We start from the raw sequence: 72,089 nt of genomic DNA, 5'->3' as shown, positions 1-72,089 counted from the left end.
TAACTATTTCGGTATTTATAAGTATTTTTTAATCTAAATTTTTTTATAGTCGTGTACGTTATAGTTATTTAAGACATCCTGCAAAATTTTGAAAAATTCAGAATAATTTACAATATAGAAATCAATGTTTAAACCGTCTATTTCATGCGCGTATAAAATAAAAAAGTCACGCGTGTAACAGACTCTTTGAACACTGTTTTTGACGTGTTAAATTTTTCCGAATTTCTTAAAATTTTACAGTATGTCTTAAATAAATATAACGTACACGACTATGAAAAAATTTAGACTAAAAAATTCTTATAAATACCGAAATAGTTAGGGGTTGTATCAGTACACTCATTTTAAGGGGATGTATTGTAGGGGTGTTCATAAAATAATCGATCCAATCCAATCCGCACGATCCAATCCAATCCAATCCGCAAAGTGCGGATATCCGCACTTGTGCGGATTGGATTGGAAAATTCAAAATCCGCACTTATGCGGATTGGATGTTGATTGACATACAAAAGTAACCGATCCAATCCAATCCACACATATTTATAAAAAAATTTAAAAAATTATATATACAAATAACATAATAGTAATTTAAAAGTCTAATCCATATAATACAATTATATTACAAAACTTAATAGATCAAATGTACATTCTATTCTTATATATTTTTTTAACATACAATTTATAATAAAATTAAATATTTTTTATTCATATTTTTTTTTCTTTCTTTGAATTTCTTATTTGTTATTTTATTTATTTTAATGTGTTGTTAGAGACATAAAATGACTATAATTTGTTTTATTTTGTTGCTAGTTATGTGAAAAAAAATATTTTTTTTCATAAATATTAAATAATTTAATATTAAAAAGTAACCGATCCAATCCGCGGTTTTGTGGATTGGATTTGAGTTATTGTGCGGATTGGATTGGATCTAAAAAATGAAATCCGCACTTAGTGCGAATCGGATGCACTATGAGCAAAATAATGCGGATTGGATTGGATGAACACCCCTAGGTATTGTAGAATTTTCCTAATGTATTAACATAAATAAACATTAGACATAAAATGCCTAAATATTTTCACATACTTCATATTAGTATTTTTTGTCCACACACTACAATAGTCGTAATTTAGGAAAACAAATCCTATATATTCTTTCAAAATTACACTTAAAATTTGCACCCAATTCCCACTTATAAGTAGAATTAAAGATTAAGATTTTTATGCAAAAAAAAGACCACTCTATCTCCAAGTTTGCTTTGGTCGATGTTCAATAGCAGATTTATAAAGAAGAAAACAGGGGAACCAAATAGAATGGATTATAGGAGCACTTGAAAAAAGAAAAGATACACAGGGCAACCAACTTCTTCACATAAATTTAAAAACGGTAAAAAAAAAACAAGACTGCAAAACTGAAGTTTAAATACTTCAATATAACAAATTCCATAGACGAGCCTATGTGCCATACTAAAAATCTGGCCCCCGACAATGACGAATTCAAATGAGTAATTCATCCCGGAAAAAAGAGCAATAAAAATAATTTCTTTAACAAAAAAATCCTGATCACAAGCAGGGTAGGGTAGAGAGCAGCAGCTGTACTATGTTTACCCAAATTTGAAGCCACCAGGGGGTAGGGTGGGTTGGCTTGCTCCAAAAGGAAAACCTTGTTGAGTACCGTCTCCATTATCCTGCCCGTTCTGCTCCTCATCTTCTTCTTCTGCCCAATATCTCTCCAAGATCTTCACAGCCTTCTCGTAAATCTCGTGGTTGTCGTGGTTCTGAAGATTCTCGATTTTATCCAATCCTTCACATTCATCAATTGCCTGCCCATAAATATTGACTCCACCGTTCAGTCCCATTTCTTTGTCTGCCTCGCCCACCTTCAGAATGTTCTCCAGACCCTCGAGGCATACTGTTACAATCCTTGCGTCTGGACAGCTTAGGAGATCACAGAGTGGGCCAATGCAACCTTGGGTGACCAGAAATCTGCAGGTGAATGTCCATGTTAGTGAAATGTCATGCCTAATGCATTACAGCTACATAAGCTACGTATCAGATGAATCTTTCGAAAAGGGGTTGATGACTGTTGCATAATGAAATGATCAACATCAATCGACTAAAACAGAAATCTCAGTTTCAGGTCTATACTGGATTTGTTCATGAGAGCCACCAGAAGTGGCATTGGAGATGGCCCATGCAGCCTCCTTTTTAATATCAAACTCTGCATTTTGGAGAAGATGTACAAGTGGTAGAATGATATTGGCCTCAATTACAGCCTGCAAAACAGAATTTAAAAGTAAAAAAAAGTTATAAGCCAATCATCCACTGGTATCCTCCCGGATCTAATTAGACCAAAACAAATCACCATGATTCCAACTTGGACTCTCTCAAGGTGTAAAAACCCGTGTGTAGTAATAGAGAAAATAAAACATAAATCTAAGAAAGATAAGACCGCAAATAAAAGAATTTAAAGGGAAGGGGTTACTCAGAAAAATCATCAAATAAGGGATTAGTTAGTGGTTTACAATCACTTAGGCACCCTCCTCTCATAGGCTAGTTAAGTCTTTTTGAGTGGGTTCTACCTAAGTGGTCTTAACTAATGGTATCATAGTCAGAACCCTCAAATAGGACAAACACTGAGGGAGAGGGTTGATCTGTGGACAGGATGTATTGATAGGATTCCACATCGAATAAGTAGGGCATTGGTTGGTGATTTATAACTACTTGAGCACCCTCCTCAATACTCATATAGCCTAGTCTTTGGAAGTAAGTTCAACTAAGTGGTTATAATGGAAACCAGATGATTTAAGTTTGGAAATTATCTCTCATCATTCTTATACAAATACATAAGTTTGACAAAATAAATATACGTAAAACATCAAGATAGTACTTAAATGATACCTGTATTTGTGCTTTATTGCCAGCAGTAATATTTGAGATCGTCCAACAAGCTTCCTTCTTTATACTCTTTTTATGGTTTTGTGTAAGGAGTTGAAAGAGGCAAGGGAGCACTTGATTGTCAATTACAAACTGAAAAAAATGCAAATCAGGTTATGATATTGGTATGTTTAAGCAGGGAAGCAGAAAGCATTCCTTTTACAATCACCAAAAGAAGCAAGGTGCCAAGGCCCTAGAAATATAATGTTTACTTTACACAATCTAAAGATTATAACAAGGTAATCAATTCAGCGGTAAAAGGTAATAATTTACTGCATTAACTTGACCCAAATGAGCACAGAAAGTTACCATTTCCATAATAATTTGCAATAAGTAAACTTTTGTGAAACTCCTTTTCTTTTCTGATACAATAAATAACTCTTCCCCCTCCCACACTCACATACCCAAACACTTGAGCTAAGCCCCAAGAGGAGTAAACTTTTGCAAAACTTTAATATAAGTTTATAAATAAAGATATAAAAGCATATAAGCCGACACATCATCTAGGAAACAAATTGACTAAAAGTGTACAAGTTCATTAAACAAAAAATAAAACAATTACCCAGCAGAGCAGACTACTGAAAGAAACTGGACAGTGCATGGCTTATGTATGGTTAATACCTGAGTCTGAGAATCATCACCAGTGACAATATTACCCACAGTCCGAAGAGCAGGTACAAGAACTGTAGGTGACGGATGCCTTAAGAATAAATTATTAAAAAAAAAAGTTAGATAGAGAAAGCGAGAAACCTAACCAGTAACAAGTACTAAAACTACCACAAATGAAGACAACAGGCATTTACAGAGAAATTACATACAATAATATATGTTCTCACAATTACTATATTTTGTACACCCCACTTTGTCAAAAAAAGAAACAAATGGTTAACAAGTTTACAAGTAAAAAGAGCTTACATCAGAAGTTCCACAAGCCGTGGACAGACACCTGATTCAATTACAGCCTGTATTTTATCATTGGGACCATCTGAGAGATAAGAAAGAGCCCAGCAGGCATCCGTCAAGACTTCTTCATCATTCAGGAAAATAAGTTGCCGAAGAACTGGTAATGCAGGCTTAACCTGAGAGGTACCAAGATAAGTTTTATCAATAATAGTTACATTAACATGACAAGATATTGCTGCATAGTGCACAGATGTGATCCTACCAAACATCTCCAAATGGTATTAAAAAAAAAGTTAAAAATAGATGAGAAATGCAACCACCTGTTCAAATGGTGTAGGAGGCTTGCCACGACAGAAGTTAGATAAAGTCCATGTGGCATTCCTTAGCATGGATAGCTTTGAGTGCTCATTTAATTGAGCTAACAAAGGAACTAGAGCCCCATGACTAAGAACAAGATCTCTACAACTTGGTGAGTCACCAGCAACATTACCTAAAGCCCATACAGCCTGTTCAACACGAGAATTTGATTATAGGAGAACAGAAACATTAAGCAACAAGAAAATTTTAGATTATAACAAACAATAATTATCATTTGAAAATTTAAAAATAAATTAGCCAGAAAACCTGAAAATGTATTGAATGTTTCACAAAATAAAATAAAAAAGCAACTAAGTTTGACCATATCTGAAAAAACATTATTTATATCCACTTAAAATGATTGAAAAATATTTGTTGCAATTCGCAATAGGTAGGTAATGTGAATAGAAAGGTACCTGCTCTCTGACATCGTCACTGCCAGAACTAAGAAGTTGCACAAACATGGGGACAGCACCATGATCAATAACAACCCGTGTATGCTCTGATGTTCCAGATGCGACATTGGTCAAAGCCCATGCAGCCTCAAACTGCAATTATAATAGTGTTAAGTCATGCATCCATCTATCTCCTTTTATTATTAATCTGACTGAACAAGGAATATTAAAACTAAACAAAAACAAATAGGCGCTCCTACTTGCAACTGAGGCACTTCATTCCTTCCAAGAAACTCAACAAACCGAGGCACCACGCCTGCTTTAATAACTTCATCAATTGGAGGGCAACGCTCTGCATAAAATACAAACCTAAGTAAGAACTAAATGGATATGCTCCTGATGGTTCAAGCATAGAGATTATGACCAGAACCCCTACCAATTGATAATAGCTTTCTAAACTGAGTAGTTGCCTCTAATTGTACAGCAGAATCATCAGACCATACTCCTTGAACCATCCCGGGAATACTTTCCAACTGCTCAGAAAACACACATTAAAAACATTGAATATAATGATCCAATAAAAAACTAAAGATTCAACTTTCTGAAAGAAAACTTCCCATAAATGGATGTTATTAGCCAATTGTTTGCCAAACCATTTATTTCTCAATCAAACAAAACACGAATGATTAACATATAGATGGAATAAACCTTGGCAATGGTCGACACACCATATCTCCAAATTATTACTCATACCTATCATCTCAAAGCCTAATTTCAAAGAGAAATTTCAACTTCTCAGCTTGACACTAACTTGAGCAAGACATTTAGCCTCTCCAAAAACCAAAACATGTTATATTACAATAACGAAATCATGAATTAAAAAAAAAACCCTTCCCTAACAACAAAAAGCTAAACCCATATACTAACGCAGAAAGAGACAACCCCACAACAACGGTGTCCCCATTTCAATGTTATATTGGAAATTGAATTCAAGCTTCATATATCAATAAAGGAAATCAGAAACCCTTTCCTAACATTCATACTGAATATTTTGTTTTAACAAAAACAACAATCTAAGGTTCGTACTTTCATTTCGGATTTCAACCACAAAACCAAATAAAAAGACCTAAATCGAACAAAATAAAAAAAGGTACGAAACAGAAACTGAAATCAATCAACATCAAGAATCGAAAAACAATCAAAAACCATTAATCAAAACGCAAATCTGAATCGAAATTCTGCAAAATGGGGAACGACCGAACGTACCCTCTTCTCCAAAACGGCTGCATTTTGTGGACCATCGGAAACCTGAGACTGAGAAACAAGGCCGAGGCCAAGTCCATCCCTCCTCTTCTTCAAGAGATTATCTTCACGCTTGTTCTTCCTGATCTCAACCAAATTATCCTCTCTCCTCCTCCTGGCCTCGTCGGCATCAACACCGGTCTTGTAGGACTTCTTACGCGCCTCGGTTCGGGAACTGGGTCGCAGAGACATTGTTGGTTGGTTGGTTTAGTGAAGGAGTTGCTTGGAATTTGCAGACCAACTGTTCGAGGAAATTCGAAGGCGGAGATTGGATTGGATTGGAAGAAGCAAGAAAGAAAGAAAGAAAGAAACAGTGAGAAATGAATAAAGGAGGGATCGTTAATCCAAGTGGGAGTGCCAAAGATATATTATTCTAATTGTAAAAACCTCTTTAATAAAATATATTTATTTATTTAAGGCATAAATAATTAAATTTAAGGGATTTTTTATTTTTATATTTTAAAATAATTTTTTTATATAATTTTAAGGAATTCTAAACAAAAAATTTTATAGTAATTGATTGAGCAATTTAAATTATAACTAAAATATCTATAGCAACCAATATAAAAATCACTCGAGTAATTCTAAATTAATCTCCCTAAATTTAATTATCGTTCAAATTTATATAGTAATAATATAATTTATGTATTATTATTTTTGGTGTATTAAATTATTTTAAAATTTTTAAATATTTAAAAGGTTAAATAATTATAATGTTCGTGTAAAAATATTGATTAAAACTATATGAAATGTCAATAACATAAAAATAGTGCACGGATACACTTTTTTTTAGGGTGCCAATTTTCCAAAATTTAATGCTTTCAGAAATAATAAACAATGAATTAACATTTATATAGAATATGGTGAATTTTATTTTTATTTCAAAATCTTATAATAATATTTATTTTATTATTTTTATTTTGTATTAAATATATATAACTTAAAATTGTAATCATTTTAAAAAGATACAATGATGCACAATTTACTTGTTTCCACAACTATTTTTTTTATATTCGTGTACATTATAGTTATTTAAGATATCTAACAAAATTTTTAAAAATTTGAAATAATTTACAATACATTATTTAAAGAGTCTAAAATAGTCACTCGTACAATACACTGTTTGAATCTTATTTTCAACTCAGTTAATTTTTTCAAGTTTCTTAAAAAATTTCAAGATATCTTAAATAATTATAACATATATGATTATAAAAAAAAATTTGACAAAAAAATTATTTCAGATACTAAAACAGATAGAGCTATATCAGTCCACCCATTTTGAAAGGGATGATTGTAAATTATACTCTAAAATTTAGAATGCATTTATTATTATTTGGATTATACTTTAAAAGAATGAACCAAATTTGAATTAAAGTAGGTATCAACCATTTTATTTTATTTCATTGTCAAATTTCTTAAAAATATTTTTTTTTTGGGGACAAAGTATTAAATCAATTCAAAAACATGAAATTGTTTTATAAAATTTTGTTTTCTTGGGAAGTAAACGTTGCGCTTATGAAGGTTGGAAAATAAGTCCAACGACTTCAATTTTTCTTACTCCTTCCTTTTCTTACCAATCAAGCAAAACCAGCTACTCATCTACTAGTTTACATCATCAACACACAAAAATTCTCAATTAATATTTAATAATAACAACAATTATAGTTCAAAATTTAATTGACTCTGTAATTTCAAATTACTATTAAAGTCAAGCTATTACTCTAATTATAATCAATTTTTCTTTTTTAACGAAAAATAAAACATTATTAACCAATAAACTCTGTCACCAAAACAAAATAGTAAATTAATTGAGACATTCTTCAAACTAAAAAAAATCAAAAAATAGCATAGATGCTCTTGCGAAATTATGAATAACCATATTAACTGACTGTTTAACAAAAAAAACATAAATATTTTGTAATTCAAATGGGATACTTTTACATTCTTGAATAACATACCCAAAGGCAAATAGAAATCATATTAACCTTACTTCTCAAAGCTTGAATTACGACCAAACAAACATACTCCAATTGAACTTGTGGCCAATCTTTCATCTTGATCTAACTCAAAGTCTCACGTATCCCCATGGCTTATGCCAAAACGAGCTCGACACTGGCCTGAAGCAAGCGAGTACCCCTTCAATCAAGAGTCCATTATCATCGCGAGCCTCAAATCCAAAACCAAAGGACTGAAATTCATTAAAAACTTATGCATCTACATTTACCTTGATACTATTAGCCTGCAATACTACCCATAACTCAGTTCCATCACCAGTCTCATAAAGAGAGTGTAATGACTCAAAATTTTGATGCTTGAACCTTTCTATATTTGTCAAGATACTCATGTCGAAGCAACAATACTAGTAATTCTATAAATCTTATTATTTCACACCATCTCATTCTTGGCTCCCCAAATAGCCCACCACAAAGTTGATAATAAATAACGTTTCTCATTATCAACATGTTGAAAATACTTAGTCACCCACTCTAAAACAGAGTCCTCGATTGCCACATTTGTCCCTATCCCAACCCTGTTCCAAGCAAGTTGAACATTTTGACAAGCGACTAAACAGTGGAGAATAGACTCCTCTTCCGAGTTACAAATGGGGCATAAGGAACTCACCTTAACTCCCTTAGTAAGAAGTTGGGTCATAGTTTGAAGACAACCCACACCAGCACGCCACACGAGATTCTTCACCTTAGGAGGGAGCTTGAGCTTCCAAAAACTTGAGAAATCATTCTCCTACCTACGCCCTTGAGTTTTCTGCAGAAGGTTGTAGACACTCTTGATTGAATATACTCCAGAGACTTCTTAATTCCAAACATAGTGATCTGCCCCTTGATTAGGATGTAAAGGGAGACCTAAGATGAGATTAATGTCACGCTGGTCAAACAGGTCCATAAATAACTCCTCATCCCAACTACTCCCATCCAGGGATGCCTAAGATGAGATTAATGTCACGCTGGTCAAACAGGTCCATAAACAACTCCTCATCCCAACTACTCCCATCCATATTCATCAAATTACTAACTTTAGCATGAAATAAGGTTGGGTGTGAGGATAAACCATCAGGTTTGCTTCAATGGGAAGCCATGGAGAATTTAGAACATCAAAGTTTTTACTATTGCACACACACCAACGGATCCCTTCCTTTACAGACGACTGAGCCTCCCAAATGCTTCTCCAAATGAAACTTGGGTTAGCACCAAGTTAGGCAGTAAGATATGTGTCATTGGGAAAGTACATTGCTTTTAAAATTCTTGCAGCCAAAGACTATGGCCTTGTGAAAGGACGCCAACCTTGCTTGCCCAGAATAGCAAGATTAAAATCTCGCAAGCAACAGAAACCCAATTGATACCCTTACCTCTCTAAAATAAATTGCCCATTTGTTGTTCCATATCCCGGGTGATCAAACACAATAATTTTGGAAAAAATCACCCTAAAACTTGGGCTACATCCTTATGAGCTCTCCTTATGAAGATTTAGCTATTTTCCACTACGATGAAGCTTCGACAGTTACAATAGTGTTGGAGATTCCTTGTCAAAAACTTTGACAAGTAATCTCAATTCACTCTCTTTATATTTATGGTTTTGGTTTCCTCTCTTTTCTTGCAGAAAACCAAATTTCTAACTATGTTTCTTTTCCTCACTTTCTCTCTCTATTATTCTTGGAGCTTCTCTCACTAGCTTTTAGAGAAAAATTCTTTCTTTGATCTAATTAATGTGATTAAGGTATTTAATCTCATCTACTGAGGTCGGTTGAGTGACTAGGTTGGTGGTTGGAGTTAGTTATGCCAGCTTGGATCTTGTTATTTTAGTTGAGACCAAATTGATGTGGCTTTAGTTGAGTCTAAGCTAGTCCTGAGTGATCAAGTGTGGAAAAGTGCATTGTAAGTTTGTCCTTGCTTATGATGGGGTTCAATTCAACAATTTCCACCTTGAACTCCTTCAAAAGCATCTTGGTTGAGTATTCTTCTCTTCCTTCTTCTTTTTGCTAAGGGTCTTAACTCTTTATGGTAATGGTCAACCTCCATTACCTTATCCTAGCAAATCCAAACAGTGCTTGAACTTGGATAGGTTTAGAATTTTAGTCCCTACACTTATAGGGTTCTCTTTTGTGGGAACTTTCTTAATCTAAACCTGCTCTTGTGTCACTTTATCTCTGATGAAGTGGTACTTGATCTCCACATGCATAGTTCTATCATGAAAGACATGATTTTTACACAAATAGATACAACTCTAGCTCTCACGGTACACAATGGGAACTTCATTGAGTAGATGCAACTCTTATAATATGCATTTAATCCAGATAGCTTCCTTTATAGCCTCTGTGACTACAAAATACTCAACTTCTGCTGTAGATAATGCTACAACAGGCTGTAGCTAGACTCTCAAGCTGATGCAATTCCCACCAATTAAGAAAAAATAGGCTGAGATAGACTTCATGTAACGCCCTATTCCATAGGGACGCTACATGTATGATTTTATAAACTAGTTTAATACTAATATATTAATTAATTATTAAAAACCGCGAGAATATTAAAAACTTGACTATAAGAAAACACTGAAAACGGACATTATAACGACAGTAAAAGGTGTTTCGGGGATCCTTGTTATAAAAAGTTTTACAAAAGGACTATATACAACGACACCTCAAAAACATAAAACTAAAAACACAATAAATACAACCCAAAACAACTCTTGACAGCCCAACACACAAGTCGGTGAGGTCAATATGTACATTACTGGAGAAGATTGTCATCTCATGACTGTTCTAATTTTCCTTGCCCTTACTTGTACGGCTGTACCACAGAGCACCTGTGAGTCACATAGACTCCGCAAGAAAAGTAATAAAGAAGGATACATTAATCAACTAATTAAATATTTCATTATCATAAAATAATTAAACCATAACTTTCAACAGTAGGTAATATAACCAGCCAAATGCATAGAAATAGATTTGCTCATATATTTATATTGCCTAATCAGGCAAGCCCATGTCATAATATAATATCATGTATAATACCATTGCACCACCTAATCAAATGAGCTCGTGCCACGACCTGGCACCAATATAACGCATCACCTAATCAGACGAGCCCGTACCTATGCCCGATACTCATATGTCACTAACGCCCGTACCTACGCTCGATACGTCGCCAGGAGAAAACCCTACAACGGTTCATTTTGTGCCATAACCTGACAATTTTCATATTACTATCGCCCATATCTAACAAGGTACGCTAGCAGTTGGAAACCTAACAACTATTTCGATCTATGCCATAACCAGGCATTTTCATATTATTGTCGCCCGTATCTAATAAGGTACGTCGCCAGTTGGAAACCTAACAACAATTTCGATCTATGCAATAACTAAGTATTTTCATATTACTGTCGTCCATATCTAATAAGGTACACCGCTAGTTGGAAACCTAATATCAGTTTCGATCTATGCCATAACTAGGCACACTACTACAAAAAGTGTAATTTCCGTCGGTTTTTAAGTGTCATTTAAAGAATTTACGTCGGTTTTTTAAACCGACGTATATACCGTAGTCGCAAATAGTTTTTTATTAGCGTCATTTTTAAAACGACGCAAAAAATAATTTTCTACATTTACAAACCGACGCAAAATATTTACTTTTCTATTTTATCTTTTGCGTCGGTTTAGAAATGACGCTATATTTTTATGGCATTTGAAAACTGTCACAAAAAACTTATTACGTCGGTTAAAAAATGTCATATCTATTACGAAAATACTTTATTTTTTACCTATTGCGTCGCTTATAAAATGAAGCACAAATATAAGGGAAAATTGCAAATCTTTCATGCAATTTTTCCCACATGCATTATCAAATTTTAGAATAATTTTATATAATAGTAAATACATAATACAAAAAAAGTTGAAATAACAATTTTAAAACTTCCATAAAATTAGTAATTGATTCTATTAACTAATCACACAATACCAATAACATTGTGTGTGTATTTGATTGTTCATTTTCAATTATGTTCCCAGAACAAAAATGAGTACATAACAAAGACATACAGAGCATACAATGCATGAAAGTTTTAGTGCTCTTGACATAATCATTGAGCAAAATCATTAGAAAAATAAGTTCAAAGAATGAGGGGCAGGACAAAAAAAATGTATATATGTAATATTATTTGACTCAATTTTAGTCTCTAAACATAAATCAATCAAACCTTGTTGCTTGAAAGACCTGAATTCAGACGTTTCATTCTTCTTTAAACAAAAATGTCTTAAGATAGTCAAAACAGAACAAAGAAGATCACTTGAAACCTTCTCAAGCAATTTACCAAAAGCTTATGTTAAATATTACAAGTAATATCACTTTAAAGTAGTTCTAATTTTTAATATACAAAAAAAAAAAAAGACAAACCAGATGGTGTATGGGAACAGCAGTTAGAGTTTCGAATCTCCCATTAATGTGTCCCACAATCTCATGAACTTGTCTTGTAAGCTTTTGATACGTATTATACAATAATAAACAACTGTATTATTTAAAAATTGATCAAGATGAGATAAATTTAATGATAGTCATATGATTGAAATAACATTAGACAAGAAACTACAGATAGACTTAAAAAAAAATAGGCATATATTTTAAGCCAAATGCATATATTGCTAATGAGATCAAACCAAAAGTTACAGCTAGTCTACCTTCCTGCCAGCAAATCTTTCTTTCAGTTCTTTCATGTGTTCCTGGACTTCAGGAATTTCCAAAGCTCGAACAAACCGGTCAGAGTCTATGCCAATACGAAACTCGTAGTTCCACCTCCAAATGAGAAAGGAGAAAAGGAATGCCGGCATCACGATAAATAATCAAGTGAAAAAATTAAGCTTGAAATAAATAAATTTCAAACAAGTACATGTAATAATAGATAAAACGGAAAAAAATGTACACTACATCAATGTGCAAATGAATATGTTTGTATGTACTATGTGGCAATAAAAGAATGATGGGAAAGGCTTCCAAATTTATACCACTGCAACTCGAGTAAGCTTTCCTTGGTCCTCTACTCCTTCAGGTGTACCCTCTAGCCCAAGTATATGAGTACAAGCACTCACAAAATGCCTTGCATAATCGTGTGTATGAAAGCTGAAGCTCGAGATCCACCAATTAAAATTCTTATGATCTCAAGATTATAACATTAAGATGGTTTCGGCACCCATAAACAACATAAATCTTTACAAAAAGTGAGCAAGTATATGGCAAAAAGTTACCCCTTCAATCAATTACACTAGCTAGAAAGCACCTTTTGGTCTTGCTATGGTTTGATCTCAAGTCAATATATAATTACTAATTGCTGATAAATTTTAATACAAGATAGAAAGACTATCAAATTGACCATCCTATATGGGGATAGAAGGTAAAGACAATGCTCAAGACTACGAGTGACTTCAAAAATAGGGTGGCATATCACCTATGGCTACTAAAACAAGATTGTTTCCCCAAGACATCATTAATAATTTAAGTGATATATTGTAATTGTAGGAGTATCATAGAAGATTATTTACAAGTTATTTAGATTATGATGCTATAATACAACTTTACTTACCCAACCGAATCAACAGCCAGAACAAATCTTAGGAGCTCGGATTGAGATGGCAGTGTCCTATGAATTTCAGATGAAGGAAAGGATGTGTGGAGAAACCAACCTATGAAGTCTCACTATAATATGCTAGTATTCCCTAACTAAAATATAGAATAATGATACTACACAAGTAATAAATGATGAATGCAACTAAAGGCTAGTAAGAAAAGAAAGGTGATGTAAATAGCATCCAATTACGCTATGCGGTCCATCGGGGAAATTCTCATACCACCGTATAGATTTTTGTCTTTCCAACTTGTTGTCTACATTTGCGCATCTATGTCAACTATCTGCGCCTATAAATAAGAACAAATTAGAACTTAGAAGTCAAACCAAGTAGAAACCAATAAATTATACAAACTATTGATCACATGTAGAATTCATAATTTGGCTTTCTCAAAACTACTATAATCAACGTATACGACCAAATAATTGTGAAAAGAAGGGAAAGCTCAAATATACCTTGCTTCTAGCAATAAGAACCCGAAGTAAGTGTTGGTAAGCTTTCTTTCTTAAGGCCCCTCCCCCAACTTCTACTTCTTTTTCCATGTTGTTCAAAGGCTTCTCAGGCTTCTTCTTGACTTTCTCTGTGTTTGAGGATAGATTAATCACCTCTATGGGCTTAGGCTTAACATTAACGATCTTATTAATTTTGTTGGCCTCACGAGTGCCTCAAATTCTTCTCCCATCATCGAGGAACTACCATACTCGTTTCGCATAGCATAGTTTGAAAAGAGCATAACAAATCAATTACCAGAACTCTAGAATGTTGTTATAAAAATTAAAATTTTTATCAAAATACTAACCTTGTTCTTCTCAGCAACTCTAGCGACTTCATCGTTAGCAAATAATTACTCATAAAAACTCTTGAAGAAAATATAAATAAAAACTTAGCAAAGACAAACAACACATTAAGAAACCAAACACATATTGTTGTACAGAGAGAAAGAGAGAAAAACCTTGTCATGGGGCAATTAGGTTTGCCTTCAACTCCTCCTCTAGCGGCGAGTACCATATTCCCAATATAACCAAGAAGCTCGCGATTTTTCCCATCGTGGGCCCTTTGGGTTCTTCTTGTGCAGCTTGTTTTCTCCACCACTGATGACTGCCTCACCTATTCCAATAACGGGATTTTAAAATCAGAAATGTTTTCCGATAAAGAACTTAAATCAGAAGAAGGATTGTACCCAAAACAAATCATGAATCATGGGTCTGAGAAACAAATACATAGTACCCCAAAATTAAAATAGAGAGTTAAGAGAATAAATTAAAGAATAGAAACATACCACCGTCAAATCGTCTGAAGGAGCTCACGGGAGGTTTTGACCATCAGAGGTTTTGAGGGAAGGAACACAGAAACCACCGGAGGGGTATGCGAAGGAACTCACGGGAGAAGAGAGACCCGAGACCACCGTCCAATCGATCATCGAAGAGGAGGTGGTTAGGGTGAATTCTCACCGTCGTCGAAGAGGAGATGCCGAGTGAAGAGAGAATCGCAAGGGTTTTGCGTTTAGGGAGAGGACTGAAGAGGAGATGCGGCTGAAGAGAATCATATGAAGAGAGAGGGCCGAGGATTTTGTGTTTTTTAGTTTTAGGGATTTCACTTTTTTTTTCGTCGGTTATTAATTCTCACTATTGTATTTTGCGTCGTTTCTAAAAGCTCGCTAATACAATACACGAGTTTTAATAATAGACGCAAAATGAAACATAAATTTTTAAATTTCCTACTTTTTTCGTCGGTTTAGTTTTTAGCGTCATATACCTAAAAGACGCAAATAACATATTATTAGTGTCATTTTTAAAGTGACGCCTCAATTATTTGAGTACTATTTACGTCGGTCAACGCTGTGAATAGTAGCGTTGACCGACGTAAATAGTGTATTTTGTAGTAGTGGCATTTTCATATTATTGTTGCCCGCATCTAATAAGGTACGTTGCCAGTTAGAAACCTAACAACGATTTCGATTCATAATCATGACTTTATAACGATTGCTCCACATGTACAACTTGAATGTTAGTATCCATATATCATATTATACTCATACAAGTTTATGCCATAGCCTGACATCCATCATATATATACATATGTTGCATTGCCTAATCAGGCAAGCTCAGCCTATGCCATAGCTTGGCACTATATCTATATCACCTAATCAGGTGTATTTATATATCATATATTGCCTAATCAGGCAAGCTCATTTCACAATTTGAAAGCATCTATCATATCACCGAATCAGGTGAAGTTGTATGTCACATTCATATTATTACTGTCTAATCAGACAGCCGAGGATCACAAAACCTGTCATGCCACATGGTACAATATATTTTTCTTACCTCATGTTCTGGTATAGGTATGTTGGCCAACCTACTTGGAGAACGATTAATGATCTCGAGCCCTATGTCATAACAATGATAAACCAATAAGTGTTTATCCCAAAATACTGCTTGACAGCTGCAAAGAACAACTTAGGGTTTCTTACCAAATCTCGTATTTCAAATACACTAAAATAAAACTTATGTTTTGCCTCTAAAACATACACCATATGATAGTTCTTGTCGTAAGCTTCGAAACGGTATATAGAACGTCCAAAATAGACACCAAGTGAAAAGTTACGGCAAAAATATGATTCTCGAATTACCAAACGGCTTTTACGAGAACCAGATGACCGGTTGGTGAGGGGCAAAAAGTGTAATTTTCAAAGTTTACGCACTCATCGAAACACTACCGGAACCTGTCCAAACCACCCAAAACTTTATAGGGCACATAATTACCACACTTACATAATAGAAAATTAGGGTTGTATTTCCCATAAAAACCAATGACCCCCATCGCAAGGCACCAATTAGAAGATGGACTTCAATATCAATATGGTTGAAAGAATACCCTAACACATGAGCTTCATCTGAGACTTTCCAAAAAAATGCTAAGCCACCTTTCTTACCATGGGCTTCTATAGTAAAATAGCTCTCAAAGCCCAATTGATATTTACGGCCCGTTTGGCATAGCTTTTAAAAAAGCTAAAAGTTATTTTTTAAAAAAACTGTGATAAAAATGTGTTTGGTAAACAGTTAAAAAATAATTTTTTGAAAAATTTTTGGAGAAGCTAAAGCTGCTCCAACCCGACTTTTAGAAAAATGTTGTTTTGATTAAAAGACTACAATAATTTCTTTTTTACTAAAATTATATTTACTTATTTATTATATATTTTAAAAAATAAAAAATATTTTAAAAAAATTAATTATAATAAAATAAATAATTATTAAATCTATTATTTTTTTTAAAAAAAATAATTTATATTTTATTTTAATATTAACAAACAACATCAACGTAGAATTTTTCTTATATACTTGAGTTTCTATTCTTTTTTTTTTTATAATTGATAAATATAACATAAAAATACTATAAATCATTTTTATCACATGCATGTAAATTTATATTTGCAAAAAAATTAAAAATATATAGAAAATAAAATATTGTATAAAATAAATTTTTACATATTTGTGATTATAATAAACTAGATTATAACATTATCATTATAATTATAATAGATATTAACAACTCACAGTACTTTGAAATTTATAATTTACCAAACACCCAGCTCAGCTTTTTTCTACAGTTCTGCTACAATTGTTTTTTCTCACAGCACAGCTACAACTATTTTTTCTCACAGTACAACTGTGCCAAACTGGCCCTTAATACAGTCCACAACATCTTTTATACACATTGTTTCACACAAAAAAAAAAAATTGAGCTTCTTCTAAACACAAATATCTTCAAGGAATTAGATAGCCCTGTGAGTTCCTAAGTACAAACAATTCTAACTAATAATATTCATAATGATTGATGGACTTAGACAACAGAGCCCATTATATTCCCATTTTTTTTTAAAGGCCAACAACATCTTCAGTAAGAAAATTATTGGGTTCCATTACTTCACTACTTGAAATGAAACATTAAGCCCACTAGTTGAGTCATTCTCCACATGTTTCCTTTTAAGCTCCACCTCATCAAACGAAAAAGTGGAATCGCTCTCATGCAAAACAACAACATGATCATTAATGTTGTTTTTCAATCTATGATCAATCTCATTGAATTCACAATTTTGAGAATTTGATATCCCATGTATAATATTTGTGTAATTACTATGCACAAATCGTGCCTTTAACTTAGCCTTATCATACAACTTTCCAAAAAATCATTCTTCTCTTAAGAGGGACTTTGACATCCATAAGAACACGCACTGGTAAATATTCTCGCCAAACACCCATGAAATTATTCGAGTTTGATTTAAGAAAAGTACCAATATAATTTCTAGCCCGGCAAACTACTTGTTATGTCTTAAAACTTGATTGTAGATCATGAACTTGAACCCACATATCAAGCTTCTTAAGTGCTATAGTCTTAGGATTATCACCGGTCTTTCACCTTTAATAATTAGCTGCTTACGATCATAAGTTCATAGGCTACCTGTTATGACTCGTTGGATATCTAATTTATGGTAAAACTAAAATACAAAATGATATTATTTGAGAATTTTCACATACATTCTTTTTTCCGGTTTCCAAAGATCTGTTATGATGTTTTAGAATATTTGAAAATTTGAGACTTTTCTTGAAAGTAGGCGACCAACAAAGCACCATTGATCATCAAATTCCAGTTCAACCACTTCCTCTTCGTCAAAGACAATCTCATAATCCTCCTCTTCATCCAAACAGATGTTTGACCATTTTTTCTTTATTTCACTAATTATCTCGCTGCTTGAAGCCATTGAAATAACACAACAAGAACACTTTTCAAAACTCTCTAGCATAGAGAGACAAAACCCATGTCACAGGACATAATGTATATTTCAAATAATTTTACTATCAATATCCTTTATTAGTTATTTTATTAATATAGTTTTTTTTTTCTTTCAAATTTTAAAATAGTTTCTTAGATTCAATGGATTAGATAAACCTAGTGAATAAAATCAAATTTTAAAATAAGAAAATGTTGACTTATAGGTGAGATAGGTGGAGTTAATAACATAAATCAAATTCTTTTCTTAATTATTTTGTGACACCACACATTCATGATAATAATAATTTACAATTAAAATTTAAATTATCATATCATATACTTACTATAAAAGAAAAGTATCAATAAATCATACGATCAATTATAGTAGTCTTTTATCCTTTTAAATTAAAAATAAAATAAAATAAAATTAGTGGTCTTTTTTTTCTTTTGAATGAATTAGCAATTTTATTTAATTCAAACAATCATCCAATAACAAAAATAAAATAAAAATAGAAATATTTCTCCTACTTAAATTACGATCACTTATAAAATAAGAATTATTGCACGGCATAACAAACCAGACAATAACTTTATGTAAAGAAAACAATAAACTTTTGCAATCCTTAATAATTAATGTTGTATAAAATTAGGTTACTATTACTAAATTTGATTATTACAATTTTATTTCTAACTCAAAAATTTATAAATGCACTTATTTTTATAAACTTTATTTTATATAAAATATATATTTGTAATTATATTAATTTTTTATTAAAAAAATTCTCTCAATTCTCAATTCACATTCTAAAAATATATACTTATCAAATAAACTAGCAAAAATTACGTGCGAGGCACGTATACTAGATTTTATGCTAGCTTTTTTCTATGTTATTTGAAAATGATACAATTAAAAATTAAAGAAAAAATATTATTAGTTATTAGGTGAAATTATTATTATGTGTATTTAAATATTATAGTTTATAATGCTGTCAATTAAAAGTGAATACCGAATGTAATATATTAGGAGGCGTTTGGTTGGGAGGAATGAAAATATAGGAATATGAATGGGAGTGAGAATGGGAATGGGAATAGGAATGGAATGGAATAAAATTTAAAATGCATAAAAAAAATTATAAAAAAATCATTAATTTTTTTTTTCTTGTTACATTGGAATGGTCATTCCTTTCTTTTTAAAATAGAATAACCATTCCACCAATACTTTAAAATGCAACCAAACAAAGGAATAGAATAAAAATTATTTCCTTTCCATTCCATTCCATTTCATTATCTCCAACCAAACGCCACCTTAGTATTTAAGAAAGCTTGATGATTTAAATATGTTCTTAAGTTAATCCAAAAATAAATTAAAAGGTGATGTTCCAATACTTAAAGAAACATTACTTAAATGGGTGTAAGATAGAAAGAAAATTAAAAATCAATCTCTAAATTGTTGATAATTGAAGATAGCATTTGTCTAAAAATTGTAGATAAGAAAACTAATGATAGTCATTGGTGGATTTCAATCATCATTTGCTTCGATAGAGACAATAGTGTAATTTTTGTATTTTGCACTTTTCATTCTACCGTCCGCATATATACCGAATTGTCCATTTTTTCATTGATAAATTAAATATGGTAGTGTCGACAAAGCGGCGGTGTTCCTACAAATCGTGATGTATTTTCATTTAAAATGATTAGACAGGGTGTGCATAGCTTATTTAATTAAAAAAATCAACTTATGAAAGGCATGTAAAACTATTTTATTTTTTTAAAATTACACCTTTGCAGTATATTTCATTAGTTGGGCAGCAGTACACGAAAATATTTTTTCCACAATGTCTGCGAACATGACAGCAGATAGGCTCTTTGTATTGTCATCAAGTTCAACATATGCTATAGCACTGTAAAATGCATAATAAGATTGTTAGTATTTTTTTTTTATTATTATTTTAATTAATTTCAATAACATCATATGTTTTTTGTAATATACCGTGGTGTAAGAAATCCTTCCTGACTGCATGATGGCTTGTCACATATAATTTTTTCATTGCGATTGTATAAATCTATTTTTTTATGACATGCGTCACATAACATGTAATAAAAACTCTGGACAGTATCAATTATTTTTATTGCCGCCTCAATCCAAAAATATTTTTTCTTCATCCAAATTAAATGGTGTTAATAATAGTAAGATATTGAAACAAAAGTTTTATAAAGTAAATATTGTAGTAGTCTTTACCTCATTCAGTTGCAGATTTTTCATCAATTCTGAAATTTGGATGTTAGTCACTATTTCGCTAATTTATTTAATTGTGCTTCTAATTTATGAGCACGTGATAAAAAAAAATGCTGTAATGTACTCTCTGATTTGTTTTTTTTTTTTTTTTTTTTGCATCTAATGCCTCAAGTTTAATTATGATAAGTTTTGGTGGGTTTTAGTAAATGTTTTTCTTTTTCTGGTTTGCATTAATAGCTAGAACATGGAGAAATTAATAAAATTGACATTCCTTTTTGTCGCAGCATGTACAAAGCAGCATAATTATAATAATGCTTCAAGTTGCTATTATTTTTATTTAATAGAAGACGAAATTATAAATTTTATGACTTCTTAGTTATATTCTATGTGCTAAAATATAACCTTTTCTTTTAATGAGTGTTTTTATAGGAAAATGGTAATTCTAGAAGAGAAGAAGAGAAGAAGAAGAGAAAAATCATAAATGTACAACAGCAAAAACCCAATCGTATTTTTTTTAGATTTAATGGGATTTATTTTATTATATATAAATAAAAAGTGACCCATGAATTTCTCATAAACTATTTTATTTTTAATAATAAATTATTTTATTTTTAATATAAATAAAAAGTGACCCATGAATTTCTCATAAACTATTTTATTTTTAATAATAAATTATTTTATTTTTAATATAAATAAAAAGTCTCCCACGAATTTCTCATAAACCAAGAATTCGGTTATATAGGCACACTTTATATAGAAATAAATTATATAAAATTAAAATAAAAAAATTATATGTTATATATAATTTTTAAAAAATTATAAAAGTAAATATTAAAATTAACGAATTTTTTTTTAAAAAAATTTCAAAAATTAAAAATTATTTTAAGTTAATTTTTTAAATATAAAAATATATTTATCATTTTGTGGAGTGCTAAATAAAACTCTACTTGGTTCCTCATTTCTTCTAACAAAAAGAAATCCCAAATTCAAATTTCCATTCCCATTATAAGAAAAAAAAAAAAAACCCTTATTATTTTTCCAATCTCCCTCCAAACTCCAAAGCCTAAAATTTCAAACAACATAATCTTTGTCTCTTATGTAAACACATTTTAATATTTTATACCAAAAATACATTAATTATCACCAGCTGTAATCATCTTTTCAACCGTTTCAGTCTCATCGCAACAAACCAACGGTCAAGATCACCCCTCAGAAATAGTAACACCAATAAAAAAATAAGCTGACTAACACACAATCATTAACCTTCTTTCATATAATCCCTTCGCTTTTTTAACAAACCAAACAGAGACTGAGAAAAGTTTTACACACACACAGAAAGAGAGAATAGAATGTCTTGGTCAGCATTCCGATCTACGATATTCCGATGGCCGGATTCAATGGCTTCGAGGTGGGATCTTCTGGGAGGAAACTCGAACCGGCAATGGCAACTCCTCCGTGGTTGGGACGCGCTAACGATCGTTGATGATGTCGTTTGGAAAGTAATTATGGCGGTTGAGTCTGTGGCCTTAGCTTCTATGCTCTGCTTCTTCTTCCTCTTCTGCGGTTGTACTCTGTGATTCGATTCTCCGATCGAAATTGGAAACCCTCCTAACCTTGAATTTCCGGCGCGGAGATTCCTATGGTGACCGGCATACTGGCGTTCGATTAACTCAGATGGTTTTCTTCTCTTGTCTTGGTTGGTTGGTTTGTTATGGGTCTGTGATTTTGACACGTGTGAAATTTTCAATATGGGCCTGGCAACTGTTCAGTTGGGCCCAATGGGTAATTAGCTTGTACTATAAGTAAAAGTATTTTGTCGTTTGTGACGATGACTTTTTGAGTTTTGTTATTTATTTATTTTTATTTTATTTTAGATAAAATTTATTTTAGTCGAGTGATTGAGAAATGCTTCCCATGCTAATTTATTAAAAAAAATCCAAGTGTGGTGCTAAGATTAAATTATGGTAAAATCTTTAATATTTTCACTTTGTTTGCACTTAATTTAAATTTATAATTTTTACAAATTATGGTAAAATCTTTAATAATTTATAATTTTTATTCAATTTAGCTATTAAATGTCATGTTAAATTATTCACATGTACACAATGTATTCAATTTTATTAGTTCGTGTAAACTTTTTTATAAAAAAAATTAAAATAAAATCTAAAAATAAGTAATTTTTTTTTTAGAAATTATCCTAAAGTGGTTGCAGCGCTAGTTGTAATAGGGGTTTCTATACGATTTTTTGTTGCAATTTAGGTTTCGTTGCAATAGAGGTTTTCATGTAGAATTTCGTAAAAATGTAAAAAAACTATTTTAAAGTGTAAAAATGAAAAAGACCTTTTTTTTTTCTTCGATTTTTTTCTTTTTATTTTTCTTTCTCGATCCATTCTAGCTATGGACGTTGATTAGGTACTTAGAACTTGCGTTATCGAGGACCACCGATTCAGAACTGTTATTAAGAACCACTGCGTAGCCCTACCTGTCCTGATCCCTGTAAGCCTCGATCCCCTTTCTCTCTCTCTCTATATATATATCTTTATATATTAAAAGTGCCTATCTAACAACATTTATTGGTTTAACAGAATATACTTTAATAATAAAAGAATATTCTGTTAAATTTAACGATGTTAGCCAGATAAATAATTAAACCCAAAAAATTAAACAATCTTTTTTTAAAACGTTTAAACTCAATAATTAAACCCAAAATTAAACAATCTTTTTTTAAATTAAAAAAAATCATCTTAGCCACATATCTCTCTAACATAACAAACCATATATCGTCAATTTTTGATATTTTTTTTGTTAGTTAAACGTTAACAAATAAATAAAAAATTAACAAATATTAATATTAAACCCAATAATTAAACCCAAAAAATTAAACAATCTTTTTTTAAACGTTTAAACAAACCGTATATCCCAATTTTTGATATTTTTTTGTTAGTTAAACATTAACAAATAAATAAAAAAATTAACAAATATTAATATACACAATTATGACATTCTTAACAATATCTGTAAATTATAGTTTATATACACAATTATGACATTCTTAACAATTAGTTTTATAAAACATATCGTTTATAACATAATTTACAATTAGTCACTAAATTCTTAAACAAAAATCACTAAAACTTAAAATAAAACTAATATTTACGTGGCTCGCCACGTAACTCTCATCTAGTATATATATATATGTATATCTATCTCTCAGTCCTGATCTCTTAATCTCTTCGCCCTCTCCTAATCCTGATCGCATTTCTCTCTCTCTTGTCAGATCTGTTGAGAAAAGCCACACTGTAAAGATTTTCCACATTTATTTTTTAGATTCTTTTTTTTTTTAATATTTTTGTGTATAAATATCCCTATTTAGATTTTTTGTGTTTTTTATATTTAGATATGAGAAAAGATATGATTGTGGGAAAAGAAATTTAGGGTTTTCAAATTTAGATTTTGGGAGTGAGATTTTTGTATATATACGTGCGTGTTTGTTGGATGTAGATTTATTTAAATTTATTTTAAATTTTATTTAATTTTTTTTTGTGTGATTTGGATTTAAAAAATAGGCTATGGTGGTGGTTTCAGTGGTTATAGGTAAAGGTGGGTGGTGATTTTACCGGCTATAAATTTTGGTGATAGTAGTATGAAGATTGACGAAGAAGAGAATTATAATGAATACTAGAAAAAAAAAAATGAAGGAAAAATATGGTAAATGACATGTTAGGAAAGTTAGGATCTTATAATTTAGATCCCATCTAAATTTGTGCACAACATTCTAGTTCTAGAATTAACACTTAAGGGAACCAATATTCAATCCGTTAGAAAATGATTTTATAATTATAAATCATGTTTCCAACCATCCATATTATTAGATTTCTAAAATAAAAGTTGTAAGAATCATCTTTTCTGAGAAACTTTAACGAGTGAATCAAATAAATTAATAACATGAACATGAGTTCATGATAACTTAAAATTTAGGCCGATCTACTATTGATCATCGTTATGATATGAATTCAGTCTTTATGATAAATGACATGTTAATAAAGGCAGCTTCATTCATATCGGTACTTGTCATATATAATCTATATTATATACAATACTTTCACTTTGATGTCACACTACATCCGTAATCTAAACCGATATTACTTGCACCGAAGAACGGGCATCAGTGAACCGTACTAGCAACTATTGATTTAAAATTTTATAACTTTAATATGTTGCTACAATCCTAATTTTTTATTCCGTAGTTACATAATCGTGAGCTATATATGAAAATAATCCATTTTTGATAGGAATCAAAATTTTACTATAATAACCTGATCATATAATAATACTCAAGGATAAATATCATTTTGAACTCCGTGTTTTGTAAAAATTACCGATTGGACTCTCTATTTTGTTAAATGACAAAATTGATCTTGTATTTTCTAAAATGGTACAAATAGGACCATGAATTGATTTTTTATCAAAATAAAATTTAATTATAATTCGATCTAAAAGTGCTATGACAAAACTGTTTACATTTTCTGTATCTGTTCGTATTAGGAGTTATCTTTAACAAGGCCGGCCCTGAAATAAAGTGGGCCACAGGAATTTTTTTTGGGCCCTTATGTTAGAAAAAATGTGGTATTTTTCTAAATCAGTAAAAAAAAATGTATAATTTTAAAAGAGGAAAAAAAAATTGGGTCCCTGGGCTGGGTGGGCCTTAGGCACAGGCCTAGCCCGCCTATGCCCAGGGCCGGGCCTGATCTTTAAGTTGGTTATATAAAAAAAAATTGTCAAAAATTAAGCTCAAGGTCCTACTTTTACCATTTTGAAAAATACATGGTCCATTTTGTCATTTAACAAAATAGATGGTCCAATCGGTAACTTTTGCAAAACACAGGGTCCAAAATAATATTTACCTATACTCAAATATATGGTCAGATACAAAGAGATAATCAACTGAAAAAGATAGCTCGATAAAAAAGATTTAATTTAATCATATTAATGACACAATTTTTGTCAAATTTTTTCCAATATAAAAAATTTTGTCATCAATTATTCCTTTAATATTTAAATCAAATAAAATAAATACAAATTATATATATACATATTTATATACAACCAGATTTAATTTAAAAATACAAAATATTTTTGTTAAATAAAATCCAAAAAATGGAATTAACATATTTGACTGTGAGGGTATATATTTTCTAAAGGGAAATTTGAATTAATATGCTTACATTACCCAAATTTTTTTTCCCTAAATGCAAAGTTATTAAAATTGGTAATATATGACCATTTTAACAATTTTCCTAAACTACCCCTCTCATTTGAAATCAGCCTCTCTCATCCTCTCTCTTCGTCTCTGTCTGCCGAAACCAAACCCACCCCAAACCCAAAAGTAAAATCGCACACAGTCGGCCGATTTCCCACCCCCAACGTTGAGCACACAGTCGGACCAACTCGCAACCCCAACGCTCGCAACCCCGACCCACTCCGACGAACTCCCAACCCCGACCCACTCCGAAAATGTCAAAGGTATGTGTTTTTTTTTTGTTTTTTTAGAAAGAGTTTAGATTGTTTGTGAAATATTATTGTTTAGATTTAAGAATTTGTTGTGAAAATGGGATTCGGATCCGTGATCGGACTGTGAAAATGGTGAAAATGGGACTGTGTGGCCATTCGGATCTGGGGAAGATGGTTGTCCGATGGTCCGATGGTCCGATGGTTCATTTGGCTTGGGTCCGATGGTTAGATGATAGGGACCGATGGGGCTGGGTTTTGGGGTGATGGACCGATGCTTAGTGTATGGACCGATGGGTCCGATGGGCACTCCATCGGGCCAATCGGACCCATCGGTCCAAAGTTTTTTTTGGCTTTTCGTATTTTAAGGTGGGTCGATGCATAGTGTATGGACCGATGGGTCCGATTGGGGTCCAATTGGACCCATCGGACCCACGTTGTTTTTTTTTCTTCGTTTTTTTAAATATTCAAAGGGCCGATGCTTAGTAATTGTTTTGTATGGGTTCGATGGCTACCAATCAGACCTCACAGTGGGTCCGATTGGTAGCCATCGGACCCGTGGGTTGATTTTTTTTTTTTTTTTGGTTTTATTAATTAGTAATTAGTTATTGTTTGATTACCAATTAATAATTTTGTATTTATTATTAATTATTGTTGTAGTATTGATTATTACTTATTTTTTTTAATTTTTATTGTTTTTTAATTATTAGTTATGTTGTTTGAGTAATTATTAATTATTGTTTTAGTATTAGTTATTGTTTTATTATTAATTATTGATTATTGTTTTTTTATTAATAATTATTTTATATTATTTACTAGGTATTGTTTTATATTAATAATTGTTTTATAGTAACTATTAATTATTAATAATTATTTTACAATAATTATTAATAATTGTTATATTAATAATTTGTTCATTAATAATTGTTTTATTAATTATTAATAATGGTTATATTATTAATTTGTTTATTAATAATTGTTTTATATTAATGATTGATAATTATTTTATTAATAATTTTATTATTAATAGTTTTATTATTATTAATGATTAATTATTGTTTTGTTATTAATTATGAATTAGTATTTTTTTTCTAGTAATAATTATTTTATATTATTTTATATTATTTATTGTTTTATTGATTATTTCATATTGATAATTATTTTATATGAATTATTAATTATTGTTTTAGTTATAATTACTAATTATTGTTTTATTATTAATTTTTAATTATTGTTCTATTTTTTATTAATAATTGTTTTATATTAATTATTTATAATTGTTTTATTAATAACTTTTTTTATTATTAATAATTAATTATTGTTTTATTATTAATTATTAATTATTGTTCTATTTTTTTATTAATAATTATTTTATGTTATTTATTAGTTATTGTTTTATTAATTATTTTTTATTAATAATTGTTTTATATTAATTATTTGATATTGTTTTCTTTTTTATTTATTTTTCCCCTAAATTGGTAAAATGAGAGGGGTATTCCAAATTGGTATTTTTTTTTTATTATTAAAGAAACAATAATTGTTGTATTTTTGTATTATTAATTATTAATTATCGTTGTTGGTTTTTTTTTTCTTCAGGGAACTGCACATCTTATAATTCCAGTGTCGGACCATTACACTGGCCGTGTCACATGGCGCGGGGATAGTTACTGCTACCCGAAGATTAAGGCTAAATTTGAAGAATTCAACCTATTGGACAGGGTGAGGGAATCCCCTTTTAAAAAAAAATTTCGAGAGAGCGCCTATACAATTTTCTGGAGCATTTTTTCATCAGTTGATGCTTCACAAAATAAAATCTGACAAGCCGGACGAGGTGCATTTCTATGTGGGAAGGAAGAGATGTAGATTTGGGAGGGTGGAGTTCGGCTTGGTCACCGGGTTAAACTTGTTGCCGGCCCTGCGAGGAAGACATCGAGCAAAATGGAAGCTACGTAGGTTGATTCGGGAATATTTCAACGGTAGTGCTTCGATCACCTTCGGCCACGGCTAACGCGAGTTTTTGAGAGGCTGCACGAAGGGCGATGATGTCTACAAGTTGGGGATGGCCTTGTTTGTTATGGGCGTCCTCACTGGTAAGGAGGAGAAGACTGCCGTTCCTCCTTTTGTGATAAGAATGGTTGATAACCTTCCATTCTTCTACGAGTATCCCTGGGGAAAGATTTCTTACACCAAGCTGATGGAAACTTGTAAAAAGGATTACTTGGATGTGAAGAATAAGATGTTGAAAAAGATTGAGAAGGGAGTAACCCAGAAGGAGGCAAAATACTCAGTTTACGGCTATGCTGCAGCGTTGCAGTATTGGGCATACGAGGCCATATTACAGCTGGGCAACGAGTATGCAGTGAGGAGGTCGCATGGCTTTTCGAGAATGGTCAACTGGGAGAGTAAGCCGAACACTACACTCGGGAAGGATGAAGTGACCAGATTATTTGCTAAAAATGTAAGTTTGTTACGCTTTATTTTGAATTCATGTTAATTTCCATATATTATATTAATGTATTTGTTATATTTTTCGATTGACGTGTACTTTCCGTGTTATGTCCTCGGCGAACGAGATTGAGTTTGTGAGTTACATAACCGGGGGTCGGCCTCCGTTATTTGTTGACTTGGAGGAACTTGTGTTGGGTGAGGATGGGCAACCAACACGGGATGCTTTGCGAAGCAGTAGAAAAGCTTGCCTCCACATTGGAAGAACGAGCGGAGGCAGCCCGAATCTTTAAAGACTCTACACCACCTCCCACCGTCTCCTCCACGTGCACCGCTTTGCGATTCCGGATAGATGGGTCTAGTGTTGACCCATCTCCGACTTCGATTCACGATGGGTCTGGTGTTGACCCATCTGCAGCTTCAGTTCCTGATGGGTCTGGTGTTGACCCACTTCCAGCATCACAGGATCCTCCTGTTCCCCCGGCAGCTTCTATTCCCAGCACCTCGGAGGCTCGCGATCCAGTATACCCTGCCATTTTGGCAAGGTTGGAGACTATGGAGAGGGGGCAGGCCGCTCTGCTAAGAGGACAAACAGCGATTATGGATCAGTTGAAGACCATAATGACGCTCCTGCAAGATCCTGGAAGGCGGCGGCGGATTCACGGCCACGGCCACGGCCACGGCCCACAACCTGGAAGATGACTTTATTCTCCCGAAATGATTACCAACGGATGATGATGACATGTTACGTACACGAGAAGACGAATATCACCGGCATCGGGGATACTCGAGGATTCGAGGTGCGGGTGTTAGAGACGGCTTCGAAGTCATGGAGAGCCGGAGGAAGAGAAGGCGGCCTAGGTGGTTCGGCCGAGTACACCGAAATGAAGAAGAAGGCTAGGGCTACTTCGACACTCGTGAATGCGGACCCACTTAGAGTGGTTGATCGGAAGGCGCTCAAGACTTTTCACGATTGGGTACTCGACCGGATTGGGAACAATTGCGAGAGAGTGCTTCACCGGTCGATACCATTCGTCTTGGTTCCTCGAACTGCATACTCCGAAATTTTGGCTTGGGAACGATGTAAGTTTTTAAGACTTTTTTACTGCTTTTGCTTTTAAAGACTTTATCTAACTCTTTTTTATTTAATCTCCGACATATTTAATTTTCATGTTTTAGCATTTGGATGCGGCATTCCATTTGATGAGGAGGCGGCAACTGCTTTTATCCCAGGAGTCCTACCCGAATAGATGTGTCATAATGCGTGTATTTTCCCGAGCGAGGAGTTATTGCTCGGTGGGAAGCTACGGGTGATGAGCAGGCTAACTATCAGTGGGACGAGAGCATATTAGATTTGATTCGAGGGGATGAAAGTCAATTCTTGGCCAGTTGGAAGAACAAGGAGAGAATATATATGGCCCTCTACTTCGATGGAGCAAAGCATTGGGTGGCACTAGAGGTAGATCTGGATCATTGGTTGTTGAACATATTTGACTCCAGCCTCGGATCGATTTCCCAGAACGAATTGAACGCGTCACTCGGCAATGTGGGAAAAATTACTACCAAATTTCTTCTTTGCACGGTGGCCTATTCGAGAGTCATGACATGATCCTCGTGCCTCAACTTACCGCCTCGTAGAGCCGAATGTCGAAATTTCACTTCAAAAGTCATGGATCGGGCCGTTGTTCCACAGACAAAGACAAGGTAACTTAATTTCAATTGATTTTTTTGTTATTTAACTTGAATTTAATTTGCATACTTTTATTCATTTACTTTTTATTGTCTCATACAGCGGTAATTGCGGGATGTACGTGATAGAGCACATCGAGCATAATATGCTGGAGACTACGTTTGATAATGTGCACGATGAGAATATGAAGAAATTTAGAGAGCGGTGGTGTGTAGATTTGTTTTACCAGAATTTAGCATGAACAAATGTGTTTTTTATTTGGTATTTTTTAAGATAACAATGTAACTGGTTTTTTTTTATTGGTATGTTTATGTTTTTTCAAGAGTTCATACAAATTTTACGCTTTTCTTTCGTGCAACAAATTATAATAATTATGTAAACATAAAATATCACAAATTCTAATGTTTAAAATAGTCCAACATTAATTCAATAACAATAATAGTCCAACACATCACGATACAAATAAACTAAAATAACATTTTTAACCTCGGTAGTTGCAAGTGCTTCTGTTGTGCCCCTTCGCACCGCACATGCTACAATTTTGCGATTTAATAATCCTTTCACCGTTACAAGCAGTTCGATTGTTCTTAATTCTTCCAACCTTTTGCTTCTTGGGTCGCCCTACTGGTTGCTTCTCAACAGGCACTCCAACTGTCATGTTCTTGATGTCATCAGGCAATTCCCAATCATCTTCGTCACCAACTAGCATAATTGTTCCTTCATATGTCCTCCTCGAATATTCAGTCGTGTAATATGGCGAGCATAGTGTTTACGCGCTAATACTTCACTCCTGAGATGCAGCACATGCATGAGGACAAGGAAACTTCATGCACTGGAACAAGCCGCAAGTGCAAGTATGTTCCTGCAAGTCCACTACGCCACCGGTCATAACTGTTCCTCCAGGGTGAACCTGCAACGTGTAAGGCCCGCATGAGTCAACGTTCAAATACCGACCTTTTTCAAAATGCAATGTCAAGTCCTCCTCCATTTCTGGTGCTAGGGGTTTCGTCCACTTGTCAGCTTTTTCTTTTCGTGAAGCAAACCACTTCTGGACTTTGGACCTCAGGAATGCTACAACAGCAGTGATCGGGAAGCCTCTTGCATCCTTAGTTGTGTTGTTGAAGCTCTCAGCCCAGTTGCTCGTCATTACATTGTAACGTACCCCTGGAAAGTACGACCGGACCCATTTTTCAAATCCAATTTCCTCAAGATATTGTACAACCGCTGGATTCATGGCCCGAATGTTCTCAAATTCTCTGTGAAACTCTGATCTTGAATACGTGTACGCACACGTGTAAATGTGATTCGTGAAGACGTCAGTCTTGAACTTGTGGTTGACGTTCATAATAATGTGGTGGTAGCATGCACCGTGGTGTGCATCAGGGAACACAATATCCAAAGCACGAACAATGCTTTGATGCCTATCCGAAACAAAAGCTAAGTTCTCAACATCACCAATCGTTTCTTTCAATTTTCTCATAAAATAGGTCCAGGAATTGTGATTTTCACTGTCAACTATAGCAAAAGCTATCAGAAAGATATGACTCCCTACATCCAAAGCCACTGCACACAACATTTGCCCACCATACCTAGTCTTCAAGAAAGACCCATCAACGCATATAACAGGTCGACAAAACCTAAAACCCCGAATAGAAGGACCCAGAGAGAAGAAACAATACTTGAAGCGACCATCTTCTACCACAAAATCTGTGATGGTACCTGGATTCCGCAACTGTAGCATGTGCAAGTAACTAGGTAATTTCGAGTACGAATCTTCAGGTGTACCCCGAGCTAGGTGTAGTGCCTTCTCTCTGCACCTCCATGCCTTTTCGTAACTCATTTGGATCCCGTAATCCTTGTGCATACTTTTTCTTATATCAGAGGGCAACTGATCCGATGAACGGCATTTGTGCTACAATATCAGCACTCGGCATCATACTGTTTAATTCAGGTAATACATCTGCAACCAACACCTCTGGATTTGTTTCTAGAACAAAACTCCCAACCTCGCTACGATTATCCTTAACAAAACTTGGTGTGGGACTAGGATCGACGCAAACATTCTTCTTTAACAAAGTCACAAACAAAGGAGTAAATTCATCTGGCTTCTTCGCAAGTGTAGATAAAAAGTACCTTGCACGCTTATCATTTCTAATAACTTCAGGGCGATACTCAAAGCCTTTCTTGTACTTGTAATGTACTTCCAATTTCAAGTCATACACCACTTTGTCGACATCCAGTTCTTCGTACAAAACATCTGTTAGGTTTTATGCCCTAAATAAAACTCCATTTCAATGTAATCTATTTTATTCAACATCAATAAAGAAACAGAAGTATTTTTCATTCATTTGTGTATGTTTTGGCTCACTTTATCAATTGCTTGTCTAATTGATTTATAAATTCATCATAAACCCTTTTCACATACTTGATCATGTTTATTGTGCTGTCATCACATTGGAAAGTAAACATGACTATGTGAATAAAGTTTCCTAGATTTATCAGACACAGTGTTTTACTGATATGATAATCTACAACAAGAGTTTACTTGTATTTGGAGAAATACTATGTTCTTTCCAGAACATTGGTTAAAGTAAGCTCAGGTTGGATGCATGGAGTATGCATCGGAAGGGACCGATATTGAACTTTGACTTAGATTTAATTAAACTTACCGTAAAATCTATTCAAGTCAATATCGCGCCTGTTGATCTTTAGATCAAATGATCTTAATCCTGTTATGATTAGGCTCAATCTTGAAAGGCTATTCGTGTTCCTTGAATTGTTAGTTAAGCCTACTTTTAGGTCAGGGTGATACATACTTTTTGGGAACACGGTAGTGCAATTGAGTGGGAGCGCTAGCATAAACATGGAATGCATAGCTTACACCGGCGAATAGTAAGCAAAGGATGATCTCCTTCGAGCTTGACCAAACGAAAATAAATGGTGGAGATCTCATTTCACATAAGCTGAAATATCATTTATACGGGGTCAAGTGTTTTAAGGATAAAATACATAGTAGGGTGTTACGGTAATTTAATCCCTTTACAGTGTAGATCATTCATATAGAGGATCATTGATCACATTAGGATTATAACAATGGATAACTAATGATGTGTCTATATGGTGGAACATATAGAGCATTCTATATACTGAGAGTGCAATTCTAAGTTCTATGCGTGGATTCAACGAAGAATTAATAAGTTAGTGAGTTTTAGTGCTAAATTCTTGATCTACTTATTGGAAGCTCGGTTATATAGACCCATGGTCCCCCACTTAGTTGAGAGATAATATTGTTTGTAAGACTCATGTAATTGATTTTGATTAATCAATTATAATTCACAAATTAGACTATGTCTATTTGTGAAATTTTCACTAAGTAAGGGCGAAATTGTAAAGAAAGAGTTAATAGGGGCATATTTGTTAATTATGATACTTTGTATGGTTCAATTAATAAATATGATAAATGACAATATTATTTAATAATTATTTATATTTATTAAATAGTTAGAATTGGCATTTAAATGGTTGAATTAGGAAATTGGTATTTTTGAGAAAATCAGATACAAAAGGTGTTAAAATTGCAAAATTGCAAAAAGCAAGGCCCAATCCATTAAAGCCATGGCCGGCCACCTATTGTAGTTTTTTAAGTTGATTTTTTCATTATTTTAATGCCATATAATTCAAATCTAACCCTAGTGGAATGCTATAAATAGATAGTGAAGCCTTCAGGAAAAACACACTTTCTGAATCAGAAAAAACTGAGCCTCCACTCTCTCTTCTCTAGCCGCCACTCTCTCTCTTGCTTCTTCCTTTGAATTTCGAAATTACCTTAGTGATTAGAGTAGTGCCCACACACATCAAGCAATACCTCAATCATAGTGAGGAAGATCGTGAAGAAAGATCATCGACGAAAGGAGATTCGGCATCAAGGATTCGGAGAAAGAGATCCAGTTCGGATCTTGATAATACTCGCGCTGAGAAAGGATTCAAGGGTTAGAGATCTGAACGGAAGGAGTCATTTAATTCCGCTGCACCCAATGTAAGGTTTCTTAAACTTTATACGTGTTTAATTTATCGTTTTAGAAAGTTCTTATTTAGGATGTTAATAAACATACTTGTGAGTAGATCTAAGATCCTGGTAAAATAATTTCCAACAACATCAACCAAACCTGAGTAGCTTAGGTTCGGATCAATGTCAAATGTCAAATTGTCGCCCCGTTTATAAACCCAATCTCTACCATCAAACTCCCAAACACCATTATACATAACACACGCATTAACAGTTGAACCTGTCACATACATTTAAAAAAACACAGTTATAATTTACAACAAAAATCTCACCGAAAAAAAATCTTAACTAATCATTAATAACAAAACAATAATAATTAATTGATAATAAAATAATAATTCATAATAATTCATAATTCATAATAAAACAATAATTAATAATTCATAATAAAAAAATATTTAATAATTAAAAAATAATTATTAATTGATAATAAAATATAATTAATAATTATTACTCAAACCATAAAAAATAAACAATAATTAATAATAATTCATAATTTATAGTTAATAAAATCACTAAAAAAAAATTAATTCTTAAAACATTAACTAAAATAATAATTAATAACTAATAATTATTAATAAAAAAATAATTAATAACACAAATAATAAATCAATATAAAATAAATTAATAATAATAAATAAAAAATAATAATAGATTAAAAAAAAATCCCGTAGGGTCCGATTGGTCCGACCATCGGACCCCAACCGATCGGACCTTATATTAAAATTTTTTTTAAAAAAAAAATTGTGTCCGATGGGTCCGATGGTCCGACCATCGGACCATATAAGGACCATCGGACCCGTGTTCCAAAATATAAAAAAAAAATAATAAAAAAAAAAAAAACCTCGGACCCGAGGGGGGTCCGACCATCGGACCCAGTGATGGACCATCGGGTCTTCGCCCCTGTCAACAAAATTTTTTCACACATCGGGCCACCCATCGGGCCAGCATCGGGCCCGACGAAAAAAGATGCAGAAAAACAGCAAAATTCCTGTTTTCACATGCAGCAAAAATTATAATAGAAAAAATAGCAAAATAACAGCAACAATCCACAGATCAATCATCAAACGCAACATTCTTAATTAAATATGACAACAACAAACAAGATTTAGAAAAAAAAAAATTAATTACTTACCCATTGATGGAGCTTGTATGTGTTCTAGCTTCTAATGTGGTGGCTTGTAGTGTGGAAGGTTGTAGCTTTTAGTGATGAGTGAAGAGAAGAAAAAATGGTTGTGGAAGCTTTCGGGTGGGGAATGTGGGGAATTTTGTTTGTTGAATTGATGAGAAAAGGGTTGGAGTGGGTAGATGTAGGTGGGGAGGGTATTATGGGGAAAATATAAAAAGTGTCATATATAATTAATTATACATAGTATTAGTTTAGGGGAATAATTTATGGGTTATTTAAGCATGGAAATTCAAATTTATGTTGTATTGTGCTTTAGCTAAGACACTTTTTCTCTTATAAAGGTTATTAGATAATAACTTAAAGAATTTGTGTTTGGTAGTTTTGTTATATTTATAGTTGTTGAAATATAATTTTATTAATTTAATTTTTTTATTTGATTTGTGTAGTGTTATAAAAATGGATAAAGTGAAACTCAAAATGAATGGACTTCCAAGCTTCTTGAACGGATGACATATAGAGTAAGTAGCTAGAGTAGTTATATAATAAATTAAAAACTTAGTATTATTAATATTGTAGTGATTAGGTACAAATTTATGTTTATACAATTATTAAAATAAATTCTTTGTTCTTGAGAATTTATAAGGTACAATTTTAAATATTGAGGGCCTGTGTTCATATTAGAGTTGGTGTAAGTTTTGCATTTTAATTTAAAGAAAATGATGTATAATTATTTAAAATTTGTGATGAAATTTAAGATTGAAATTTTATGATATATATAGTGTAGCAAGGTGTGTACATATCAAATATTAAATTAGGTGATATTTTGTGTTATTGATAGTTTCAAATAAAAGTTTGGTATAATTTTTTTATACTTTCTTTTTCAGACAAGTTTGGCATACTATAAAATAATGAGGTTTTTATAAAAATATTAAACTTTGGGTAAAAATTTATAATTTTACTATTACACATATTTTTTACAAAAATACTATTTTTTTATAAAACAACCGTAAAGCAACAAAATAGAATAATTAAAACAATAATGGAACAACTAAAAAATACCCATAGAACAACTGTAAAAACTTAACACAGTACATAATATAAAACTTACACAGTATTTTTTTAAAAAAAAAAAATCCGTCTCAGTAAAAAAAAATAAAAAATTAAAAAAATTATGGTGTAATTTCTCATATAATTTAAACAAAAATATTTAATTTAAAAATTAATGCAATTTTATTACTTAAGTATGATAAATATTTTAGAATCTTCCTAACTAATTGGGTGCTAAAAGCAATTTAATACCTAGTCTATATTTTCTATATATCTATATTATTATATTATATAGTTATATAAAGTTAATGACTGAGTTAGTAACATGATAGTCTACAAATATTACTATTCACTCAATTTTTAGCATGACACAACAAGATGTAGAGAGGACCAGCCCCAAATATTGGTAGAGTCTAATTCTTTTAAGTTTGTATAATGTTTATGCTCAAAATCACAAGAATAATATTGAAGAGCTTCCTAAATGCAATGAGATTACAACAAAAATTTGGCTAATTTCTTGCTAGGTAAGATGAGTGTGTCCCTTATTGGTTGGGATGGACTCATATTTATAGGCACATTTCAAATTTATAACAATAAATTTTGTTTATCAATTGATCAATCAAATACCTAATTTAGTGGATCGATTCTCCAAGGGTTTAGGGCGATTTTTATAAATTTGAAGCATATATAAGTCTATCGGGAAGTACTGGCCAAACTTCACTCAATGGTACTTATTTATAAGTTGGTGACTTATTATCTGTCTTATGAGTCTTAAAATTTTATTTAATATGATTACGAATTAATAATTTCTCACCTTGAATGAAATATTTATTAAAAATATTAAATAACCTTTCATAAAATTTAGACAAAGCTTCATTATCACATCTTAAGATCATCAAATTTAGTTTGTAACATAATAAAGTGAACGTTTAACATTCCCAGTTTCTTCAAATTGAGTTTGAAGAATTATCCAAACATACTTAACAAAAACACAAGTAGAAACTAGTTTAATGAAATTTTCTCTAACACCATTAAAAATTGAGTAAAGAGCTTTATTATTAATAGAGCTAGAAATTCGTCTTCTCTATATTCCAAAAAATTCAGATTTTACCTTCGTGTTTTCATCTTCACATTTTTCAATAGGAGGTGACCATCCAGACAAGTTCGCTCTCCATGCTTTCTCATCTTGAGCATTAATAAAAGCTCTCATCCTAACTTTCTAATATTGATAGTTTGAGTTATTTAGAAGTAGATGACGATATACAGAATTACGTTCTGCAAAAGAAAACATCTCACACAAAATAAATTAAAGGGTAAATATTATTTTGGACTCCGTGTTTTACAAAAGTTATCAATTGGACTATCTGTTTTGTTAAATGAAAAAATGGACTTTGTACTCTGTATTTTCTAAAAATTGTACAAATAGGACCCTGAACTGATATTTTGTCAAAATAAAACTTAATAATAATCTCATCTAGAGATGTTATGATAAAACTGGTTATATTTTCTATATGTGTTTGTGTTAGAAATTGTCTTAAAGTTAATTATATTAAAAAATAAAATTATAAAAAATTGAGCCTAGGGTCCTACTTTTACCATTTTAGAAAATATAGGATCCTTTTTGTCATTTAATAAAACAGAAGGTCTAATTGGTAACTTTTACAAAATACAGGGTTCAAAATAGTATTTACCCTAAATTAAATAGAAAATAAGCACAAAATCTCACTAAGATTTTAGTAAATTGCTCTGATACCAATTAAAATTCTATTTTTATAATTACCAAATTAATTATTTAAATTAAATAATTAATTACTACCGAGATGTTTAAACAAACACAAAAATTATTTGAACAGAACAAAGAGATGTTTGAATAGATAACCAATAGAAAGTAAAAACGAACATAACGTAAAGAGCACACAAAATTATACGTGGTATCAGTAATCTTTTTAGATTGCTATTAGTCCACGGGGCCACGCCCAGAAAATAAAATTTATTAGAAGAATCTTAAAGTGATTATAGAATCGAATCGACTTATACAAATAAAGAATCTCTCTTTAAATTCATCGCAACTATTGTAATCTATACTCCTAATAAAATTTTTGAAGTGTCAAAATTTTGAAGTCCCTTCAAATCGTAGCACTTGCACTCTTTCTCCTGAAAAGTCTATCACTTGCACTTTTTCTCCCAAAAAGTATCTCATGAACAAGTCTTCTCCTAAAGCTTGATGAATGATATCCAAGTATATTCAAACTGTACAAATTTCACAAAGAAACATACAAAAATAACACAATAATAAAATACTAAAAATTTGTTAGACTCAAATTCTTCACACAATAAAGAAACTCTCTCTAAACTTGAAAGTGATTTAAAAAATGATATACCAAGAGATGTGATCAAAATCAGCGACCTAAAAGTGTCTTTACACAGTTTAGAAACTCTTCATGATTGTTGTAGAAGAATCAAGAAACAATCAGCCATTAAGTAGAAAATCTTCCCAAAAAGAAAAAAGTACTAGAATTTGTTCAAACAAACTGTCAATTCGTTCAAACAAGTACACTACACGTGGATACATTAAACAAGATATACATTAAACATAGAAGCAAAGTTTATTAGAATAAAGAAAAAATACAAAGTAAAAAAAATCATATTAGAATAAAGAAAATAAATATCAATTCTTTCCTTACAAATACAAAGTAAATACAAAATATTGAAAATCACACATATTCTTAAACTAATTAAGCAATAATCTATAGATGAAGCAAACCACAAGTTATTCATTCCAAACATTAATCTACAAAATTAAGCAATAATCTAATCTTGAAAGACTTTTACACCAAAAATAGAAATACTACTTTCGAAATAAATAAATAAATACATAATCAATTTCGAAAATATCTCTATCATTATTTTTGTTATTTTTATTAAATATGTTCATAAAGAATTTTATAAATCTCTTTAACTACCAACCATGTGCCAATGAGCAAACCAGCCATTTCCCTGTACTGAATAGTACTTTTCCACATGTGATCTCAATATGTCAACCAGAGTTGTTGTGAATTTGATGCCACATCATATGTGCCAAAAATATTGGAGAACAACTCTAAACTATATTATCAAATTTTCTCATTTTTAAATATTTTTATTTATTTTGTTCAAATTAATGATTATTAGTTAATTAATAAATAAAAATATCAATAATAATTAATGAACTAATCAATTTAAAGAGAAATGCTAAATGGCACCACGGGTGCCTAGCACCCTCCTACATGTCAATATCGCTATTGGTGCAATTAAGTATCGGGTCCTATATAGTTTAATATAATAATTTTTATAGAGTATCGCTAGCCAATTGCAAATCGACACATTTAGAAGGTGCTAGGCACCACTGGTGCCCAATAGCAATGCTCCAATTTAAACTACCAACACCGTACTTTGAGGAAAACTATTTTGAAAATGGTTTTTTTTCTTTTTTTTCTAATGCAATTTTTAAATTTGTTAGTTATGATAGTAATGATAAACTAACTAATTAATTAAAACCTATACCTAATTATCATATATAAACCCACTTCCTCTCTCATCATAATCATGGCTATCGTCCTTTCTGTACAATATATATAAATATATAATATACATAAATGTATATATATATAAATTTATATAAGCCACTTCCTCTCTCATCACAATCATTATATATTATCTTCTTCTCTCAAATTATCTCTCTCTATCCATTTTTCCATCTTTGTTGCTTCATCAACTGTTTGAATGATTGTAAGAGTACTTATGTGGTGCCAAGAAATTAAGCTAATAATAAAGCTCAAATGGTGGTAAGTGTATTTTATTTGATTTTTCTCTTTTATATATACTAGTAAAATTATACGTGCTCCGCACGTGATTATACTTACAAAATTAAAAAAATATATACATAAAAAATAATATTTTTATTACATATATTATAAATAATTATAAGTTATATATGATAAATAATTATACTACTATGATAATTAATAAAAAAATCAAATTATTTTACTAATTTTCTTTAATTGTTGATCAAGTTTATACTTAAATTATAATGTATGCCTGCAAATAGTTTCTATTCATCAATACAAACATAATTATTATACTTATATAAGGGATTAGAATATTTTAATAATTTTTTTTGTTAATTATAATGTTTATAGATAAATTATAATGTATGCATAGTATTTCATAACAATGATTATTTATATTTATTTGTTGTACAATTATTAGCTAATATATGATTAAAAATTAAAAATATCACTCAAAAAAGTTCTTACTTGTAAAGGTATAATAGTTATCAAAATAATTTCATTTATATTAAATTATATATAAAAGATTTTAATGGAAGAAAAAAGATAAGTAAAGTAATTTAAAATGTAAAAGCCTAAAAACTATTAACATTTTTTATAGTTATAGATTATAGATTATTCATAGAGAGTAATTAAAAGAATATTTTAATAATATTTTATTGTTAATGGTAATATTTTTATAGATAAATTATAATATATGCATATTATTTCATCAACACAAATATGATTATTTATATTAATTTATTATGTAATTATTAGCTAATATATAATTATTTATGGTAATGTTTATAGATATAAATTATAATATATACATATACATATATTGTTTCATCAATACAAATATTATTATTTATATTGATTTGTTGTGTGATTAGTAACTAATTTATAGTTATTCACAAAAAATAATTAAAGACAAGAAATATTACTTACAAAATTTCTCACTTATAAAAGTATGGTGGTTATTAAAGTAATGTAATTTATATTAAATTATAAAAGATTTTCATAAAAAAAAAAAGAAAAAACCCAAAGGTTAAATAAATAATTTAATATGTAAAGCCCAAAAATTATTCACACTTTTTATTAGTTGTAATCTATGCTTTGTAGTCTTTTTTATATAAACAAATCATGAGAAACTATTAGTAAAAAGAAATAATAAGATGTATTTATATGCATTGTATACAAGAAGTGGAGTTGTTTAAATTATAATTTTTTTTCTTGTGATTAAATGATGTGAGGATTTAATAGTAATTAACAAAAAAATAAGGACAATTTGGTAATTTATTGTAGGAAGCCCAAACCCACATTCTCATTTTTATATAGTTATAGATACATTATTCTCATATATACAATCTTCTATATTATTCTCACTATAAGATATATGTTCTCAAAGTTTTTTACTAATATTTTTATTTGGTGTTTTGTGAATGGGCCATATTAGATTTTTTTTTTTTTTTTTTTTCTGAGAGAGGTCGTATTAGATTTTATGGTCTTGTAAGTATTCCCAAATGATAAAAATAAAAAACAGTTAAGAAAAAAAAACAAAATAAAAAAAAAAACAAAAAATGTGAAATGAACAAACACAACTACTCATGATTATTAACACATTTAGGACTCCTTTAGTACTTTGTATTAGTTTGTATAGTATTATATTATTATATTAAATTTTTTTATATTATTTTTTTATGTAATAATGTGTTAAGTTTTAATTAGTTTATATTAAAACATTCTATATTTATATACATTATATAATATTATATAAAAATTTAATATAAATCACAATGTAATATACACTATACAATACCAAACAGACCCCCAATGAATAATATTAGTCCACACAATATAAAATCATTTAATTATTAATTATTAACATGGAACATATTAATATACATGAAATTAATTAGGTTTGATGGAGTTTATGCCTACTGTTTTTTCTAACAAATTATCTAGGCCTCAATTTTTTTTATATAATATTTTCTTTAGTAAAATCTTAAATTTTGAAAGATCTTTTTAAATTCAAACTCATAAATATCAAATATATATATTTGTTTTGGAAAATTTAATGATAAGGACATCACTTATTATTTCCTACCCATAGGGAGTGTAGACATCCTTAGAGAAAACTAAATTTTTTATATATGACTATTGATAATTACATTGTACTTATAATATTGAAAATAAAATTTAAACATTCAGCTATATGTACAATTTTATTTTGAACTTGGTGTTTGGTTGAGAGGAATGGGAATGGGAATGAGAATGGGAATAGGAATGGAATAAAATTTAAAATGCATAAAAAAAAATTGATAAAAAAATAATTAAATTTTTTTTCTTGTTACATTGGAATGGTCATTCCTTTCTTTTTAAAATAGAATAGTCATTCCACCAAAATGATGGAAAAAGCATTCTATTGGAATGACATTCCAATACTTTAAAATGCAACTAAACAAAGGAATGGAATGAAAATTGTTTCATTTTCATTCCATTTCATTTCATTACCTCCAACCAAACACCAAATTTTTAATTTTTTTTTTGACATCATAAATTATTAAAAAAAAAATAAAAAATGGATAGGATATGTGTCTACTATAACTAAAATATAGATATCTCTTCAATAAAGATAAAAGTGATGTTTCTCCTATAGTCTTGTCCTATATTATTATTATTATTATTATTATTATAAATTTATTTTAAAAAAATAACAAACATATAAACATTAATATTATTTGTATGCCACTTATTTAATTATTATTAAAAAAAAAATTGTAATTTCGTTTTATAAAATTCTAATAAAATTTTGAAGATGAATCCTTTTAATATATTTATTTATTAAGAATACATTTTTATTTTTTTTACTTAAGATTTCATGAAATTCTAAATTTAGCACATGCATACACTCTATACATGTAAATTCTCAATCAATTACTTAAGATATGTACTCGCTCAATAATATATAGCAAATAAAGATAGTTATTTTTACGTATAATATCGTTTGTATATATACACGTAAATTATATATAAAGTAGAAAGAAAAATAAAGGAGAGAAAATTAAAAGGAAATTATGGAAAATGTAAAATGTATTTTTCTTGGGTTGTTTGGTAGATGGAAAGAAAGAAACTAGGTATTCTTAAATTGCTATATTATTTATGCAAAAATTGAATAACAAAAAAGTAATTTTAAATTTGTGTCATTTTATAAAAGTTCCTTTTTTTTCCTTCTCAAATTGGATTGATTTTTTTTTGGTGGGTCCTATCATTTTCTCTTATTTTTTTTTTAATTTTATTAAATATGGTGTGTCTAGCATTAACTTCCTATAAATGGTTAGGGATATTTTATAATAATTATTAAACTAAATAATGTGAAACCCAATATTTAATTAAATCATTATCAATATGATATTTTTAGATGGGAAATTTGATTTTTTATGCTTACATTTGGTTAAAAAAATTTTTCTAAACAAATAATAACTAATATTTGTAAGATATGACAACTTTTATGATATTCCTAAAATACCCCCATTTATATCACCCCATTTACACTATCGGACCACCCATCGGACCACCCCATCGGGCCACCATCGGACCACCCATCGGACCACCCATCGGACTACCATCGGACCAAATCTGCTACCAATTTTTTTTTTTATGTTTTTGTACATACAAAAGTAGCATCAGGTGACCATCGGACCACCATCGGACCCCATCGGACTACCAATTATTTTTTTTTTATGTTTTTGCACTAAAAAAAAAGTATGAGAAATTTGAGAGGGGTATTTTTGGGTTTTAGATAAAGTGGTCATATATTTTCAATGGTGATATGTATTAGTTTAGAAATAAAATATTAGGTATATGTAAGTATAGAAAATCAAATTTCCCTTTTAGATAGTGCTACACATAGTAATACTTTTTAGCAGTTTTTTACTTTCTTTCTATCATATATTTACTTTATTTCTTCCACTTTTCTTCCCTAGCAAACATAGAGAAAAAAAGACACAAGTGTACAAAAAAGTCAATTAATAACAAATGATAAGTGCACAAAATGACAAATTAAGTTAATTTTGCGTCCTTCTATTAAGTAAACTAATATATATTTCTAACTAACACTATAATTGGTAAGAAGGATAGATGGGTAAATAGGGATGAGTGGAGGGAGGGAGTAGAAAGAAGAGGTGAAATCTATTGTTTAGTAAGAGGGAGAAAGGGAGGGAGAAGGTCTCTCTCCAAATCCAAAAAAATCTAATCCCTCCACCTTTGAAAGGATTTAAGGAAAAAAAAAAAAACAAATTAAATATATCAAATATCAAAATTACCCTTTAAATTTTTCTCAAAAAAAAAAAAAATATCCTAAAAAAAATAATAATAAATATTTATACTAAAAAGGATATTATAGTAATTTTAATAACCTACTTCCTCATCATTCTTCCAAAAAACTCTTATCTTACTCTCTACTCATCATACTCTCACTCCTTCCTACTAAATATAACCTAAATTTAATTTTATTATTTGAACTAATTCCTAACTAGCTGCATAAAATCTTAGTATATATTTTGTAGCTAGAATTTCAACATGAACAAATTTTTTTTTTGAACGGAACGTGAGCAATTTGACATATTAATCATCACGTGTTGTGTGGGTAGTGGTAGGAATATTATTTCTCACATGCTCTTTGCTGATGACAGTTATATTTACTGTCGAGCCAATGAGTGCAATGTAATTCGCTTACTAAATTTATTTGAGGGTGCCTCTAATACTCCATTTTCTTTAGTTCTAATACTCCCATGACACTCAACATAGAGTCTATAGGTTACTTGGTATGGCTGAGGTGGATAATAACAACCTTCATCTTGGCTTTTCTTGTACAATGGGCCAAAATAAGACTACTATTTTAAGTTTCTTAAAGGATAAAATGCAAAAATGACGCGTCAAAAAAAAAAATGCAAAAATGAATACTCACCTGGGAGGGGAGATTTTTGTCTAAAGAAGTACGGATGTTCTTTTAAAGACGATGGCACAAGCTCTTCCTAGCTATGCAATATTAGTTTTTCTTCTTCCTTTGAAAACTTGTGGGGAGTTAGAAAAATAATGGCTAAGTATTGGTAGAATTCTAAGTTTCTAGTTCCCATGGGGTCAGCTGGATAAGCTAGAATAGGCTTTATAATCACAAGAACGCTGGCGGTCTTGGCTTTTAAAATCTTCATGACTATAATCTTGCTTTATTAGGGAAACAAGTTTGGCATTTGCTGTTGGATGATAATATTCTTTGTTTAGTCGTATTTATAAAGCGAGGTACTACCCAAAAACTTGTTTTTTTTTTTCTGCTGAACTTGGTAATAATCCAAGTTTTGTTTGGCGAAGCATTCACAAGTCTCAAGTGTTGGGTTTTATGCCCTAAATAAAACACATTTCAATATAATCAGATTTACTTATTAATATAGATCAAAAATAACATTTAATGTTGCATGGTTCACATGATTTATTTCATGATTATATGTACATAATGTATAAATTCATCTGAAACCCTTTTCACATACTTGATCCTGTTTATTGTGCCGTCAACACATTGGAAAGTAAACATGACTATGTGAATAAAGTTTCCTAAATTTATCAGACACAGGGTTTTACTGATATGATAATTGACAACAAGAGTTTACTTGCATTTGGAGAAGTGCTATGTTCTTTCCAGAATATTGGTTAAAGTAAAGCTCAGGTTGGATGCATGGAGTATGCATCGGAAGAGACCGATATTGAACTTTGACTTAGATTTAATTAAACTTACCGTAAAATCTATTCAAGTCAATATCGCCTAGTTGATCCTAGATCAAATGATCTTAATCCTGTTATGATTAGGCTCAATCTTGAAAGGCTATTCGTGTTCCTTGAATTGTTAGTTAAGCCTACCTTTTGGTCAGGGTGATACGTACTTTTTGGGAACACGGTAGTGCAATTGAGTGGGAGCGCTATCATAAACATGGAATCTATAGCTTCTATCTGGCGAATAGTAAGCAAAGGATGATCTCCTTCGAGCTTGACCAAACGAACATAAATGGTGGAGTACTCATTTCACATAAGCTGAAATATCATTTATACGGGGTCAAGTGTTTTAAGGAATAAATACATTGTAGGGTGTAACGGTAATTTAATCCCTTTACAGTGTAGATCATTCATATAGAGGATCATTGATCACATTAGGATTATAACAATGGATAACTAATGATGTGTCTATATGGTAGAACATATAGAGCATTCTATATACTCAGAGTGCAATTCTAAGTTCTATGCGTGGATTCAACGAAGAATTAATAAGTTAGTGAATTTTAGTGCTAAATTCTTGATCTACTTATTGGAAGCTCTGTTATATAGACCCATGGTCCCCCCACTAGTTGAGATAATATTGCTTGTAAGACTCATGTAATTGGTTTTGATTAATCAATTATAATTCTCAAATTAGACTATGTCTATTTGTGAATTTTTCACTAAGTAAGGGCGAAATTGTAAAGAAAGAGTTTATAGGGGCATATTTGTTAATTATGATACTTTGTATGGTTCAATTAATAAATATGATAAATGACAATATTATTTAATAATTATTTATAGTTATTAAATAGTTAGAATTGACATTTAAATGGTTGAATTAGGAAATTTGCATTTTTGAGAAAATCAGATACAAAAGGTGTTAAAATTGCAAAATTGCAAAAAGCAAGGCCCAATCCACTAAGTGTATGGCCGACCACCTATGTAGGTATTTTAAGTTGATTTTTTCATTATTTTATTGCCATATAATTCAAATCTAACCCTAGTGGAATGCTATAAATAGATAGTGAAGGCTTCAGGAAAATAAGACTTTTCTTCTGACACTTTCTGATTCAGAAAATCTGAGCTTTCTCTCTCCCTATCTTTAGCTGCCACTTCTTCTTTCTCTTCCCTCTTGATAATTTCGAAATCCTTAGTGTATGAGTAGTTCCCACACACATCAAGTGATACCTCAATCATAGTGAGGAAGATCGTGAAGAAAGATCATCAGCAAAGGAGATTCAGCATCAAGGATTCAGAGAAAGAGATCCAGGTTCAGATATTGATAATGCTCTGCTACAGAAAGGAATCAAGGGCTAGATATATGAACGGAAGGAGTCATTATATTCCGCTGCACCCAATGTAAGGTTTCTTTAACTTTATATGTGTTTATTTCATCGTTTTAGAAAGTTCATATTTAGGATGTTAATAAACATACTTGTGAGTAGATCTAAGATCCTAGTAAAATAATTTCCAACAACAAGATATAGTTAAAGCTTGTGCTATAGTAAGTATTGGATTTGTCAGTATTGTTAATATCATTGGTGATCCTTGGCTTCCACATGATACTAATCCTTTCATTATAACTGATCACCCGGGGTTAGTTAATTTCTCAGTGCATATCTTGATGAAGGTTAGAAGGAGGGAGTGGGATGAGGAGGTAGTGCAAGATCTTTTTGATGCTCATGACCATAATCTGATCCTTGGCATTCCATTGAGTGAAACTGTTAGCATGGATCGTTGGTTCTGGTCTAAGGATGACTAAGGGTTTTATTCAGTTAAAAATGCTTACCGATTCCAACAACAACCAAAACAAGGTTCAGATATGGTAGAGGATTCTAAACTCTAGCCCCATCTTTGAAAGATGAAGATCCCTCCAAACATTCAACATTTCTTTTGGAAAGCTTCAGCAGGTTGTTTACCAACCCGTGTGCAGCTTCTGCAAAATCATGTTCCTGTTGAAACCAACTGCGTGTTTTGTAATGGTGCTCTAAAGTCTATTTTGCATGTGCTAGTTAAATGCGCTTTTGCCATTTCTTGTTGAAATATTTCTAGTTTAGACAACAGGTCTTTACATTCCGCAAAGTTTGGTGATTGGTTTTCGAATCTAGTTATGAGAGGTTTAACTCTTCTCTCTTGAAGGAGGCCGCTACTATTGCCTAGTCCATTTGGAAGGCACAGAATGACCTCTTATGTATTAGGACAGCCTGCCCTTTCTGTTATTTCGGTTAGTTGATTAGGATTGGTTTCTGTTATTTGTCTGTAACAGATTGGTTATATTGTTTGTTAAGCTTTTGTTCAACTGATTCATTGTATAAATATCTCTTGTAACAAACTGCTTAATCAATGTAATAAGAGGCTTCTTTTCTCTCCTCTTTCTTTCTTCTCCTTTCTCTTTCTTTCACCTTCCTTTCTCTGTTTTCTCTGTTCTGGTTTATGGCAAAGAGGTCTGGCACCTCTCATATTATGGAATTCAAAAGTGTGTTTAGCTGCTACTATAATTTTTTCAGCAAAGATTATTTTGACACAATGGAAATCTGCTCGTGATAAACGTTTTGATCCACTTTTAGTTCCAGCTAGGACTATTTCTGGTGGAGAGCAGTGGATAAAAATCAATGTTGATGGAGCAATATTTGCAGCCGATCACACCTATGGTGGAAGTATCGTTTCCTGTGGTGTTGATGGTCATATTATTGAGGCTTTTGCAGTGTATCAGCTTGGAAAAGTTTAACCTGTTATAGTAAAATTATGGGCATTAAAGAGGCTCTAAGTTGGGTTAAAGAAAGAATTGGAGCAATGTCCTGACTGAATCCGATAGCCTTATTGTAATACAAGCGTTGTCCTGTTCTCTTCACATGCCTTCCACTTTTGGCTTAATTGTGGATGATTGCAAATATTTATTACTCTTTTTTTTAATGTTCGATGTTGTTTTGTTTCTCAATTTGAAAACGGAGCTGCTCACTATCTTGCACATAGCTCTCGTTCTTTGTCATGTAGTCTTTTCACTGTAACGAATGTTTTGCCATTATTACAAGACATTATAATGGTTGATTTAACTATTTAAATAAAATTTACTACCATTTTTTTTAAAAAAATATACTAAACAAGAAAATTTATACGTGATAAAATTCATAAAAACTAGTCATTTATAATTATTTTTTTTTAGTTTCAAATATAGAAGTTTTTTTTTGAACAATGAACAAATTTCATTGAGAAAAAAATTAGCGTTGAGTACATCAAAAATAGGAGATCGAAGATCCTCCCTCCAAATTAGCTCACCATCCACCCTAAGTGCGTGCACAGCTAATTCATGTGTAGTCATATTGGCCGAATGATTTGCATGAATAAGGGACGCCTTAAGAAAATTAGATAGTAAACTAAAAAAATACATCAAATAGAGAGCCTAAATCATTACTGAAAGAAAATCTCTTAAAAAAGGCAGAGATCAAATCTAAACAATCTGGCTCAAAAGAAATGAGAGGAAGTTTAATTCCATCAACCAATCCAATGCAACCATTATTAGAGCTACAACTACCGCCTCAAAAACTGTGAGATTTCCTTGTGTCCATCTTAATCCAACCAAGAAAGCAAGAACTATTGCTAGAAAAGTTGATACCTAGACCAAAAACATCAAATAAATAAATTTAGTAACTTCATACATAAACATTAAAATAATAATGTTAAAAGTACGTCATATAAATTAATAATATAGTAAAATTTTGAAGAAAGAGAATTGTAATAAAACTTATCTTTTGAAGTCCTTGCATCTTGACCAAGTGAGTAAAATAAAAATATACCTATATAAAATATATAAAATTTAATTAGCACACTACTTAATGGTAATATTAAAATGAGAATTTTTATTTAAACAAAAATATTCTGAAATATTATATTATGAAGAATAAATTTATCTTTTCTAACTGCAGAACAGATCACATGTCACTGCTACTTCATGACGTTTTTAGGATACACACAAAATAACTACCACTATATATTGATACCAAATAAAACACACTGAACGCATACTACTATACTTACAAAAAAAAAGTCACAACTTACACAAAAATAAACCACTTAATTTTACGGTACACAATCATTTTCAATAGACATTAAAAGGTAAAAAATTAAATAATCAATTTAAACTTTTTGAAAGAAAAAGCTAAGTTAGGTTAAAGCAAAATGGAAAAGCCATTAGAATCTCTATTATAAGGGCTTCTCCAATGGGACTGTAAAATCCCAAATATAGTGGAGTTTTTACACAATATTACTCCAACCAAACACTAAAGATTACCCTATATATGTGGGAGTCTACAATGTCCCACTATTATTTGTGGGACACTGTAGACCACTACATCTTTTTTTTTTTTTTTTTTGATAATTTAATAACTACTTTATACAATAAAACAAATAATTAAATAATTTATTTATAATCAAAACTTATATTATATTAATAAAATAATATATTTTTTAGTGTAATTTTTAGTGTTGTAGTTGAATGTAAAAAAATTTAGTGTCAAAATAGTATACTTTTGATGTTGATTTAACACTAAATATAACTTTTACCATTGGAGTTATTCTAAGACTATATAACTGTAAAAATATTCCCCAAGAAAAAAATAAAAAAAAGGGGGTTTTCATTTTTACACTTTAAAACAATTTTTTTTATTTGTATTTTTACGGAATTCTACATAAAAACCCTATTGCAACTAGCGCTGCAACCTAAATCGCAACAAAAAATCGTACAGAAACCCCTATTGCAACTAGCGCTGCAACCACTTTAGAAACTCAAACCGTAAATTTGAAAAAAAAGTTAGAAAATAGTATATGGGGTAATTCCCCTAAAAAAATCAAGAAAAGAAAAAAAATTAAGGCTAATTAGTAATTTTTCCCCCCGAACTTTGACATGTACTAAATCGTGCCCCCTGAACTTTTTTGGCAATTAAAAATTCCACCGAACAATTGAGATTATTAAATTTAAAGACTTTTGTCTAATTTTAGTAAAAAAATTCTAATATGAATGAAAGTTCAAGGGGCATGACTTAGTACATTTCAAAGTTTGAGGAACATGATTTGGTAGATATCAAAATCTGGGGAGCATGGTTTAGTACATAAACAATCACTGAAACAGTAAAATTGAATGAAATTAAACAAAAGTTCTTAAATTTAACAATCTCAATAGTTCGAGAGAATTTTTAACGGCCAAAAAAGTTCAGGGAACACGATTTAGTACATGTTAAAGTTTGAAGTTCGGGAAGAAAAATTACTAATTAACCAAAAATTAAATACCATTTTCAAATATAGAAGTTTTTGAATTGTATATATATATATATTACGTGAGTTTTTTAATTATATTAGTTTAAGTAAAACTAATACCAAAAAGTACTCATTTATAATTTGGGTTTCTATTTATACATTCTATTTTATGATGGGTTTGTTCATATTTATTGGCTATTTATCTACATAAGTTTTCATTTGTAACTTTAAAGTTTCTTGTTAAAGTTTTGAAGATGGTAATTAACTATGAACTATTTATTTATATATTATATTCAATATACAAATAAACTTAATATTCTATTCAATTTTCTTTATTTTGACATGAAATTAAGTTTAGATAATAATTATCATAAAAATTATTCTTATTTTAGTCAAAAACTAGAATTGAAATATTCTATTTTTTAAAAATTCATCAAATTTATTAAATAAAATGTTTGCAGACATAATGGACAAAATACAATTGTTTCATAAATAAAATACAATATGGAAAAATAAGAGCCTTTAGTAAAACTATCAACCACCTTAATAGCAAATCTATAAATAAAAACTAAAGAGAGACACCGTGTGTGATTAAAATTTATTTAAACAAAGCTAATTAAAATATTTACCTTTTTAAATTTTGATATGTATTAAATTATGCCCCAAAATTTTTCAAGTTGTTAAAAAATTCTCTGAGATTGTTAGATTTAATTTTTTTTATCTAATTTCATTTAATTTTGTTAATTTAGCGATTGTCTATATACTAAATCGTGCTCCCAAGCTAGATATGAGCAAGATTAAAGGCAAAAAAGGTTTTATGGCTCTCAAGCTAGATATGAGCAAGACCTATGACTGTGTAGAGTGGGATTATCTTAGGCTCGTTATGGCTGATGGATTAATCTAATTATGGCATGTGTCTCTTCGATCAGTATACTGTTATCCATGGAAGCCATAATATGGGTCCAATCATTCCTTCGAGAGGTATTCGACAAGGTGACCCTCTTTCGACATATATTTTCATCATCTGTGCCGAAGGTCTTTCTTCACTTATCAAGAAGTTTGAATCTCAACGACTTTTACAAGGATGCAAGGTAGCTCATGGGGCACCACCTATCACTCATATGTTCTTTGTATGTTCTTTGTAGACGATAGCTATTTGTTTTGTCAATCAACTACTAGTGCTGCCGGTAGTGTCTCAAACTTGCTCAATCAATTTGAAATTGCATCTGGACAAAATGTGAACTTTTCTAAGTCTACTGTGTTCTTCAGTCCTAATATGTGTTCTACAACTCGTGCCCAGATTTGTGATATTCTCCATATGCCTGAAGCCTCTGAATGAAGCCTCTATTTGGGACTTCCAAACATTATTGGGAGAAACAAAAATGATGTACTAGGATTTCTAAAGACGAAGGTAATTGCAAGAATTAATAGTTAGGATGGAAAATTTCTTTCTCGTGCTGGCAAATAAATTCTCTTGAAAATTGTTGTCCAATCGCTCCCCACATATGTTATGAGTGTTTTCCTCCTTCCACTTGGTACATGTAATAAAATTGAAAAACTTATGGCCCGATTTTGGTGGAAGACATCTTCTAGTAAAGGAAAATGTATTATTTGGAGGTCCTGGGAGTGTATGGCTGCTTATAAATATGATGGTGGCATGGTTTTTCAGCACTTGCATGATTTGAACATTGTCATGCTCGCTAATCAAGGTTGGCGCCTACTTTGCAATCCAGATACTCTTATTGGAAAAGTCTATAAAGCTAGATACTTTCCCCACTCTGATTTCTTGTCAGCAGAGCTAGGAAGTAACCCAAGCTTTGTCTTAAGAGGTAATTGGACTACCCAATATCTACTCCGTTCAGGTGTTAGAAGAATAATCAGATCAGGGGACACAGTAAGCATACTAAACCACTCGTGGCTACATGTACAGGATAACCCTATGTTTCAACAATACACCCTGGTTTAATGAACCAACATGTTAGCTCGCTTTTTCATGTGCATAGCCGCTCTTGGGACTATGACCTTGTACGAGATATGTTCAATAATCGAGATTCTGATATTATTTTAGGCATCCCACTAAGCTCAAATGTCTCCATTGATACATGGTCTTGGGAGGGGGAAAGAACGGGCGAGTTCTCAGTCAAAAGTGCTTATAACATGCTTCAACAACAAAAGTGTACCGAAGAGATGGTTGCAAACTCAGACTTCTGGCGGCAACTATGGCAGTTGAAGGTTCCCCCAAAAGTCAAAAACTTTTTATGGAGAGCCGTTACATGTACATTACCAACTTGTGTCTAACTAGTGATTAAGCATGTCGATATTTCAATCACCTGCCCTGTCTGTAATCTACAACCTGAAACCATCAGCCATGTCCTCATCTCTTGCCCGTTTGCATTTGATTGCTGGAGTCAATGTGCAACTCCAGTAGTTTTTGATCCTGGCGGTTCTTTCGGCAATTGGTTGGAGACCATCTTTAAGCAAGCTGAAGCTGATATGATTTGTCTTATTGCCATGTATAGCTGGGCAATCTAGAAGGCTAGGAACAAGGTTGTTTGGAAAAGGAAACACTCCTCTGTTAATGACGTGCTTACTTGTGCACAAGTAGCTCTTGATCACTGGAATAAAGCTCAGGATAAAATTTCGTTGTCATCAATATGTCTGGGAAACATCGATGATGGTGCTGAGTCATGGACTAAACCCGCAGAAAACACAATCAAGATCAATGTAGATACATCACTCTTTGATAGGGACAATAAGTATGGTTTTGGAATTGTTGCCCGAAACCATCTTGGTCACCTTGTTGCAGCGTGGGCCAGATGCCATGGTGGAAGATATGCAACTAAAGTCATTGAAGCCATGGGGATTAAAGAAGCTCTCAGTTGAGTAAAGACCAATAATTGGCAACATGTTCAAATTGAGACGGACGATCTTGTTTCTGTACAAGCTATTCGAAGCAACCAAGCAATGAAGTCCACTTTCGGCCTTTTAATCAAAGACTACCAACTTTTGTTATCTACCCTCCCAAATGTTAATTTATTTTTCATTAGACAATCAACAAACCGAGTAGCACATTATGTTGCTAGACATTCTCGGTATCAATCTGATCGTAGCATTTCTGATATTTTTATTTCTGGTGAACTCTTACATCTTTTGTATTGAGAATGCTAATTTATTTAATGAAGTTGATATTTCATCTAAAAAAAAATCGTGCTCCCAAACTTTAATAGTTATAAAATCACACTTCGTGAACTTTATTATGTATTTAAAATTTCATCCACGTCATATTTTTTTTAGTAAAATTAGATAAAAATTCTTAAATCTAACGATTTCAATAGTTCGAAAAAAAAATTTTAATTATCAAAAAATTTAAAAATCATAACTAAATACATGTCAAAAATCAAGAGTAAAAATTCAAACTAACATTAAAAAAAAAACACCATTCATTAATATGTAACTGCTTTTTACAATCAACAATCACTAAACTAAAAAAAAATTATATATATTCTTCAAAAAAAATTATATATACATACATATATGTTGTAAAGCTAGTTAAAATTGTCTAAATAATAGCAAAATAATCAGACTCAAGACAATATTTATCATATTTATTCTCAATTTTCTTTTTGGACAATTATACGTGTAAAACAAAGCACATCTCATCTATGCACTAGAAAATCAACCAAATAGTCATTTTTATTTATTTTGTTTAATTAATTTCTTTTTTCTATTGTAAGATTACATGGAGGTGAACCCGATCGAAGTTTGTCTAGAAATGTTTATAGCCTTTAAAAATTTGTGTAATTATTTCTTAATATGTTAATTACATATATCTAGATCTTTAAGGTTTTTTTTTTTTTTTTTTTTTGATTAAAAGATATTTAAGTTATAAAAAGATTGGTGCTTAAATTCTCAGTTTACTTTTTTATACAATTTAAATTGTACCTTTATTATTTTTTTTTGGCGAAAATAGTTAAGGACTAATTTGCAATAAAAGAGAAACATATAGAATTATTGCCGCCCCCTAAAAAAATAATATTTAAATACTACAATTATATCTTAAATAATTACAATATATATTGATATATAAAAATATTAAATTATAATTTTTCTACGTGTCAGCAGAGGCAAAAGACACATTCTTACCATAAAACTGCCCTATACATATAGTAGAGACTAAAAAAAGAGAAATGCTAAAGTACATTTTTATTTAATGTACCTAATATAGTAAATGTCATTTCACATAATATGGAGTCTTGTATACATTTTAATTTAATTAGTAATATAGAAATTGCTAACCGCTCATAAAACATTATACTACATATTTTGTAGTGTTAGACAAGTAAAGGTGGTGCCTAAGATCATCTCCAATAGTTACATTAATTTGGTATAAAATTTATACCAATTTAATGTACAATCTTTTACTTTTTGGTACAACAACTCTAATAATTTACATCAAATATTATACTAAATAAATAAATTTTACTTAAAAGATCTCCCATTTTATATTATTTACTTTAATAACCCAATATAACTAATTTATGAAATATTAAGAATTATATCATAGATACTAGTAAGAATTTAAAATCTTAAAATAATTTAATCAAATAAAATATTAGAAAAGTCTATAATGCACCCCCTTAAAAGAGATGTACCGATACATCTCTATCTATTTTAGTGTCCAAAATAATTTTTTAGTCAAATTTTTTCTCATGGTCATGTAAATTGTAGTTATTTAAGACATTCTGTAAAATTTTAAGAAATTTGAAAAAATTTAATGCGCTAAAAACTGCGTTCAAATAGTGTGTTGCACACGTGACTATTTTATTTTATACGCGTATAAAATAGAATGTTTGAACATTATTTTCTATATTGTAAATTATTCCGAATTTCTCAAAATTTTGTAGAATATCTTAAATAACTATATATAACGTACATGAATATGAAAAAAAAAAATTCTGGATGCCGATATAAGTAGATGGTGCATCAGTACTTCCCTTTTAGGAGGTGCATTGTAGAATCACCCTAAAATATTTATTAAATCAATTAAACACTACACTTTTCTTAAAAAAAAATTATTGAAGATCCTAATATACGGGATCATTTTCAAATAAAAAGATTATGCCAAAAAGAGCTCACTAATAGTATCAAGCATCTCAAGTATTAAGATTCTCAATATACTTAAAGTCCATAGTTAATATTTTGATATTGTTTAAGGTTAAGATGCACAAGTAATTAATTTGACTATTAAATTATTATTTTACTTTATGTTGTTTTTTTTTAGTTTTATGACTTAGTATTATGTTGTTTTATTTTATTAGTATTAGTATTTTTTATTGTTATTTTGTATTTTTAAATATGTTAGTGTTTAAAATTAATTATTATTTTTGTGATAAATTTTAATTTAAGGATTAAAATATAAAATTATATTTTAAAATAAAATAAAATAATGGTTAGAATGTAAAAATGAGTATAAATTCAAAATCTAATAAATGATAAATAATTTGGTACATATGTGCACATAAATAAATATGTATAAAAACAACTCAGTGACACAACAGTACTTTTCAGCTAATTACATAAACAAGACTCATATATTGGATCAAACACGTCACTTGATTTAGTGTTTTTATGCTATTTTATATTTTGGGTGAAATCATTACTCTATATATTAATATTATTATATTTTTTTTGCTCAATTATATCAACATTAATATTTTCTTAATGCTTGGAGTAAAAGAAACACACACATTTGAACAACTTTGAAATCAAATCAAATTAAACCAAAAGAAAAAGTCAATGCTAAATAATGAAAGGTATATATAACTAGCAAAGAAGAAGAAAAAAAAAAGTACTTTCCCCTCTCTATTGTACATATATCTACATGCATATATATATAATATTATGTATAATATAGCTATAGTTACAGGGTCATCTTCATGGGGTTTGATTAAAAAAAACTTGTTGTTGAAGTAATTAATTGCTCATTAGAATTGGAAATAAAATCAATGGCTCTTAATTTAGAAACTGATTGATTTGACTATACAATTTTGACTTGTGAAAACTTTAGAATTAGACTTAGTTGGGTTGGCTCCACCAATAGAACGTTCTAGGCCAAATTTTTTGCTAAATTAATTAATTATCATATAATATATGGTTTTATTTCTTGAAAAAATTTGGATGGTTACACATATACAATGATAATAATTAAGAAAGTGTTAGATGATATTTCATAATGTGATTAAAAGAAGCTATTAATAACTTTGGTTGAGTTGTTTATATCTCCAATTTGCCGTAGATAAGTTGAACTGTTTAAAGTGATAAATTAATGACTTTTCTTAAAAATGACTTGAATTTATTAGATTCAAATTCTTATTCATATTTTTGCATGCAATTCAATCCATACTTGTCTTGAATATAAAGAAAGGAAAATTCATTGTACAAAAACAGTAACATATTGGGTAGAAGTAACACATGATGGTAATCACTTTTATGTATGTATTTATGGAAACATGAAGATACAAAAACAGATAAACCTTCCCCTTAATTGACACGTGGTGGTTTTAAGAAAATATTTTTTTTTTTTTTGAGTGTAGTGTAATAGTATTTTACGATCATATATTAGCTTAATAGCTTAAAGGTCCTGAGTTCGAACTCATGACCTTTTCCTTTTTCCCATCCCTCTCTCACCACTAAACTAGCCTTAGTGGCTTAATTTTAAGAAGATGTTTCACATAAAGTAGATTCTTCCTTTGTTATGATTGAGATTTTCAGCCTCAAATTCACTTTACTGTGAAAAAATTACTAAAAACAGCTGAGAAATATTTTCCATCTTAAAAATTATGGTACAAACTTAAAAATTATGTATATTGATGCACTGATTTCTATTTTCCATCTTTAAATATTTCTAATCTTAAATTTTTTATATAACATTGTATATTATAGTTATTTAATTTTTTTTGTAATTTTAAGAAATTTAAAATAAATTCAAATAACTTGTTATGAATGTATTTTTTTTTATTATTTTATATGCATGTAAAATAAAATATTTAAACTTTACAATTAATTTATATTAAAAATTATTCTAAATTTTTCAAATTTTACCGAACACATATTTTTTAAGAAACTTCTTTCAATGGTTTTTAAGAACATGTTTCACATTAAGTAGATTCTTCCTTTGTTATGATTGAGTTTACTATTTATCAATATGGTTATGTTTTTCTTTATCCTAGTATGTAACAATAAGTTTATCTCTTTTGGTCTTTTCTTTTGATTGGACTAATTTAATGAATTGAGTATATTCTTATCTGGGAATGTATTGAGTTGAGTAATTGTTTTTCTCCAACTATACAGGGCCTTTTTTTTTAATATTAATATCTCTTTCATTTTTTTTCCATGACAACATACCATTCTGTATAAAAAGCCTTGTTAAAACACCAAAACTTAAGTAACAACCAACAAATATGGCTGCAGAGCTTTTGAACTTAAAGCATTTTGTTTTCAGGTCCAAAACACTATTGGCAAGAAGAGGAAGCCAATTCAATCCCCCATGGAAGCTCAACGGCGCGAACCCGCCTCGAGGAAAGTACCAAAGTTGCTCTTCTCTTGGCCAAATATCAGATGTTTCAAACCAGGCTGCAGTGTTTGATGTGGAGGGAGCATTGTTAAAGTCATCTGCAATTTTTCCTTATTTCATGCTTGTTGCTTTTGAAGCTGGAGGGCTCTTAAGAGCTCTAATCTTGTTTCTTCTATACCCTTTTGTTTGTTTGGTTAGTGAGGAATTTGGCATGAAACTTATGGTATTCGTATGCTTTTTCGCGATTAAAAGGAAAAACTTCAGAGTTGGAAGAGCTGTGTTGCCTAAGTTTTTGTTAGAAGATGTTGGGAATGAAGGTTTTGATATGGTGATGAAGTTTAGAAGGAAAATAGGTGTTACCAATTTGCCAAGTGTTATGGTAGAAGACTTCCTTGTAGAATACTTAGGTGTTGATGCAGTTTTGGGAAGAGAATTGAAAGTTGTTTTTGGGTATTTTGTTGGTCTAATGGAAGAGAAAAAAAGTGGTGAAATTGTTTTGAATAAGATATTTGGTGAAGAAAAACTTGATTCTTCAGTTATAGGTATTACTAGCTTAAAAAAATCAATTGATCAACAACTCCTTTCTCATTGCAAGGTTCATCTCATATTCTCTGTTTTCTTTTTCATTTTCTTTGTGTTTAATGATAAAACTAATGATGTTTTTTATATTCTACTAGGTGGTTTACTTGATAAGTGAAACTGAGAAGAGAAGCTGGAATGTTCTTCCAAGGAAAAAGTACCTAAAACCATTGATTTTCCATGATGGAAGATTGGCTTTCAAGCCTACTTTTATAGCCACCTTAGAGATGTTTACATGGCTTCCTTTTGGAATTTTTCTTTTCATAATCAGATTAAGTGTTGCCCTTTTCCTTCCTAATAATTTACAAGTACCCATTTTGTCTTTCACTGGAATGACTGGCACAACCCAAAGTACCCCAATCGAAAACTCTAATATCACATCAAAAACCAACACCAGAAAAAAACTTAAAGGTACCCTTTATGTATGCAATCACAGAACTCTGCTTGATCCAATCTATGTATCAATGGCTATAAGAAAACCTGTCATAGCAGTCACTTACAGCTTAAGTAGAATCACCGAGCTGCTCGCGCCAATAAAGACTGTTCGGTTAACAAGAAATAGGGAGAAAGATTCAGAGATGATGGAGAAGTTGTTAAGCCAAAGTGACCTTGTTGTTTGTCCTGAAGGAACTACTTGTAGAGAACCATACTTACTGAGGTTTAGTCCTTTGTTTGCTGAGTTAACCGACGAAATTGTACCGGTTGCCTTAGATTATCAAGTGAGTATGTTCTATGGAACAACAGCTGGTGGTTACAAATTCTTGGACCCTGTATTCCTACTATTGAATCCAACAACATCATGTATTGTAAAAGCTCAAAAAAAGTTACCAAAAGAGTGTTCTTGTGGGGTTGGTGGTAAAACCAAGTTTGAAGTAGCAAATTATGTGCAGTCAAAGATTGCTGAAGCTTTAGGATTTGAGTGCACTAACTTGACAAGAAAAGATAAGTATATCATATTGGCTGGTAATGAAGGGAAAGTATAGTATTATGAGTTATATAACTCTAAAGGTTTTCTTTTATCATTTTACTCTTTAGTTTGTGACTTGTGTCTTGTAATTCTTACTTTATAGTTCTAAAAAAGTTATGATATGATATCATATTCAATTGTAATTGGTGTTGGTTCCATAGAAAAAAAGTGAAAGAGAAAATTCACAAACATTTAAGGCTTTACATCATCATCATCATTATGTATAGATATAATATATAAATAGGGGTTGTGGGGTGTGAGGGGATTGATTGAACAGAAGACCTTCTCTATAAGAAGAGAAGAGAGTTTGCTGGTGTGATGAGATTCCATTATTAGATAGGCCAAGTCATTGAACACCTTTCTTTCAAAGCTTTCTATTATGAGTTTTTATTTATGTGTTGTTTATTCATATTAAATTTAAGACTGCTTTCAGTATTAATGCAGATCGGATAAGGAAGTAATAGGGCCCAATTTGACAGCAACAACCATAATACCATATAATGTCAACTAACAATCTTTAATTTATGAGTAGTTTTTTTCTTGCACGATAATGGAGACAGCTTTGGTAAATTGCGACAAGGACAAAGGTGAGGATGAATGCAATCATTTTCTTTTTCTTTTTCAGGTATAATAATAATTATAGAGCCATAAACAAGTACTAATGGATGAGGAATTAACCACAAAACAATTTTATTCACTAATAATTCCAACTAAAGACTCTAATTGCTGCTGAAATAAAAGTAACACATTATCATTACAAAGAATAATCTTCAAGCTTTTTGACTCTTTAGAAAAGGAATTGTTATGGTATCACCTTTCAAAAGAAAGAAAAAAAAATTGGTGATTGTATGGAGCTTTTATGGAGCTCAGACTCTCATCATTCTTATAGGTGGGCTTCCATAATTTTGGTTCATGTTGTGTGCCTGGAATCTTTTTCTCTTTATCTACTTGTGTTGGTTATGGTTACAAATTTTGTTATTCGTGAAGCTAGTTGCTACTCTGGAAAAATGTTATGGGAAGCTTGGTGTCTGCTCGGAAAGCTTTGTTCAGAAAGTTGTGGCCAGTCCGGATGATCTTTTCAAATAGCTTGTCTTCTGTATGGAAAGTCTTTCTGGATAGCTTGTCATCAGTCCGGAGACATGCTTCCACATAGCTTGTTGTCAGTCTTGAACGCCCATCCAGAGTGCTTGTATTTATCCAAATAGTCTCGTACGGATTGACTTTTCAGGAGTGTCCATACTGAAAGCGTGTTACTGAAGTTGACGTGAAATATGTTGTTGGAACTGACTTGGAGACTTTAAAGCGACATTAATTAGCCATGATAGAATCGGAGCTAATTTTGGCAACTTTACAAACCTATATATAGCTATCACCTTTGTAATCCATAGAGAATCAGACCATTAACAACTTGAGTGAAAATTGTGATTCTCTAAGATTAGAGTGAGAGAGTCCATACTAGAGAGAGAAAGTTCGTCTTGTAATCACTGTAACAGTGTGAAAGGATTCTTGTAATCTTGTAAACAATATTAATAAAGATATGGAAGTTGTTGTTTCAACTGAGATGTAGAACATTGCACATAGCTTGAACTCGTTAATCCATGGTGTTATCTTCTCCTTAATTTACTGCTTTAATTCGTTATCTAGTTTCTTGTGATTCTTTGATAGTGTTGTTCTTGATTATGTTTTTGTTGACCCAGTATACTTGCATCGTAAGCCATTGATTGATTCACAACAAATTGGTATGAGAGCAAGGTTTGCAATCATGGTTGCCGCTAAATATGATGTGGAAAAGTTTACTGGTTCAAATGACTTTGGATTGTGGAGAATGAAGATGAAGGCCTTGTTGGTTCACCAAGGATTGTATGAAGCTCTGCTTGGAGAAAAATCTCTTCCTAATTCTATGTTTGAGAAACACAAGAAAGAGATTGCAAAGGCTCATAGTGCGATCATATTGAATCTTGGAGATATGGTTCTGAGGAAGATACCAAAGAAGCCACTATTGGGATTTGGTTGAAGCTTGAAAGTCTGTATATGACTAAATCGTTAGTGAATAGATTATATCTGAAACAAGCCATGTACTCGTTTAAGTTGATGAAGGACAAATCTGTAGGAGAACAGATTGATGAGTTTAACAAGTTGATCCTTGATCTTAAGAACATTGGGGTTACCGTTGAAGACGAAAAACAAGCATTATTGTTACTTAGTTCTTTACCGTAGTCATTTGGGCATTCTAAAGATACAAAGTTATATGGAAGATAGCCAATTACACTCGATATTGTTAGCCTTGAATTCAAAAGAGTTAAATTAAAGGAGTGAATTAATGAACTCTGAAAATGGTGATGGATTGTATACGAGAGGTAGAAGTGAAAAGAGAGAAAACCATAAGGGAACAAAAAGAAAATTAAGATCTAAATCACAGTCTGAAGGTCGGAATAATTTTAAATGTTATCATTACAAGAAAATGGGGCATATCACAAGGATGTGTCCAAAGAGGCTGAAGTTGGGGTAATTCGAGATTCGAAGGAGACACATCAGTGATGAGTGACGGTTATGACTCGGCTGGCGTTTTGCTTGTTACCTCTGAGAACTTAGATTCAGAATGGATCTTGAATTCTGGGTGTTCATTTTATATCACACCAAATAAATCTTGGTTTGAAGAATTCAAACCTGGAAACTATGAGATTGTGTAACTTGGTTTAATAAGTCTTGTAAGATGGTAGGAATTGGAACTATAAGATTAAAGCTTCATGATGGTATGGAAAGGGTACTAAAAGATGTCAGATTCGTGTTGAATCTCAAAAGGAATTTGATCTTAGTTGGAATATTAGATGATCAAGGATTTCTTGTCAAGGTTGGGAATAGATTCATAAAAGTTTGTAGAGGTTCTATGATGGTGATGAGAGGAAGAAAATCAAACGGGATTTATTCTCTGGACGACACCATGATGACAAACACAAAGGGTTGTGTTTTAAGCAAACACAGAAATGAAACTAAAATATGGCACAAGAGACTTGGTCATGTAAGTGAAAGGGGGTTGCGTTATTGGTAAGTCTTGTAGAGTCAAGTTTGAAACTGGCAAAAAGAATACCAAGGGAACACTGGACTACATTCATAGTGAGTTGTGGGGACCCTCTAGAATAGAATCACACTCCGGAAGCAGGTACTTTCACTTCATAGTTGATGATTTTTCAAGAAAATTATGGGTGCTTATTTTTGAAGAGTAAGACAGAAGTTCTTGAAAATTTTAAACTCCGTAAAAATGATAGAATAGTTAGGCACAAGACTGTGAGGAAGACTCCTCAGCAGAATGCGCTTGTGGAAAGGTTTAACAGAACTATTCTGGAAGGAGTAAGGTGCATGCTATTGAGTGTTGGTTTACCTAAAGTGTTATGGGCGGTAGTTGTGTCTACTGCAACTTATTTGATCAACAAATGTCCTTCAACAACACTAAATTTCAAGACATCGGATAAGATGTGGTTGAAAAAACCAACAAGTTATGAACACTTGAAGGTATTTGGATATGTCTGCTATGCACCCATCAGGCAAGATAAACTTGAGGCAAGATCCTTGAAGTGTATTTTCTTGGGGTATCCAAAAGGAGTCAAAGGATATAGATTGTGGTATCTAGAACCCAAAATGAGAAATTGTATAATTTGTAGGGATGTGACATTTAATAAATTTGTTATGGGATTTATTGATAAACCTGCTAGTAGTCAAGCCGGACATGACTAGACAGAAATTGCAGCACAAGAAACTGAGCTTAAGGTGGAGCGTCCAACAAGAGTGCAGACTAAAATGCTTGTTGATCATGAAAGTGATGATTCAGAAGATGATTTTAGAAATGATGATCTAAAAAATTATAAGCTGGCTAGAGGCAGGAGACAGAAGGCTCCGAACAGATATAGACATGTTGATCTAATTGCATCAGTATTTCATGTTGCAAATCAGATTGTGTAAGAAGAGCTCACGAGCTATGCACAAGCAATAAGAAGCAAAGACTAGAAGAAATGGAATAGAGCTATGTCGGAGGAGATGTATTCCTTGAAAAAGAACTGAACTTGGGACTTAGTACTAATTCTGAAAGATGGTAAAGTCATCAGATGCAAATTGGTATACAGATGAAAGGAAGACATTTCGAGTATACAAGAGGCACAATATAAAATAAGGTTCGTTGCTAAGGAATTTTCTTAAATGGAAAGAGTCGACTATAACGATGTATTTTCTCCGGTTGTTAAGCATAGATCATATAGAATTTTGCTGAAACTTGTAGCATGACAAGACCTTGAATTGAAATAGTGAGATGTCAAGACTGCCTTCTTATATGGACATCTAGAAGAAAAAATTCTAATGAAACAACCTGAAAGATTTGAGGAGGTTGGAAAAGATTACATGGTGCGCTTGTTAAGAAAGTCTCTGTACATTTTAAAACAATCTCTTAGACAATAGAATAGGAGATTTGATGATTATACAACCAAGATAGGTCTGAAGAGAAGTAAGTTTGATCCATGTATATATTTTAGAGAAAAAAAATAGAGGTGCACTGTATCTGTTGTTGTATGTAGATGATATTCTGATTGCCAACAAGAGTATGCAGGAAATCAAACACTTGAAACTCCAGTTTAAGAAGGAGTTTGAAATGAAGGATTTTGGTCTGGCAAAGTAAAATTTTAGGCATGGATATAAGAAGGGATAAGGGAAAAAGGCTATTGTACTTGAATTAAAAGAGTTACATCAAAAAGGTTCTAGATACTTTTGAAATGAGTAACTCAAAGGCAGTGAGCACTCTACTTGCACAACATTTTAAATTGAGTGCTACTCATATGCCTAAATATGAAACTGAGAGGTCCGAGATGACAAAGGTTCTATATGCTAGTGTTGTTGGCTCCCTCATGTATGTCATGGTCTGTACTAGACCGGATATAGCATATACACTGAGCATGGTGAGTAGATTCATGAAAAACCCCAAAAAGGAGCATTGGGAGGCCTTGAAGTGGATTTTGATATACTTAAAGGGATATGTTGAAAAATGATTGGTATTTGGCATGAACAAACAGAGTGAAGACTTAGATGTTATCAATGGTTATGTGGACTCTGATTATGCAGGATGTATTGATACCCGAAAATTATTAATTGGCTATGTGTTTAATATGTTCGGAACGACTATCAGTTGGAAAGCAAACTTTCAAAAAGTGGTGGCATTGTCGACAACTGAAACTGAGTATATGGCCTTGACGGAAGCCATCAAGGAGGCACTTTGGTTGAGTGTATTGATGGAAGAGTTAAAACTCAACTAGAAGGTTATCAATGTGCATAGTGATAATCAAAGTACAATTCAATTGACTAAGAATTGTGTGCACCATAAACGTACTGAACACATAGTTATAAAGCTTCATTTCATAAGAGAAGTTGTGGAGAAAGAAGTTGTGCATAAATTATGAAATGCACATATCTAAAAAATATTTATGTATAGATACAAGTATATTTTCTAAAATAGTATAAATAAGACTTTGAACTGATTTTTTATCAAAATAAAATTTAATAATTATTCGATCTAAAGGTGTTATGACAAAACTGTTTATATTTTCTTTATCTTTTCGTGTTAGGAATTGTCTTCAAGTTGGTTATATTAAAAAAAAAAAAGTAATTTACGGCATAACCTCTTTAAGTGGCCAGATTTTTGCAACTAACTCCCAGTTCTAAAATTTTGGTGGTAAAACCTCTTAAACCCAAGTTCTGTTAGCACTTAGCCCTTTCCATCTATTTTTGACGGTTAACTATTGGTCTAAAAAAATAAATATTTAAAAAAAATAAAAAAATTAAATATAAATATTTTAAAATAAATATTTTAAAATTGGGGGTTAGTTGTAAAAATTTGGCCACTTAAGGAGGTTATGCCGCAAATTATTCAAAAAAAAAGTTGTCAAAAATTAAGCTCAGAGTCCTATTTTTACAATTTTGAAAAATACAAGAGTTATTTTGTCATTTAATAAAACAAATGATCCAATAAGTAATTTTTGCAAAATCTAAGTCTAAAATGGTATATTATTTCGTGTCTCGACCCGGTGAAACCCATTTTTTTACCCGTCTCCAAATCATCGCAATAAATCCTAAACACATCAAACCCCGGGCGCCCAAATTCCAGTTCCCAACGACGACGGTAACCATAAACGGCGGCGAGGTTGCGAGGTTGCGAGGTTGTTGTGTAGTGTCAATACTATAATCCAAAGAGCATTAGCGGGAGAGACAATCTTTGAAGATGGCGTGGAAGCAATTACTCTTCGCCAAAACCACAATGTCTACACCTTACACAACCCCAGCTTTTGCTAGATTCTTCTCAAAATCCTTTCCTTATGAGGGTAAGTCTCAGGATTTCATAATTGCTTCCCTAGTATATGAATTTTTTTTTCCTGTTTCGAAATTATGTGAACAAATTGCTAATAATTAAGGGAAAAAAAAACTGAAGTAGGAATTGTTTGGCTGCAGTGAAAGTTGGAATACCAGAATTTTTGAATGGGATTGGTAAAGGGGTTGAAACCCATGTGGGTAAGCTTGAATCCGAGATTGGTGACTTCCAGAAGCTTCTTGTTACTCGTACTCTTAAACTCAAGAAACTTGGGGTCCCTTGCAAACATGTAATGTTATTCTAAGACTGCTCACTCTACATATATACATATACATTTTGACCTTTTTTCTAAAATTTAGTATTGTTTAATATTTATGAGTTTGTGCTTTCATTAGTTCGTGATTCAGAAAAATGTTTGATCAGATCAAAGTCATAGGCTTTAATAAAGAATATGGCATTGTTTAATTTGAATGAGTTTGCTGAGTTTTAGTGCATTGAACATATTGGAAATTCAGCCTGTTACTTCTTTGAGGAGCTATATTATAGTTATGTGACTGGACCATGAGACTTTACGAAAATGTGAGGCAAAAGCTCAAAACTGGATAGGTTTTCTAGTATGCGATCTTCATAGTTGGATATGATGTTGTTAGATGGATTAGAAGCTTTGATTCCATTTACAATGGGAGTAACTCTCTTTAGTTTAGAGATAGTAGTTCAAAGAGCTTATGTGTCATTGCCCATTGAAATCGTTTTCACTGATCTCATTTGTAGATGTTTGAAAATCAGAAATTGTACAAGCTATCTTTACATTTCCTTTCCTTTTAAGCTTGTTAACACTAGGTGATATGGTTGGTATCTGCTACTTAGTAGATTTTCATTGAAGCGTGGAGTGGAAAAAGAACTTAGGTTTGAGTATGAAGTGTTATGCCCTATCTCATGATTGACTTTGTTTGAATTATTCATTTCTCACTTAAAATCGTGTCTGATTGTATTGTTCCAGAGGAAGCTGATACTGAAATACACCCACAAGTATCGACTAGGACTGTGGAGGCCTCGAGCGGAACCTGTGAAATCATAATTGCTTTGTGCTAGCTGGATGTAGAAGGTATCACAGCTGAACATTTCACTTGCGGAACTTTGTTAGTCAAGAGTCTCAATTGTTGAACAGTTTTACATATTTCCTATTCTAGTTTAGAGTCTTGGTTTCTCACTATTTATGTCTTTACCTTCATTTCAAATTTCATCAATGAGATTTTGTATTTAACTGCATAAGTATACCGAGTCAAGCTCGGTGGTGTTTCCATTGGGATGTTTTGATATCAGGTTCATAGTTACAATCCAATCATATAGATCTTTGTCTCGTCTCTATGCTCAACGCTTCTTTGTTTTATGCTTCTTTTTGTTTAATAAGCAACAGCACCTTGTAGATCAACTCAAAACAATATGTAAAGCCAGGAAAGAAATTTGCATGCATTATCTGAAAAATTGCTTCTAAGACTTGTGAATAGTAACTTATTATTTAGGATGATATCAAATACATAGTTAAACATTATGGTATATTGTCTTGTCATTGATACATTTGGTAGAGTAGAATAGTTTAAAACAACCAAAAGCCCCACTAATTTTGGTGATGGTGATGAAGCCTAATGAGTAAGATGGGATTGCTTCCAGGACCAAGGCTACTTACTATATATTTACAGTACCTATACTCGATCATTGTAGTAACCTACCTATAACTATAAGATAGAGATCAAGTTCTTGAGTCTGAATAATAAAAAGCATGCCCACACTAATAGTAGCAGAGTCATCCATTTTGAGATTTGAATGTAAAGAATGCACCATACCTCAAGAATCAATATCCCAAATCATGAGAGATTCATCTCTCGGTCAATTTAAACATCACCACCCCTCTTCTCTAATGTATGCTTTTTTTTGTTTGTGTGGAGCTCCTACATACATACATGACAATTCAATTAAGCTTTCAAACAAAAACCATGAGTCCATCTTACATATTCATATACTCAACTCACACAACATCACTTACCTCAAACACCATTTACATCATGTACGAGAACCTAAGATACCTGTGATAAATTTAGAAGAAATGAGCCAATTTTGTTCTGTAAAATTCTGAGCACAAACTAACCACTCAAAATTTTCATATAGGGAAATACCTTTTTTATGACATGAAGTGGATTATGTAACACCAACACTATAAATCAATTAAGTAAATCAAATGCATTATCTTGTAAGATTATGTAATAACAACACTTACCTTGGAAGATTATGACAAGGAAAAAAGTGATGGTGATGATCATTGCAAGGACATTAACGTTTGAAGATGGTGTCTTATTGGCTTTTAGTTTCTTCAAAGCCTTGGTTTTTTCTCTACTATTACGCCTCGCCCTTGAATGTTCCCAAATTTCCTTGACCAACTTCAAATCAGCTTCATCTAATGAAGGACCACCAGGAGGCCTAGGAGGTTTTGGATACTTTTTTTTACTACTATATTTCTTATTCACTTTTTTCTTATCAACAAAATTATCTCCTCCTCCTACCTTTCCTTCAACCCCATTAACCAATATATCCAAATCATCATCATTATCACCACCAATGGAGCTCAAACACACATTGTTCTTGCTTGTGCCTAATAGCAACAATCCATCCGTACTTCCTCTTCTTCCTATTGTTCTAAATTTGCCCAAATTCCCACTCCGCAACTTACTCAACATTTTCTTCTGATTTTTGCAATCTGAATCTGAATCTCGGTCGTGGTTGTAGTTGTGGTCGTGTTTTTGTTCTTCACTTGTGGATGTCATAGCCTCACCACCATTTTCTAAGTCAATAATATCAGTGCCATTTTCTTTGTTATGAGACCCCATTTCATGTGTTTGCACCAAATTTAATGAGGACAGAAAATCTCAGCTATCCCATTACAGAAAATAAAGGGTTCTATTAGGTGACAATGTTAAAGGGGAATAAATCCATTAAGGACACAAACACAAAGGAGGAAAAAAGACAAGGCAAGGTGTTGAAATGTAATGTTTTCATCAATATATGACTTCTACGTGTTCTTTCTCTTGTTCTTACCTGTAATTGAAAAATAAAAATAAAAATCAATCAATTACTAAAAAGATCAATACAAAAACAAGATTTCATTATAATTCCATTTTAATTGTAATTTGCCAATTTCCAAGAAAATAAAAATAAAATGAGAAACCAAATAGACACAATGAGATATGGAATCGTAATGTACCTTTTCTGCAAAAATATAATTGGAAGAGAAGAAAGGAGTAAATATGTAATGCCCAATGGAAAAAGTCTAGATCACAAATATGATATACAAATATTAGGTTGTTTGGTGAAATATATAAAAATTGTTTTTTTTTTTCTTTCTTTCTTTTGTTTTAAATAATGAAAGTATTGGTAATTTTGATTGCTTCTAAAATTTCACATTGAGGGAATCAATGATCAATTGACATTAGCACAACAATATATTTAAGACTTGCATTAACAAATTTCCAATGTAATACTTAAAATAGGTTACATTGACGAAATCTCAAGTAAAAGAATACATAGGAGATTTGGAAATTCAACATAACCAATCACAAAACAACCAAAACGACACATAACTCAACCCCAACAAAACCAAAACTACTTAGTGAAAATAGACACAAAACGACAGCAACCTATTTATAGCTTTATATACTCAATCATACTCATTACTCAACAGTCAATAGTTTGTTCCATTCCCAAACACGAAATATTGAACTTTCATATCCTCCCTATGAAACACTCTTTAATCCCATCTCAATTGAAACAATGAATTGGATTTTTGAAGTCTTAACCAACTTCAGAAGCCACCTTTGAGAAATCCAAACATTACAAAATCTGGGGCTTCTTTAGCACTCGACTGGAGCACCCCAAATATTCAAAACTCACCATAGTAGGAGGCCCCAAACCCAAGAAGCAGATAGTTTGTTTAGCCATGAAGTTGTTAAAGCTCTATGAAATTGATTCACCTTTCTGCTAATAGGAACTAACATTGGACTTTGTGTAATTTGACAATTTGATTGAGACAATATCAACGCAATAATATAAGATTTCTAAAAATAAAACCAATTATACTCAAAATAGGTTCCATCAACATAATCTTAATATAGAAACTTTCAACCACAAAAACACAACCAAAACGATACTTAACTAAAACCCAAAAAAAGACACAAAAGACAACCCAAGAGCTTCTGTATGTAGCTAAAGCAAACCCAAGAGCTTGTGACCGATCAGGAAATAATGATAAACACCATAGATAGCTTGTTTCATCTCCTGGTTAGAATATGCAATAACATCTTGGCTCAGAACAAGGGACGTATTTGGTTTAACATCACAACCAACTTCAGCACCCAACTTTTCCAATTCAAAACATTTCAAAAGTTGGGACTTCTTCAGCACTCGAGCTGCCAAATGCTCCAAACCCACCTCAGTCTTGCATGTAATTCCTGTATATAGTGGTATAGTAGCATTTTTTTTACCAGAGCCCGTTAACCCCACGAAGCAGATAGATTCGTCAGCCATAAAGTTGTGAAAGCTTCCTTGAGTTTGGCCATAAGAAAATATTCGCAAATCAATCATCAGGCATTGACTCCCTGAACAAAGCAGTAACCAGTCCGATGCTAATGCACCTGTTATTTTGGGTCCGGTGTCAATGCCCACAAGACGTCTCTGTGTGCCTATGTAGTTTCTAAACTCGGCTATCTTCTCATCAAGTAAACCAGCGTGGTCTATCAAGTTCACCTTCACCGTAACTCCACCAAATTGAATTTGGTAGCTACCTATTTTTGAAAGGAGAGCCGTTGGTATCATTTTGGATAATTTTCTCTTAATTTGGTTGATCAAGTCCAGATACAATACACTCTATTTATATGCATATATGCGATTTGGTTAATAAGTAAATATTCATAAATTTACAATCAATAGAAGTACGTTATGTGATCACTACTGTCCTTTGGGATATTTTGATTATTATGAATTTATGATCATGAATGATGACACGATATGAAACGATAGGTCATCTCGGCTCTGCTGTTATTTTATTAGGAATAAACAAACAGTTATAAGTAAAATTATTAAGTCACAGCCGATATCAAATATCAAACCATCCCATTTCCCACTTCTTTCCTTGTCGTCTCTTTTGACATTGGTATTAATTACTACTTGTTAACATAAATTTTTATTAATTAATAATAATAATAAATGATAAGAGGGTATTTAACGTACATTTTTGTTGGATTAATAATCCCCACGTTTTATATTTACATCACATAGAATAATGACAAATAACTTCTCATAAC

The 72,089-nt window shown here is 31.4% G+C and overlaps 5 protein-coding genes across 7 annotated transcripts; 2 read left to right on the top strand and 3 right to left on the bottom strand.

The window, feature by feature from the left end:
• Positions 1 to 1,341: 1,341 nt before the first annotated feature.
• LOC115718982 (importin subunit alpha-4) lies at positions 1,342 to 6,309 on the bottom strand. The gene is made up of 10 exons (XM_030647816.2): positions 5,853 to 6,309; positions 5,023 to 5,119; positions 4,847 to 4,938; positions 4,608 to 4,739; positions 4,155 to 4,340; positions 3,847 to 4,010; positions 3,553 to 3,631; positions 2,896 to 3,024; positions 2,143 to 2,270; positions 1,342 to 1,980 (listed from the first exon to the last, which is right to left on the bottom strand). The coding sequence occupies exons 1-10, from the start codon at positions 6,078 to 6,080 to the stop codon at positions 1,599 to 1,601; spliced, it is 1,617 nt and encodes a 538-aa protein (XP_030503676.2). The 5' UTR covers positions 6,081 to 6,309; the 3' UTR covers positions 1,342 to 1,598.
• A 33,764-nt stretch (positions 6,310 to 40,073) lies between these two features.
• On the top strand, positions 40,074 to 60,584 carry LOC115719537 (probable glycerol-3-phosphate acyltransferase 3). Its single transcript, XM_030648619.2, has 3 exons — positions 40,074 to 40,233; positions 58,778 to 59,444; positions 59,527 to 60,584. Exons 1-3 carry the CDS (start codon positions 40,172 to 40,174, stop codon positions 60,409 to 60,411), a joined length of 1,614 nt encoding a protein of 537 aa, XP_030504479.1. The 5' UTR covers positions 40,074 to 40,171; the 3' UTR covers positions 60,412 to 60,584.
• Positions 60,585 to 66,418: 5,834 nt separating this feature from the next.
• Positions 66,419 to 68,098, top strand: LOC115721303 (uncharacterized). The gene is made up of 3 exons (XM_030650576.2): positions 66,419 to 66,751; positions 66,879 to 67,027; positions 67,739 to 68,098. The coding sequence occupies exons 1-3, from the start codon at positions 66,652 to 66,654 to the stop codon at positions 67,814 to 67,816; spliced, it is 327 nt and encodes a 108-aa protein (XP_030506436.1). The 5' UTR covers positions 66,419 to 66,651; the 3' UTR covers positions 67,817 to 68,098.
• Positions 67,916 to 70,276, bottom strand: LOC115720489 (uncharacterized). 3 transcript variants are annotated; one of them, XM_061110580.1, is made up of 4 exons: positions 69,995 to 70,271; positions 69,014 to 69,828; positions 68,783 to 68,822; positions 67,916 to 68,687 (listed from the first exon to the last, which is right to left on the bottom strand). In XM_061110580.1, the coding sequence occupies exons 2-3, from the start codon at positions 69,618 to 69,620 to the stop codon at positions 68,800 to 68,802; spliced, it is 630 nt and encodes a 209-aa protein (XP_060966563.1). In that variant the 5' UTR covers positions 69,621 to 69,828; positions 69,995 to 70,271; the 3' UTR covers positions 67,916 to 68,687; positions 68,783 to 68,799. The 3 variants fall into 3 exon arrangements, 2 of the variants coding, with proteins under 2 accessions (XP_060966563.1, XP_030505498.2); XR_009686271.1 differs by having other exon boundaries at positions 68,783 to 69,828; positions 69,995 to 70,276; XM_030649638.2 differs by having other exon boundaries at positions 67,916 to 69,828; positions 69,995 to 70,276.
• Positions 70,266 to 71,789, bottom strand: LOC115721316 (uncharacterized). Its single transcript, XM_030650590.2, has one exon. The coding sequence runs from the start codon at positions 71,599 to 71,601 to the stop codon at positions 70,993 to 70,995; it is 609 nt and encodes a 202-aa protein (XP_030506450.2). The 5' UTR covers positions 71,602 to 71,789; the 3' UTR covers positions 70,266 to 70,992.
• Positions 71,790 to 72,089: the final 300 nt, after the last annotated feature.

The sequence above is a fragment of the Cannabis sativa genome, chromosome 2 (genome assembly GCF_029168945.1).
Source record: "Cannabis sativa cultivar Pink pepper isolate KNU-18-1 chromosome 2, ASM2916894v1, whole genome shotgun sequence".
NCBI lineage: Eukaryota > Viridiplantae > Streptophyta > Magnoliopsida > Rosales > Cannabaceae > Cannabis > Cannabis sativa.
The sequence above is the reverse complement of the archived record's forward strand: the minus strand, read 5'-3'. Positions and strand labels throughout refer to the sequence as shown.

Bases quoted from the DNA above. Each gene is read 5' to 3' on its own strand.
- LOC115721303 (XM_030650576.2), top strand. From the start codon at position 66,652: ATGGCGTGGAAGCAATTACTCTTCGCCAAAACCACAATGTCTACACCT. The intron at 66,752-66,878 runs GTAAGTCTCAGG...GTTTGGCTGCAG, and splicing joins AAAATCCTTTCCTTATGAGG to TGAAAGTTGGAATACCAGAA. The intron at 67,028-67,738 runs GTAATGTTATTC...GTATTGTTCCAG, and splicing joins TTGGGGTCCCTTGCAAACAT to AGGAAGCTGATACTGAAATA.
- LOC115721316 (XM_030650590.2), bottom strand. From the start codon at position 71,601: ATGATACCAACGGCTCTCCTTTCAAAAATAGGTAGCTACCAAATTCAA.
- LOC115718982 (XM_030647816.2), bottom strand. From the start codon at position 6,080: ATGTCTCTGCGACCCAGTTCCCGAACCGAGGCGCGTAAGAAGTCCTAC. The intron at 4,939-5,022 runs GTAGGGGTTCTG...TATTTTATGCAG, and splicing joins TAGAAAGCTATTATCAATTG to AGCGTTGCCCTCCAATTGAT. The intron at 4,740-4,846 runs GTAGGAGCGCCT...TTATAATTGCAG, and splicing joins ATGAAGTGCCTCAGTTGCAA to TTTGAGGCTGCATGGGCTTT.
- LOC115720489 (XM_030649638.2), bottom strand. From the start codon at position 69,620: ATGGGGTCTCATAACAAAGAAAATGGCACTGATATTATTGACTTAGAA.
- LOC115719537 (XM_030648619.2), top strand. From the start codon at position 40,172: ATGATTGTAAGAGTACTTATGTGGTGCCAAGAAATTAAGCTAATAATA. The intron at 40,234-58,777 runs GTAAGTGTATTT...TTTTGTTTTCAG, and splicing joins ATAATAAAGCTCAAATGGTG to GTCCAAAACACTATTGGCAA. The intron at 59,445-59,526 runs GTTCATCTCATA...ATATTCTACTAG, and splicing joins AACTCCTTTCTCATTGCAAG to GTGGTTTACTTGATAAGTGA.